This window comes from Mus musculus, chromosome 16, assembly GCF_000001635.26.
Source record: "Mus musculus strain C57BL/6J chromosome 16, GRCm38.p6 C57BL/6J".
NCBI lineage: Eukaryota > Metazoa > Chordata > Mammalia > Rodentia > Muridae > Mus > Mus musculus.
In genome coordinates this window covers 36,040,934-36,112,078 of record NC_000082.6, presented here as the reverse complement: position 1 = coordinate 36,112,078, position 71,145 = coordinate 36,040,934, and the positions used below count along the sequence as shown (strand labels likewise).

Genomic DNA, 71,145 nt, shown 5'->3' with positions numbered 1-71,145 from the left:
AGAAGTATCTTAGGAGGCCCAGCTTTTTGGCCTGCTATGCCACGTTTTTGAAAAGATTCTTGAGTTGCCAATTTAAGGCTAAACTTCTGTTACCAATGTAACAATTATTTAATCTTAACCAATAACTTATGAGCTGATTGTGAAAACACACAGAGCACATTACCAATAAAAAAAATGAAGCAGTTACACTTAGACCACTCAGAGAATATTAATTTTTCTAGCTATAATTATAAAATAAAAAGCACTTTATCATTAGCTAAAGGCAATAATCAGCAATGCAGAGAATTTTCTTAGGACAAACCATCTATCAGCTTTTTCCACCCCAAAACCATGAGGCTGCAGACTCTCTTTTTTCCTTTAAAGAACAGTTTTTCCAGCAGGGGCCCTCCTGCTGTGTGCCTGATGCCTGGCTAAGGCCTGTGGCCACTCTCTGCTTTGCTATACCAGCAGAGAAATATTTAGCCATCTTTATTTTCAAACATGAAACACAGAACATTCAGTCATTCAGACAATGAAACAAAACACACATGAATTGACAGGTAAATGGACTGGTGCACCAGATATTAGACAAGACCTTAGACAAAACCACAAAGAGGGCAGAGAACTTCTGCTGTAAGGCCCGGAGAGAACAAAGCAGGGCACCCCTAAAATTTCTCTCTGCTTCTGGGACATTTTCCTTCCGCCTGATGTAGTTTCTGACTGCGGCCATCTGCCTAATTATTAAATCCCTATTATTAAACCCTTTCTTTTCTCACACCTGAAAAAGCAGCTTATGCAAGCTGCAGCTAACTGCCTGTTACTTTCCTAGATCATGATAATCTCACTGCTGAACCTAAGTGAATCCAGCACGAAGGTTTAGCGCAGCTCCAGCTTAGACTGTACCACACCTGGCAACCTTTTGCCTGTTGATTCTCGTGTTCCCGTACGAATTTTCTTTAATTATTTTCTTCTTCCATGGAGATCCAAACCAGCAGTGTTCCTTCCCATGTCCTCTGCCATTTCTCCGGTCCTGAGTTGGTTCGCCGATTTGTTGAGGCCGGCCAGTGGCTCACATGTCCGGGTTTGAGCCTGGAAGGCATCTTGGAATCTGGAAGAAAAGAGGGAATCTCGGCGGCAAGAGAAAGGATGGAGCTAAGACAAGATTCTGATCAAAGCTCCATTTAAATATTCGGAAACATGGGCTTACAAAGAAGGGGGAGGGGCCCATTCCCGCCAAATCATCTTCAGAGTCCAGCTGCAGGTGACCACGTGTATACTTTGGAACAGCTAGGCAGCAGATAGCAGCAGTGGGAGTGGCAGAACGATAGGGTGGCAGGCTCCGCCCCCAGTGATCTCCTAGTGATAGCAGTCAAGCCTGTTCAGCCTGAGTTCAGGCTGTGGGGGGGGGGGGTTACAACTTCATACTGACTGCTCAAAGGAAAAAATCTACCAAGATAAACTCTCAATTTTGAACATCTATGCTCCAAATGCAAGAGCATACACATTCATAAAATAACCTTTACTAAAGCTCAAAGCACTCATCACACCCCAAACAATAATAGTGGGAGACTTCAACATGCCACTCTCAACAATTGACAGATCATGGAAACACAAACTAAACAGAGACACAATGAAACTAACAGAATTTATGAACCAAAGGGATCTAAAGATATTTATAGAACATTTCATCCTAAAGCAAAAGAATATACCTTCTTCTCAGTACCTCAAGGTACCGTCTCCAAAATTGATCATGTAATTGGTCACAAAACAGGCATCAACAGATACAAGAAGATTCAGATAATCCCATGCATCCTATCAGACTAAGGCTGGTCTAAAAAAAACGAAACAAAATAAAAAAAAAAACCCCAACAACAGAAAGCACACATACACATGGAAGCTGAACAATGCTCTGCTCAATGATAACTTGGTCATGGAAGAAATAAAGAAGAAAATTAAAGGCTTTTTAGAATTGAATGAAATTGAAGACACATCATAACAAAATTTATGGGACACGATGAAAGCAGTGCTAAGAGGAAAACTCATAGCTCTAAGTGCCTCCAAAAAGAAACTGGAGAGAACATCCATTAGCAGCTTTACAGAACATATGGAAGCTCTAGAACAAAAAGAATCAAATACGCCCAAAAGGAGTAGACAGCAGGCAATAATCAAACTCAGGGCTGAAATCAACCAAATAGAAACAAAAAGATCTGTACGAAGAATCAACCAAACCAGGAGCTGGTTCTTTGAGAAAATCAACAAGATAGATAAACCCTTAGCCAGACTAACCAGAGGGCACAGAGACAGAATCCAAATTAATAAAATCAGAAATGAAAAGGTAGATATAACAATGAAATATATCTTAAAATAATTTTTCTGTTGTTGAGTATTAACAATTGAAAATATTAAAATCATGTTCTGCAAACATCATGGAAAGATTATTGATAATTTTTCTCACTGTGCTTGAAATTAGCATTTTCTTAATGTTTAACTTCAAAGAGTTTTTGCTATTTCGAAATTTTTAAAAGATACCAATAAAATAATTTCTCTTCTAGAAACACTGATAATCTCTTTTAAGTAAACTTATAGTTAGACAATGTACACAGATATAGAATACATTTTTAATACTCTCCCACTATGTTAGATGGTATCATATAAGGGCTTTTGAATATATTTCTTAGTGATTCATTTTTAATACTTTATACCTTTTTACTATGCTTAATTCCCAAAGAATATTTGTATGTCTTGAAACAAATTAGTATTCAACATTAGATATAGGATCCTCAGTTATAGATAGTATTAAATGCTCATTATAATGATAGCCGGGCGTGGTGGCGCACGCCTTTAATCCCAGCACTCGGGAGGCAGCGGCAGGCAGATTTCTGAGTTCGAGGCCAGCCTGGTCTACAAAGTGAGTTCCAGGACATCCAGGGCTATACAAAGAAACCCTGTCTCAAAAAAAAACAAAAAATGTTCATTAATGATATTTTTAGGGTATGAAAGGATATGAATATAACATTTGAACAATTTTTAATGTATTATTTGATTCTCAAAATATTCAGTGTTTGATGTATAAAATGCATTTAAATAATAAAAAATCTTCACTCATGCCATATCAAAGATGTCATGATGAATTTTAAGGGTTCTGTAATCAATAAGATTTATTGGCCATGTTTAGCTGAAATTTTGGCTAGAGACATTTTTATGTGTTGGACAGTTTCCAGGCTGTTCCCACGAAAAGGGATCAGCAATTCATGTAACCTGTCCTGTTTGGTCTTCTTGAAGTTTTCTTTCCTGTCTGCAGTCAAGATCTTTAGGGGAGTCTTCCTCTATCATGTCTAATCCATATGTCCAAAAGACTTTTCTCCTTTCCTGTTGACACAGACACAGAGCCTCTCTCCAAAATAGTATGCCCTTGGTCCTGCAACCCAAAATAGATTCAGTCCAACAACCTCTTTTTTCTTCCTGTTCTACTTTGACCTCTCTCCCAGAGATTAGTAATACTATCAATAAATACTATCTAACTTATATATTCATTTTGATAATTAAAACAACTCAAAATAATTGAAGCAATTTAAAACAATTAATATTATTTATTGAGATAGGGTTTCTCTCTATCTCCGTGTCTTTGTTTCCTGCACTTGAGATAAAAAGTCCAGATTTATTAATTCTTCCATGTATACTTAAAACCATTTAAAACACTTACCATTATTTCTCCCTTCCATCCTTAAAATAATTAAAGCAATTTTCATTTATTCCTACCTTCTGTGGAAATTACTATCTTATAAGACTATTTAAAACAATTATTACTTAAAAACACTTAAAACAATTACCATTATTTCTCCCTTCTATCCTCAAAAACAATCAAAGCAACTTTCATTTATTCCCTCCTTTCTTTGGAGATTAGTATCTGTGAATATATAATTATATCCCCTTTCTCTTTATATAAATTGCATTACTATTCTTGCCTATACATTTATAGTCTATTAAATTTCCTTCTATTTTCTGTATAAGCCTATTCTCAGGCCAACATATGGGTCACATGAAAGCTAAGCAACAGCAGTGTTCTCAGGGACCTCATGTTCAAAGAACCTAGATGCTTAAAATAGCATTAACTTCTTAAATTTCCATTAATTTTTCTATTCCTATCTTGATTAGCCCTGCTCTCTGTCCTCTGAGTATCCTGTCATCATTTCCCAGGAGGGTCTGTCAGCATCCGAAGATTAAGTGGCAGCTAGAAGCATTTGAAAAGGCCTTGGCTATATCATCAGACCACTGCCCAATGTGCCTGTTTCAGCTTGGGGTTGCAGCTAAGCTAAGAAGCCAATTCTCTCTGCCTCCTAATCTTAAAAGGGACAGCATGGAGGGTCTGTGTGTGTGTGTTTCATTCAGGAATCTCAAATTAATATTTTAAAAGTGCATTTTGCCCTACATTGGGCACCAGATATAGTAAAAATATTTTTTAAAAATCCCGGCATGAGATTTATTCCCATCTTAGACCATTTATGTTCTCAGATGAAAGACATTCACACAGCCTATGTATTTTAATATACCTTAGGCAACACAATAACTAAACAACTGTCTACCCTCTGTGTCATTAGAATCTACCTTCTATCCATTACCTAAGTTATTACCTACCATGTTTCATCTGGGCTGCCTTTAGCTCCAATGAGGCAGCACTCTCTGCCATGTTTTCTGAGAAAACATGCCATGTCCATGGCAGCTCTTCTAGCTTCCCTATCCTGTGACAGCTCTCTCTCCTTCTGCTCTGTCCTTGTGGTCTCTAGCCTGGGGAATCCTAAACCCTGCCTGTGTCTCTTCTCCACAGCTATTGGCTGCTGGCATCTTTATTTACCAAATATAATTAACTGGGGGCAGGGTCCCTCAGGCTATGGACAGACTCCAAATCTTGGAGCCCAGCGCCTTAGCATTACAATAAAAAGTAAAAGACAAAAACAGAACAAAAGGTCCAGGGCAGAGTTATATATTCCATTTAATTTCTGTCTTCTTTTAAAATTCTTTTTTTGTTGTTGTTTCTGTTTGTTTGTTTGTGTTTCTTTGTTTGTTTTCGAGACAGGGTTTCTCTGTATAGCCCTGGCTGTCCTGGAACTCACTCTGTAGACCAGGCTGACCTCGAACTCAGAAATCCGCCTGCCTCTGTCTCCCGAGTGCTGGGATTAAAGGCATGCGCCACCAAGCCCGGCTTTCTTTTAAAATTCTTATTTCATTTATTTGTGTGTGTGTGTGTGTGTGTGTGCATGTGTGTGTGCCATAGCCCAGTTGTGGTCAGAAGATAACTTGAGGAAATCATTCTCTTTCTACCACATGGGTCCAAATCTCAAACTGAGGTAATTATGCTTCGAGACAAATGTCCTTACCCACTGACCCATCTCAATGGCCCATTAAATATATTTATCGATTAACTTAAATGTCATAAATATCATGTAGTTCAAGTGTTATGTTCAGAGACTTTTTTGTTTTGTTTTGTTTTGTTTCCAGATAGGGTTCCTCTGTATAGCCCTGGCTGTTCTGGAACTCACTTTGTAGACCAGGCTGGCCTCGAACTCAGAAATCCACCTGCCTCTGCCTCCCAAGTGCTGGGATTAAAGGCGTGTGCCACCATGCCCAGCTCAGAGACTTTTAATATATTCACAAATATGTGCAAAGACACCAGGTCCATTTCTCATTTATTTTTTCCACACCCGATTGGACCTTTGATAGAGCTTGCTCTTTTGGTTTGGAAGACACAAAGTGGGGCTGTTTAACATTTCTTATGGCAAAACATTTCACCTGTACCTTTTAGTCAGCTGTCTATGGTTAAATGTGTGCATAGTGAAAGCAAACTTTTCTCTCTCTTGTTCTTGCACGGGTATTGAAAAAAAGCAATCTTTTAAATCAATCACTAGAATGGGTCATGCCTTAGGTCACAAAAAAGTTAAAGCGACTCCAAGTTGTGAGGAACCCATAGGCTGAATGACCTTATTAATGGCTCTTAGATCTGTTAGCATCCTCCATTTCCACATTTCTTTTTAATGACAAATATAGAAGAATTCCAAGGGCTGGTGAACTCTTCTATATGTTGAGCCTCCAGCTGGTCTTGGATCAGCAGTTTTAGTGCCTGTAACTTTTCTTTATTTAAGGGTCACTGGTTTATAATTGTTTTTTATAACATTTCAATACCTTTCCCAGGAACATCTCCCATTTTATGGATGTCCCTAAAGTTGAAGGAATGCCAATCTGTTTCCCACTGTTGTAATAGATCTATTCCCCATAAATTCTTGGCTATGCTTGCCATATATGGCCTTAATCTTCCTATCTGACCTTCTGGTCCCATACATTTTAATCCATCTTAGACTCTGTTTTACATGAGACAATGTTCCAATTCCCAGGAGCTGTGTAGATACTTTTCAGAGTGGCCAACTTGGATTCCAAGAATCCTTTTACATCTGCTCCAGTATGCATGAGGCCTTCAACCTCAATTCCATCTAATTGTAATTTCATCTTTGGTCTCTATTTATAGCACTTTGCCAAAATATGTGTTTCCTGTCCCTTTAAAAATCTCTTGTTCTGGGGGCTGGAGAGATGGCTCAGCAGTTAAGAGCATTGACTATTCTTCCAGAGGTCCTGAGTTCAATTCCCAGCAACCATATGGTGGCTCACAACCATCTGTAATGGGATCAGATGCCCTCTTCTGGTGCATCTGAAGACAGCTACAGTGTACTCATATACATGAGATAAATAAATAAATATATATTTTTTAATCTATTGTTCTATCCAGAGTAATTAAATGTAGGACAGCACTGTCTGTCAGATCAGGCACTAATTTTTCTAGTTGCTGTCTAGAACAGGCTTTCCTTGCCTGACTTGGAATGAATGGCTCATATTGCTTTTTGGTGGGGCCTAAGGGAAGCCCCTTAGGCAGTTTCCTGATTGTAAGGGACTGCCTTGTATATCTCTGGATGATCTCAGCCCTTTGTCTGCCCTCTCCACTTCTTTTACATTTTACAGGAAGCTTTCCCTCTGGATTATTATTAGAGAAAATATTATCTACATTCCTTTAGGAAATGACATAGTCTTTCACAGGCAAGGCATCAGACATTAACAGTTTTATAGCAACATTGAATGCATTAGATCCAATATCCACAGTAGTTTTAAGGCACTCATTAACAGGTGCAGATCTGGCCTTTAATGGTTTAATAGCCTTTTTGAATTCAGCATTAGGATTCTTAAAAGCCAAAGTTTCAATTAATCCTTCTCTTGCACCTGGATCTGATACTGCTCTATTTACAGTTGACATTAATCTTTGTGAAAAATCACTAAAAGCTTCATCTGAGCCCTGGGTTATCTTGGTAAATATTTCAAATGGTCTTCAGTGTTATTCAACCTTATCCCAAGCATTTAAAGCTACTGTAAGACATTACTCTAAGGTAAGATCATCAAACAGACTCTGCATTTGTAACTCAGCATATTCACCTTCACTTGGTAACTGATCCTGGGGAATATTAACCTTTCTAGTCCTATTATGTTGCCCCTCAGCCAAAGTCTCCTCATTCCACCATGTCAGCCACTATAGTTGAGGGCCAGCTTCAAAGATAGCAGTTATTACATTTTTCCAATTAAATCTTTTGTAATTATGCAATTATGCATGGCCCATTTATTTAGTGCCCATTTCACATATCGTGAGTGCACACCATAGGCTACAATCACCTCTTTAAAGCTCCTGAAATCTAGCATCTCTATGGATTGCCATCCAAATTCATCATAACCTGTGGGTTACTCTTCTGGAGGTTTTATGTTTTATGGTAGCTGGAAAAATCATTGTAGCTTTTCTAATAGTCCTGTGTAATGGAAATTTTAAAAGGTGTCTAGTTTTTCTCTCTCCCGGCTAGCTCTCAAACGAATGAGGCTAACACTAACTTGAGGGAGAAGGACAGGACATTATCTCCTTTCTTCTTTACTCTGATGTTTGTTAGAAAGGACAGAGAAAACTGTGGTCAATATAATTAGTTCTATGATGATAGTTAAAATGAAACTCTACAGAGTCCAGAAGTACTCTGCTATATTATTTTCCATTTTTAACACAGAAATTATTTTCTTTTTTAATCTTACTAATTGTCACTTGCCTTTGAAGACTCTTATATTCAAATTTAATATTTCTTTCTATGACTGTCTAAGCTCAGTTTCTTTCCTTTGCAGCATCTATGCAAACTTACAAAACAGATCTTATTTCCCTTTTACTGCTTCAAAACATAACATTTATTTCAGTACTTAAGCTTCTCTAAACTGTCCTCTGGGGACTGTCCACTCTGAGCACACATTACTCACTCTGAGGTCTGGGATTCCAGCTTCTCTGACTCCAGCTGATGTCTTCTCTCCGTGCTGGATTCTGTACTCTGAGTACTGTGTCTGGAATTCGTGTCTTTAACCTGGATCTCATGACCTACATTGGTGTACCAGATACTGCAGGACTTTGATGGGATCCTGTTTGAAATTTAATAAAGAAATTTAAATTACATAGTTCAAGGCTGTTGGCCTTTTTCTGGGCAGTCTCTCAGCCCCTAATTTAACCCAACCTCTCCACCATTGCATCTCTCCACATGGTTCTCATTGCACACTTCCCAGCTCTTTGTGTCTCCCTTCAGTGCCAAGGACCAGCCTCAGGTAGGTCCAGATTCCTGAGAGAAGGTTGTTTGGGCAAAAACGAATGACCCCTAAGTCAAATCATGACAAAAAGTCAAAGCATGAGTCCAAGCTGGTGGCCTAGTTTCTGCTGAGATGGCTTTCCAGACTTTCTCTCTCTCTCTCTCCCTCTCCCTCTCTCTCTCTCTCTCTCTCTCTCTCTCTCTCTCTCTCTCTCTGTGTGTGTGTGTGTGTGTGTGTGTGTGTGTGTGTGTGTGTGTTCTGCTCTAGACAGATTTTTTCTTGCTGTCCTAAAACTCTCTGTTTGAGACAACTCTTTCTCTCTGCTAATAAAAATTCTAAAAGTTCTCTGCATAGCTCATGTGTTAAATTCTTGAATTTTCTGACTAAGCCAGAAATACTTTTAGAAAAGTTCTAAACATAATTTTTAGGTTTTCTGATACAAATCAGAAAGCAAGAAAAAAATTCTAAGAGAGCTATGTTGGCTCTTCAGACAGCCATCTCTGAATAGATGCTACAAAACATTCTAAAAGACTTGTATCAGTTCTCCAAGTAATTCTTAAGATTTCTGACCAAGAAATCCTGTTAGAAAAATTCTTGAAGAGCTGTTTTCACTCTCCAAAGATCTTCAGACAACTCAGCTCTCACTAAAGAAAAATTCTAAAAAGAACTGGCTGATATAGCTTTCTGCATCTCATGCAAGACCAAAAGTCCAGATTTTTTGTTTGTTTGGGTTTTTTGTTGTTGTTGTTGTTGTTGTTGTTGTTGTTGTTGTTTTTCGAGACAGGGTTTCTCTGTGTAGCCCTGGCTGTCCTGGAAAAAGTCCAGATTTTTATTTACAAATCAATTCAGTTATTTATTCCAGGTTCCCTTCTATGAATCAACATCCTGTGACTCCTCAGCCCCTTAGGCCATAGGAGACAACAAGCACACATTTTCTTTAAAATTGCAAAAGAATCCAAACAATTAAACACAGATGCTAAACTATCTGGGTGGGAGCCCATCATAAAATTAACATTTCTACCACACCTGTGCCTGGACTTGCAAAGTCCTAGACTGACCTTGAACTCAGGAATCTGCCTCCCTTTGTATCTGGTTACCTTTGTATCTTTCTGACAAGCTGTCTCATTAATGCAACTACCTCTGTTCCCTTAGATTCATGAAGCTCCTCATATATTCATATTGCATTCTTTTTTGGGGAGTGGTGGTGGTTCGAGATAGGGTTTCTCTGTATAGCCCTGGCTGTCCCCCAAGTGCTGGAATTAAAGGCATGCGCCACCACGCCGGGTGCATCCTTATTTTTTGCATAGTTGAGAAATTGTATGTTTTCTAACTCATGTTTCCAGAGTTCTTTCCCACAGCCTTAAGGAAGGGCTGTCCTGAAGATCCCAGCATTTACCATTTTGCTGGGATATTAGCCAAACCTTTGCCTCCCAGACTCATTCTGTCTCAGATTATCATGGAGTCATTAACATTAACAGGGAGGACATTCCTTGGAGGAATGTGAAAATATGTACATTATTATACAAACAAGCCTTATGCCCGTGGCAGCCATCCACACTCTTGGAGATCCATGTCACAGGGGCAAGAACTATGTCAATCTGTCCTACCAAGGCCATGCTGGACCAGCACTCAGTCTCCCTTCTGCATCTGTCTGTGTCTCTTTGCCTGTATCTCTGCCTGCCCAGAAGTTCAGACTGTTCTCCTGACCCAGTTCCAAGATGCCAGTCCTTTTTTATGCAAAAAGCCACACTCCTTACTCAACTAGTTGGCTTTGGGATCTAGGTGGTCTTTCCCACAGCATCTCTACATTCTGCCTGCCCAAGCAGCATGTCCCACACCCCAGCAGCCTTATTAACACTTACTGTGTGAGGAGAGATACCTCACAGTCATTATGATTAGTGGTTTCAACCATAATTTTCATGTCTCTGTTAGCCACATTCACAGGGCCAGCTGTTCAGGCCTTTTGCACATTCCTTCTTGGGGCTATTTGTTTTACTAGAGGGTTGAGTTCCTAATAAATTTTGGATATTAATCTCTTATTAGGTGTGTGTCTTTTTTTAATGTTTTTTTATTTTTTATTTATTTATTATATGTAATAAATCAGGCACCTAAGAGGGTGTCAGATCTCATTACAGATGGTTGTGAGCCACCATGCGGTTGCTGGGATTTGAATTCAGGACCTTTGGAAGAGCAGTCAGTGCTCCCAACCACTGAGCTATCCCTTCAGCCCCCATGTGTCTTTTTTTTTTTTAAGATTTATTTTTATTTTATGTAGGTGAGTACACTGTAGCTGTCTTCAGACACAGCAGAAGAGGGCATCAGATTCCATTACAAATGGTTGTGAGCCACCATGTGGTTGCTGGGAATTGAACTCAGGATCTCTGGAAGAGCAGTCAGTGCTCTTAACTGCTGAACCATCTCTCCAACCCTAGGTGTGTGTCTTATAGACATTTTTTTTTTTTTTTTGGTTTAGACATTTTTTCTTTTTTGGGGGGAGGGGGATTTCGAGACAGGGTTTCTCTGTATAGCCCAGGCTGTCCTGGAACTCACTTTGTAGACCAGACTGGCCTCGAACTCAGGAATCTGCCTGCCTCTGCCTCACGAGTGCTGGGATTAAAGACGTGTGCCACCATGCCCAGCCTAGACATTTTTTTCTTAACCCATAGATGTCTGACACTATGTAGGACTACTTGCATGTGCTCCCACTTGTATACTGCTTCTGTTGCCTGTGTTTTGGGGGGATCAGATCTAAACAATACACACCCCCCAGGCCAATGTTGTCATAACCATGTTTTGTTTTATCTTAACTTTGAGAAGGGGCCTCATTGGGTTGCCCAGACTGCATTTGAAGTCACTCTGTAATCCAGCTGGTCTTGGCATATGGTCCAAGTACCATATGCCATCAGGTCTGATTGATATTTTAATTTTGACAGATATTACATTCAACTTGTAGATATTCTTGCCTTATTCATGAGCCCAAAAGACAAACCAGGAGCAGATTCCAATGCAATCACATTAGGGTCTCTCTATTACAAACTTAAGCTTGGGCTTGCTCACTGCCTTGGTGAAGCAGCCCTGAACTCTCATTGGGACAAGGTTTTATAGGAAATGGGAACAAGTGAAAGGTGTCCAGCCTGGCAAGCATCTAAGGGAATGACTATTGTAAGCTGACAGGTGGGTGCTCTGAAGCAAGACCATGAGCAATCACAAATGGTCAGAAAGTACATCTGGAACAATCAGACTAATCTTTGATTAACTGTTGCTAGGAAGTAGCTAGGGAGTAACTCTGGGGTATGGGCAAAGGACAAGTCCTGGAATTCTTCCTGATACTTGGGTGCAGCTTGGTTGGCTTCAGCTGAGGATCAAGTTCTCAGGCTTTTCTTTTCTTTTCTCTTCTTTTCTTTTCTTTTCTTTTCTTTTCTTTTCTTTTCCTTTCTTTTCTTTTCTTTTCTTTCTTTTTCCCTCCCTAAGATAAAGCCCAGTCCCAAGAATGAGTAGGTTTGGCCTCTCAAGACCATTTTAACATTAGTGCTTCAAATGCATGGACAAAATATTCTCTTTTTTTTTCTGTGTATCTCTTTAAATATTTTAGATTCATGTTTTAGAAGTTCAGGCAGCCTTACCTACCTGACCAAATTTACTCCTAATGGTTTGGAGGGGTGGGAAACTATTACAATAAGATTTTTCTCTTAATTTATCTTTCAGACAAATGAAACACTACTGGTGCTTGTTTTGTTGTTGTTATTGTCGTCGTTGTTGTTGTTTTTAAATGCATGGTCTGACTATGCAGTCCCCAGATGGCTTGGACTTCACTGTGTAGACCACACTAGTTTACTATATAGACCAGGCTGGTTTGATGTAACTTAGTGGTAGGGCCATCAGGGCTGGGATTTTGCTTTTTATTCCTGAACTAATCTCTAGATTCTTTTTTTTTTTTTTTAATTTAACTGTACAGATGTCCTATTTATCATTCAGTGTCAGTGGGTACACATGTCTGGAAATTCCTCCTAGGTTCTATTTGGGGCATACGATTGATTGTTCAGAGTAACACTGTACAATGCTTTGCGTTTCTGTGGTAGCTGCTGTGATGCCTCCACTTCGGTTTGTAAACTCACAACAGACCTCAGTTTTTGTGTTCAGTTTAGACAAAGCATGATTTACTCTTCAGTCTTTTCAAACACAGACTTTGTTTTGCTTGTTGAGTGGTTTCCATCTATTTCTGTCCTGGTTCCTGTCATTCCCTGTCCTGCTGTTAGCATGTGCTTGGCTCAACCCTTTCCACTCCAGTCACATCACTCAGCATCACTCTTAGAGCAGCAAGCCATGTTGCCTACGAGTTTTGGAGTATTCTCTTTTGGTTTTTGCTGCCCTTGTTTTGTTTTTTGTAAAGCTATCCATTGATTCATCATGGCATGTGTTGCCTCATTGTCCTGTATTTGTAAATTTCCAGAATTCTTCCTGGTAGTGATTTCTACTTTTACAATGTTGTGATGTTTTGGTTTTTTGTTTTGTTTTGTTTTGTTTTTTAAAAAGATGTTTGCATGGTTATCAGTCTTTTTTAATTGCTAGACTTGTCTTGTGGTCTGTTACAGGGCATACTGTACAATGTTCTGTGTATTTTGTTAGGTCAATTTGGTCAAAATTGTGAAGTCTAGAGTTCTTTTATTGATTTGGTCTGGACAATCTGTCCAATATCAAAAATGGTATATGGAAATCTCTTGTTATCATTGCATTTTTGTTGTTGTTGATGTTTTGAGACAGGGTCTCACTGTAGCCTGCGCTACTCTGGAACTCATGATCATCCTGCCTATACCTCTGGGGTTCTAGACAGCTGTGTGCCACCAACCCCAGCACCTTACTATTACTGTATTTTAATCTATCAACTCCCTCAACATCTTTTGATGAAGATTTGTTTTATATAATTAAGTGTTTCATGGTGATGGTACAGTTATTGAACCCTCTTGACATACTGATCCCCTCATTATGACTTTTATGGCCTCTTTCACCACTTTAAATTTCAAGTCACTTTATCCAAGACACTTCAGCACCACTTATCTTGGTTTCCATTTGGGGGAAATACCTTCTTCTGTCCTTTCACTACCAGTCTTTATATGCCCTTAAAAGTTAACTATGGGGCAATGAAAGGAAATAAAACTTGAGACATGTGATTCATGTAATTTATGTCAAATAGCCCAAAGAGTTGTTTGTGAGCTTTGAAACCTGGGGCTGAGAACATAGCAGAACAGGCCAGGACATGCCCGGGCAGGCCCGTCGTTATATGTCCTGACTGGCCTAGTGCCTCCCTATCTCCCGCCCTTCTGACAGTCTGTTGATGTTTAAATGGAACAATCATGTGAAACCACGCCAATTCCTCCCCCAGCCCCACCCCTTTTCTATAAAAACCCCTAGCTTCCAAGCCTTGTGGTGGAAACCACTGTCTCCTGTGTGAGATACTTTCGAACCAGAGCTCCACCATTATGGCTCCACCATGTGGTCAACACCTCTGTCTCCTGCGGGAGATATGAGTCGCCCGGAGCTCTGTCATTAAACTACCTCATGCTTTTATATCAAGATGGTCGTCTATTCGTGATTCTTGGGTGCGCACCAAACAGAAATTGAGTGGGAGTTTCCCCACTAGGTTCTTTCAGCAACAGCAGTTAAGAACACTGGCTGCTCTTCCAGATGGTCTTCAGTTCAATTCCCAGCAACCACATGGTGGCTCGCAATGATCTATAATGGAATTGATGCCCTCTTCTGGTGTGTCTGCAGAGAGCAACATTGTACTCATGTACATAAAATAGAAAGGTAAATCTTTTTTTAAAAAATTTAATAACTGCTACAACATGTTATAATTGAATCTTGGATTTTTTTTAAAATCCATTCATTCACTGTCTTTTCATTGGAGAATATAATCCATTTACATTCAATGTAATTACTGGCAGTAATGACTTATATTGCTATTGTGCTGATTTCTGTCTGTTTTGTAGATATGTTACATCTACAAGAAAATGGAGGCAATGAGAACAGGGCAATCAGTACCTTCAGCACTACAAAAGACAGAAATCTGCCTGTAGGCTTATGCTTCTACTTCAGAACTGATTGCTTCCCCAGCTACAAAGGAAGCTAGGCACCCACCCAATAGACAGAGCTGGGGTTCTATCAGTAAAGGAGAAATGAGTTGTGGGACTAGCAGTATCCCACACATTCTGAAAACTGGGAAAGATCAGGGAATTCACAAACAGAAGAGGAAAGCCAGCAAATTAAGAGTATGGCAAAGACCTGATTGTGGGAGCACACAAAAGGGACACCTAATCTGAGAGGTAGGCATGGCTTAATGAAGTGACAGTGGAGACAAGAGGTAAGAGCTGGTCAGGGGAGAGAAAGCAAGCTCAGACATTTGAAGTGACATTGGGTCTTGGCTAGGAGCAGAAGGCAGCTCAGTACTAGAGGGGAACAGAGGACACTGTGCAGTGATGGCAGGAGGGAGCCAGGACAGTGAGGACATCTAGGGCCATTTAAAGAATCTGTACTTAGCTTTAAGGTAGTGAGCAGTCATTGAGGGGCTTTACACAGGACATCTTTTGCTTGCTAGAGTTTTAAACTGGAATGGAAACAATTCATTCAGTAGCAATTGTTTCTAAGTACCAATGGACTAGCTATCCCCCCCCCCCCCATTGTGAATTGGGAGGGAGATAGTCACCCAAGCCTTGTCCTCTCCCTTTCACAGGAGTAACCCTCAAGTGGACACTGCATCTAGGAGCTGGCTGCTTGAATCCTCCCCTGAAACTGCTTGAGAATTCTTATAAAATGTTGAAGGAAAAATCCGAGTTTTCTTCAATTCTAGCAAACTTTATTTCTGCCTGGAACAGCAGTTCTCAACCTGGGTTTCAACCCCTAACTCTTTCACAGGGGTCACCTAAAACCATCCTCATATCAGGTGTTTACATTATGATTCATAACAGTAGCAAAATTACAGTTATGAAGTAGCAGTGAAAATAATTTTATGGCTGGGGGTCACCACAACAAGAGGAGCTCTATTACAGGGTCACAGCATCAGGAAGATTGAGAACCACTGACATAGAGGTACATAACTTTAAACTGCTATAAATATAACACTGAAGCTGATAAAACAGGTAACATGGTAAGACCAATAAAATGCAGAATGTAAAAAATGATAAATCCTAAAAACCTTATGATTACAACCTCATGGGCTGCCAGGCGGTGGCAGCACACACCTTTAATCCCAGCTCTTGGGAGGCAGAGGCAGGCAGATTTCTGAGTTCGAGGCCAGCCTGGTCTACAAAGTGAGTTCCAGGACAGTCAGGGCTATACAGAGAAACCCTGTCTCAAAAAACCTAAAAAAAAAAAAAAAAAAAAAAACCCTCATGGGCTAAGGAGATGACACAGCTAAAGGTGTTTGTTGTAAAAGAAGAAAATCTGTATGGTCCTCAATTGAGAATGTTAAGGCAGGACTCTAGGGCTTGCTGGCAGTCATTCTATCTGAATCAATAAGTTCCAGGCTCAATGAGGGACCCTGTCTCAAAACACTAAGGTGGAAAGAGAGTGAGGAAGACATTAAACATCAACCTCTGGCCTCCACACTGCCACACACACAAACACACAGAAGAGCAAACTTTAAATGTTGTCTTTGGGGGCACCATAATGCTTATTTCTGAGACTCAAAAGAGCATGGGCTGCACACTTGTAACCCTAGTACTCAGGGACCGAGGCAGGAGGATCACTGCAAATCTGAGGCCAGCCTAGGCTAGTAAGACTCTGACTCATGGGAGCATGGCCAGGCATGGTGGATCATGCCTTTAATCCCAGAACTCAGGATGCAGAGGTCAACCAGTCTCTTCGAATGCAAAGTCAACCTAGTCTATATAGTGAGATATAGGCCAGTAACAAGGCATTTATATATAGTAAGACCATATCTACACACACACACACACACACACACACACACACACACAAGCACACGCAAACACATGCTCAACTCATTAAACTCCCAAGAGGACAGAGTCCAAATCATAAGTTGTGTCACATCTTTACACAAAGTATGTATTTTCTAAATCATCAATTTTACTCGGTTTCTCTTTCTTCTTCCACTTTCTGCACACAAATAAGGTTGACCTTGCTGGAAATGGTAATTTTCTGTTTTCCTTACTCTTTTTAATGTTTATGCTTGGAGTGAATTTTTCTAAAGGGTCAATGAAATTTAGAGTATTCTGCAAGGCTAATTAAGTATTGTCTTAGTCAGGGTTTCTATTCCTGCACAAACATCATGACCAAGAAGCAGTTGGGGAGGAAAGGATTTATTCAGCTTACACTTCCACATTGCTGTTCATCACTGAAGGAAGTCAGGACTGGAACTCAGGCAGGTCAGGAAGCAGAGGCCATGGAGGGATGTTCTTTACTGGCTTGCTTCCCCTGGCTTGCTCAGCCTGCTCTCTTATAGAACCAAGACTACCAACCCTGAGATAGTCCCACCCACAAGGGGCCTTTCCCCCTTGATCACTAATTGAAAAAATGCCTTACAGTTGGATCTCAATGGAGGCATTTCAACTGAAGCTCCTTCCAGCTGTGTCAAGTTGACACAAAACTAGCCAGTACAAGTATATATACTGAGATCACAGGTAAGCTGCCTGATTCTAATGTTTGATTAGACCCCCTAACCCTAGGTAGCATGGCTACTTTATAATTTAAATGAATCTCCTGTTTATATGTTATTCCTGAGTATGTGGGACATTAGGGGACTACTGCAATAACACTAGCACAAACAGCTCCATTCCCAAATAGCTTTAAAGCACAACTTATATTAGAGACTAACAGAACAGAACATCCTTAATTACGGTACTGAGTATGCTTCAATACCTAATTAAATTGGCTCTTCTAAGGCAAGGGCATTATGTTCTCCAACCAACAGTCATCTGCAATCCACTCACTTCCCTGACTTCCTGATCTATATTTTTGCATAGAACTTGACATGAGTGTTTCTTCATGAGCCCGTTGTCTGCCAAGTAAAAGCCAAATTCATCTCTGAATGTTGGCATGTTGTTTCTCTCAAGTAAACGCAGCAAAAGCCAAATTGCTGTAAGGTAGTGATTGTGGACAGGTTTCAGCAAGCAAACCTGCCTTTCAAAAGGATAGATTTTATCTTCCAACCTGAAGCTTTAAATGCTATTGACACATGTTCAGTGTATTCACTTATACTAATTTACTCCAAACTGAGGTTAAGTGCTCAATTAATGTCACACTGGATTAATTCAGGCTCCTTAACATGACTGGATTAGCTAGAAAGCACTCTTGATAGCAGATCTGACAGTCTGGAAAGCTCATACAATCTTAATGGAGAATCTGTATTTCCCCGAGACTGCCATCAAGATCCTAGCTGTATTTTCATCTACACCATTCAGACTTTTATCTCATGTCATTTAAAAATTGTTACAGACCAACTCCACAGAAAAGATTTTCAATATTGTCTTTTAAATTTTTTTTCTCATGGAAAAGGCTATATGGTAACTGTAACCAACCTTTTTGCCAGATAGGGTCTATGTGGCTCTGGAACTCGCTATATAGACCAGGCTGGCCTTGAACTCAGAGATCTGCCTGCTTCTACCTCCCAAATTCTGAGATTAAAGGTGTGTGCCACCTTAAGGTCTTTTCTTTGGGGGGGGGGGGGAAGGAGGCTGGAGATCAAATCTAGAGTCACGTATGTATTATGTAGGTAAGCACTATCCTGAGTAAGGTCCCAAAAGAATATTATCAGTATCTCCAACAAACACACACCGTAAACACTCCAAAATGTTCTGTCGATTAAACAGCAAACTCTTCTGCCTCCATGGCTGACTTCCAGGAACATAATCTGGTGAAGATCATCATGCTGAAGGTTCAGGCCCACCAGAAGCCGGACAAGCCAGAGCCACATGCTTCAGTTAAATCATGACTAAACAGAATCCAAACCAGCAGGACGTCTGTCCTCCCTAATCACATCTGTGATTGCTACATTACAAGGCAAGAGTGATAATATAGATCAGCCAAATGCCTCTGTTAGAGAAATGCAGCAATATGGTAGAGCTAATAAGCTAAGAAGAACCCTTTGAATGTCACTGGTCTGGCTTACAGCAGGAAAGGAAGTCAGAGAGACTGCAGAACCATGAACATTAAAACACCATGGCTAACGTGACAATGGAGAAATAAGATCCATGTGTTGAGAAATGCAGGACTCAGGGAATAAAATGCACCACAACTCATGCATCTAATTTCTGCCACCAAGGTCAAAGAACTCAAAAGAGCCCCTCTTCCCCCCCCCACCCCCCACGCCCCCTTTCTGTGGACACAAAAGCCAGTCTCATTCCAAGCTGCATTTCAGCTTCCACACCCTGAATCCAGTCTATCTGGGCTTTGAAACCACAGGACTGGGACACAGAAAATATTAATAGGATGACACCAAGCAGTTAACCTGGGATGGTCTGTTCTATGGCCACAGATAGCCAGTACCCAGTACAAAGTACTTCTCTTCACTGCTGAAAATTCTCAAATCCAATAGGGCTCTTGTTTTAGTCATTTACCCCCTTCCTTTTCTAGAGCTTACACTTCTCTATGTCCATGGAAAACTGTCTAGGAAACATCACTAACCCCAACCCAAATTATTTTATATGTAAAAACAAGACAAATGTTTTTTTGAGACAGGGTTTCTCTGTGTAGTCCTGGCTGTCCTGGAACTCATTATGGCTGGCCTCAAACTCAAGAGCTCCACCTGCCTCTGCCTCCCAAGAGCTGAGATTGAACACGTGCACCACTGCAGCCTGGCTGTGAGACAGGTCCTTACTATACAGCCCCAGACGGTCTCAGACTTGTAATGCTCCCACATCAGCTTCCCAAGGCATTGGACTGCAGGCACGAGCCACCACGCCCAGCCTGAAGAAGAAAAACTGTGTTTGTTTGGATGGAATCCAGCTTGATTTTGTCATTTTTTTTCCTCTGTCTATTTTTATTTTACAAGTACAGGTATTTTGCCTAAATGTATGTCTGTGTATCACATATGTGCCTGGTGCCTATGAAGGCCAGAAGAGGGCATCAGATCCCCTGGGGCTAGAGATATAGACAGTTGTGAGCTGCCCTATGGGTGTAGGGATGGAACCTGTCCTCTGGAAGAGCAGCCAGTGCTCTTAACCACTGATCGTCTCTCTAGTCCGATTCTGCTCCTTTAAAATAAACCCACAATGACAAAAGAGAAACTAATCTATAGCCCCACCCATGCCAATAAACTCAGGCAGGCATAATGACATAGAAACTCTGTACAAACTCTCAACTTGTAAAGTCACCAAATAAATATGTACACAGAGTCAGAAAATTATTTTAATAGTTACAAAACATTTTTTACAGAATCAGTATAAAATAGCAATTGATTATTTTATAATTATGAGAATTAGACTTGAGGTCTTGGCTGAATGGGGCTGAACCAACCAAAGGTCTCAGCCTGCTGGCTCAGAGACCACCCTCAGAACCTGGCCCTGCTGACATCTGTCATGCCCAGGCGATGAGATGACCGAGTCTTAAAAAAACTCTCTCTCTACTCATTCTTTGGAGGCTTGAAGTGAACTCGGCAGCGTTCATTAAACACCTAAGATATTCAAACAGAAACAAAAGTCACCCAGATATCCTGTATAAATCAGCCTGGATATAAATTCAGATCAACAGAATTGGAGTATGTTACCATGATGTAGGGTTCGGAAACAGTAAGTCTCTTTAGCACACCAAATTAAGCATAATGTATACCTTGGTAACATTCAGTAGACAATGTCAGCACCCATTTGCTGGCTGGACCTGTCTTCTGCTAAATTATGTGTATTTGTGTATTTCTTGTTTTGATCACCTTGCTTCCAAAAATTTGAAACAACATCTCAGAAATGTCGAGAAAGCCTTTAGACTAAATGGGGCTAGTTACAGAAAGTTCTTGGTAGAAGAATTCAGAGGGGTCAACGGTGTAAAAAGGATAAGGAAGCGATTAACATTCTTATGTGAGAAGACTTCTGATGTGCGTTAAAGAACACATACACATTCATCATACTTCTGTGACAAAGGAAACTCAATACAAGGAGCAAGCCGCCGGCACGTGAAAGCACATCCCTCCCTCCAAGCGGAAGACCTCACAGCAGAGGCAGATGCTCACTGCACACCCGTCAATGGTTTGAATTTGCATTTTGAGGCAGGGTCTTGCTTTGTGGTTTATACTGGCCTTGAACTTGCTATTTGTTTGGCTTGGCCTGAAACTCACAATCCTCCTGCTGTAGCCTCCTGAGTTATGGGCCACCATGCCTGGCTAAGTTTTGACTTTTCTGTGGGCTAATGATAGAATAATACTCTCTTGATGCCTAAGCGCAGCCCACTGCTAAGTGTCCTGAGAACACTTGGGTCTCCTGGGATGTAATCCCAGCATACTGAAGAGCACCTGGATATCACATCCAAAAGGTTCCACTCTATCACACTTGGCGTGTTCCAAAATCCTCTGGACAGCCTCTCGAAAGCCAGACATTCACCACACCCCTTTCACATCAGCCCCAGAGTAAATTATCTTCTTCAGAGAATGTATGAATATACAATCATTGCCAAACCTTCCAAGGAGCACAGCCCTCAAGCTGATAGAAGGACAAGTTCAGGCTACATTTTGGCCAGGAAGACAGGATAAAGAAATGCCATAAGACACTCAATTTATAGTCTGTAATTTGGTCATGTCTTCGCATGCTGTGAGTCTTTTTAAATTTAATGACACAGTAAAAAAAAAGGTGACTACAAGTAGGTAGAGGATGATTTCACTCACGACTTTAAAAACAGTTAACAAGCCTGGCCATGCATATGAAATCTGGAAGGTCACACAGCAAGACACCAGCATCGCTCTGCTTAACGACTGCTTTGCTTTGCTTTTATTTCTTTTCTTTCTCTTTCTTCCTTGTTTGTGAACATTGTGAAACAAAATTATTTCTGCAACCAAAGCTCCTGACGAGATAAGCAATTATTAAATGCCAGAAGTCAGTCAGTGCCCAGCGGCTAATATTTAACCCTAATGAGACCTAGAGGAGAGTGGGGGAGCTAAGTCTGCCTGCTCTTTCCTTCTCCTTAGTGTTCCCTGTGTAACTGCATTCAATGAGACTCCATGAATATTAACCGACACAATTGCAGAATAATGCTGGCAACTTTGTTTTTATGAAAAGTAACTACACAAAAGGCTAAGTTTAACAAATAACCTCTTTGAAAGTTCTCTTTACTACAGTAAAAACTCTGAATGTTAACCATATACAGTTAGTGTTAGGAGATACAAAGAACGTATCTAACCCCCCTCTGTAGGTCACAGATCCTCTGAAGTTAACAGCACTCACACCCTCAGCGTTGCTGGGGTTCTTTGTTCTCAGAGCCTGCCTGCACTGCCCTCCCCTGGTTGTCTCCTGCTTGTTCAGTTTTTCTCCTATTTCTCTATAAAAATCAACATTATTTCCTACCTTCCAGCTCCTGTCATTTACCACTTCTTCGACATTTAGTTCTGACTGCATCCATTTCAACTGCAAGAGAAAAATAGGAATTCTGAACTGTAAAGAGTTAAAACTATAGCACCCAGTGCTGGAGGAATGGTGATAGGGTAGATACAGGCAGATCCTGGGGACCTGCTGGCCAGCCAATTTAGCTAACACTGCAAGCTCCCACATGAGTGAGACCCTGCCTCAAAAAATAAGCTGGAGAAGTGATTGAGGAAGACATCCCGACATAACCTCTGGCCTCACGTACACCAGCGCAGAAGACCATACCCCACCCCCCATATGTACTCATATACAACATAAAGAGAAAATCAATTTTTACAAAGCATATGTAATGTGCATTAATTAGTAAGCTGTCATTTTTGTTTGAGCTCTCTGAGACACTGGCCCTGGAAGCACTGTCCCTCCACAATTCAGACCCAAGCATGCCTGTCTCAAGGCGTCCTCCAAGGCCCTGTGTCTAGGGATGAGCTGGCCCTACTCACTCTGTGACAGGGAGGAAAAGAGCAGCAAACCAGCTCAAGAATAAAATTTCCCTGAAAACTAGGAAGCACGGCATTTCTAATGGACATCACCACTGCTTCTATCAGACAGAAACACGCCTCCAAGGGAAGGAGGCCAGAAGTTCAGCTACAGGAAGCTCATCCACGGAGAGAAAGCTCACCGGAACTGCCAGCTGACTGCCTCCCCGTTAGGATGTTATTCCACCCGGAAGCCTCACCCAGGGGACACTGGCCTGCCTGGGACTCCTAGTGGAGCTTTCCCCAGCCAATTCCTGCTAGATAATTCAAGAACCCAAATCAATGGTGTTCCACATGGGGAATGTTAAGACCTGTGCTGGAGGAAGCGAGGATGTACCCAAGGAAAGCAGGCCTCCCATGTGCCTACTGTTGATCAAGGCGGAAACACCTTCTGTGCCTGACACTGTGGTTACAGGTTAGCATGAAGGCAAGCAAGCCTTTTCAGCTCTCTTCTGCCTTCTCTTGTCGACAAAACACCAACTACTAAAGGTCACTGACATCTCTGTAGGTGTTTGTCGGGATATAAAATGTCTCTAATTCTCAATTTTGTGTGACCTCTGCCCCTGGAGCAGTGAGGTATAAAAATCAAAGATGTTAAGAAGTTTGTTTAAGACTTGCAACAGACAGAAAAAAAGAAAAACAGAAAATTGATACCAATAGAGTACAGTCTTATTTTGCTACATTGTGCCTTATATATATAATTTTAATTCAGTTCTCATTTAAAGAAACAAAAACAGTAAGTAGGTAAGAAAGAGGTGGAAAATATGAGATAATTTTTGATAAGAAAGGTTAGAAAGAACTTACTTTGTTCTCTTACTATAAAACCTCTATGAAAATGCTTCCGTGAAGCATGGAGCTTGGGGTGATCTAGTTTGGTGTTTCCAGGCCACGGTCACTCACATTTGGCTCCAGAATAAGCTAGCTCATATTTGAAAAGGGGTGGGGTGAGAATGAATATGTTTTAGATAAAAAGGATTTTATATAGTAAGAAATAAAATGCCTGGAATTTTCCAAATAGAAACTATTAAAAAAAAACAAAAAACAAAAACCAGAGCCCTAACATATAAATGGCTAGAGTAGGTTGTACAAAGTTTGTGGAGGGTGAGATTGAAGATGGTATGCTTGACAATTAAGTTATTAAAATGCCTAGCCACTTCCTAACTTGTGACTTCAGAGCTACCACTTCAAGTCCCTGCATCCTCAGTGAATGAGGAAGGCCTGGAACATTGAAGGACTCTTTCAGATTCCATAACCTCACTTGGAAGATAAACAGCTGTAGTATTTCCTCCTCTGCTACAGCACAGTCAGCTGCCCTCGCTGGCTGCGAAGCAAGCCTTACATTGCTCTCTGCTTCCTTCCGATGCCCCTCCCTGCAGTCCATGTGGCTGTGCCTTCCAGGCACTAAGGGCAAGGGGCAGATATGAGGGCTGAGCAAACAGAGACATAATCACTCCCAATACCAGGGCTCTCCTGGACTCTGCACCTCACTAGCAATGGTAGCCAACTCTGACTTTTCAGTATGACTTAGCAGTTCTGCCTCACACCCCGTCAACATTGGTAACAAATCCAGGAAGTAAGGGTAACATGGCTGCTGCACTGCTCACACCATCGCTGGTTAGGATCCACTGGGCTGATCCGGACAGCACAGCCTGTCTTCCCTCCATCACTAGTGAAGCTAGTGGATTAGCTGGAAAGGATGGCCTTTCCTCATAGTGAAGGACAGGGTTGCAGTCATGCTCTCAAGAAATAGAAAGCTCGGAGCTACTTAGACCCTGACCAGTTGTACAAACTAACCTACAAACAACCCTGAACATCACGGGGAAGAACAAGGCCTATTTAAACATGTTCACCACCTGGAGACTCCGTCACTGCCCGGTGAATAAACAAGTATGCAGCAGAGACCTAAGCAGTACTCACGGAGAGAGACATAAACACCGGGTTGAGGCTGCATCCAGGGAGTCACTGAGTTAGCAGAACAGCTGAGAAAGCACAGTAGCCCTGCCTACTTGCTGTGTGACCCTGTGCATCTGGTTACACCTGCTAAACAAACCCCAAGCTCCACACTACTTACTTACATTGCCTTTCCAGTCATCTGACACACAAGCCCACTGTGCTATCTGAAACAGACAACAATATTGATTGATCTGATGACCTGAGTTGAATCCCAGGAACTCCTGTGTTGGAAGAAAATAGAACCAGCTCCTCCAAGTGGTCCTCTGACCTACACACACACACACACACACACACACACACACACACACACACACACAAATACACGGAAAAACAAGAAATTATAAATTTAAGGGTAAAAGGATACAAGTGCTCGAAATCATTCTAGAGAAGAGCAGCCTGTGTATTCAGGAGAGAGGGAAAGGAGGGAGATGAAGAGACTGAAGCAGGGAAACAAGGAACCACGGGGAGCTCTGCGTGGGAGAGCTTTACACTGCTTTGCAGCTTTTCTCTTAACGTTTGAAATTAGACAAAATTAAAATGATACCTCAAAGTTCCCTAAAAAAAGATGGCAATGTATTATATGGAACAAAATGTAGCCAGCCCTCTATATGATCTATGAATTTAAACAAATGGGGATCAAAAATATTTGGGATGAAAACTTCACATGTACCAAACACAGATACTTATGTTAGCTGCGCTCAGCAACTGCAGGTGACTCGGAGTCTGGGGAAAGAAGTAAAATGCAAATACTGTGCTATTCACATGTGGGAGCTGAGATCTGTGGGCCGAGGACCCAGAACGCCAAAGCACAACTGTTTTCTTGTAAGGCACAAATAAGGACCCCAGCAGTGACTCTGCCTCATTAACTGTATTACAGGAGGAAAAGCTTCTTTCACATATCCCCGAGTGAGCACATGACTTATAAATTACGTGTATAATGAATTTAGTGTGTGTGTGAGCGGGTGTGGAGGTCAAAAGATGACTTACGGGAATTAGATCTCATCTTCCACCATGTGGATTTGAGATCAAACTCAGGTCTTCTTGGCAGCAGGAATACTTATCTGCCACTTAGCTGGTCCACAATATTTTCTTAAGTAACAACACTGCAGAGATGCTATTAAGTGTAGAAAAGTTATACAAAACCCCACAATGCCTGCAGAGTAGGGTGGACATTACCCTGAGGTGTTGAGACTATCTAACTATATATTCAACCAGTACTATGTCTTTATGGCTGAAGAGGGCAATAACTAGAACTTAAGGAATCTATATATTTCAGCAGATTGCTATACAATGAAAGGGGTAAATATTTTCAATACACAAATCCATGAAGAAATGTTTCAAGTAAGCAGACATGTTTTCCAAAGAGCTTCTGATGTGATGTTGGCCAGTACTGATGTTTATCTTAAACACTAGAAAATATCACAGGAAAAGAAATAAAACACAACTCCATGTTAATTTCCCCAAGCTCTTATACTGCACTTGTTTATGAAATATGCATTCATTTACTATACCACATCTAAGTGTTATGTAAAAGCCCACCTGATGACAAGACATTACTCTTCTGGCCATCTCTCTCTCTGTGTCTCTGTGTGTGTATGTGTCTGTATGTGTGTGTCTGTGTGTGTGCGTGTCTGTGTGTGCGTGTCTGTGTGTGTGTGTCTGTGTGTGCACACATGTGAATGGAGGCCTGACGTTTATGTCGTGTCTTTTCTACACCACACTCCACTGTATTTACTTTACTGAGGCTGACCCTGGTACTAGCCAATTCTGGCGTGTCTAGCTAGCCAGCTTGCCCAGGGATCTCCTGTCTGCCTCTGGAGTGCTGTGATTACAGGTGGCTGATAAGGCACCCAGGATTTTTGTTGTTGTTACTGCTGTTGGTTTAACTTATTTGTTTGGTATGTTTATTTGTTTCTTGTGTTTGTTTGACAGAGGCCAGCAAGGGAGATCAGATCATCTAGCACTGGAGTTACAGCAGTTGTGAGCCTCCATTTGGATGCGAGGAATCAAACCAAGATCCTCTGGAAGAGCAGCCAGCATCCTAAACCACTGAGCCAGCCATCTCTCCAGACCCAACCACCCAATTTTTCCAATGGCTTCTCAAGATCCAAACTTCAGTCCTCATACTTCATAGCAAACAATTTATCCACTGATTCATCCTCCCAACCATGTCCTGATCACTTTTTAAAAGTAATAACCATAACTTACTTGAAACTGTACGTATTAAAACTCCATTTTGAAGGTTGTATCTGGGGCCTTTGGTTAGAAATGTAAGGTCTACTCAGCTTACCTTTGTCTGTTCTTTTCTAAGTCGCTTTAATAACGTTAAGTCATCCAGGTTCTTTTCTCTCTCTTCTCGGAGACTTTTTACTACTGCTGAGGTCTGGGCTATACAGTTCTTTATAACTCTGTCCCTACTGACATGAGCTGCCATCAACTAAAAGGGCAAAAGAATGAAAAGAGGGACAGAAATCACATTAATTTGTTACATTTTAGTATTAGAAAAAAAATGAGACTTCAGGAATGTAATAATTTTTAAAACAAATCTCTGCAAGAGAAAGCTGTTGGCTGGATTGCCTAAATCAGCTAGGAGGGAAAGCCTCAGAAGGAGCCGAGGACGAGGCCAGCCTGCCTCCTCCCACAATCCGGGCCCTGCTTCCCCTCCCACAGTACCCAGGCGGCCTTGCCCTGCGGTCTCCTGCCCATCCTTGCTCTCCTCACCTCCCCCTGCACGCACTCCTCTACCTCACGTGGACCCTTCCTATTGCTTACTGCAATCTCTCCTTTTTTGTCTTTCCTAGTTGGTTTCAGGCTCATGTTGCTAACAAGGGAAAGATATTGTGAACAAAGAGATGTAGAAAATATCTTAGTTACATAAAGAAATATAAAGAATATTATATTTAACTATGCAATCCTAGGCCTTTTCAAATATTTAAAGTATTGACAAAGAGAAGCTGAGGCAGAGCTTAGCAGCTGTACTGTGTATGCTGACTGCAAGGGTAACTGACAGAGTGGTTCTCATAACCCTTCTCAGAGTGACACATCCAGCAAGACAGCTTTCTCCATCTGTCCTGAGTAAGACAGCTTTCTCCATCTGTCCTGAGTAGGCAAGGTATAATGGTCATGGTTCAAGCTCCTCTTCCAATCACACCTGGGGAGATCTCAGTGAAATTATTTAATTTTTATTATGAGAAGCCTTCCAAGGTCAACTTTCTAAATGTATGCTTTAGCTCTCATATTCTTTCCTATGAACAAATGTCACCATTAGGGAATGCAAATATGTCTTCATCAACTATAAGTAGCTTTGGATGTTCTGGACTCCTCAAAGGAGACGACACTCAAGAAGAGGTCTTAGTGGTTCTTACTGGCTGAGCGCCTCACAGACCCAGTCTCTAGAACAAAGTTACTTGAAATAGAATAATGACCACTCAGGCAAGCATATTAAAATACACAAAACACTTTCTCAGTCCACTAATCCTCTACAACACTATGAAACTGAGGTTATACAAAATGCTCAGTCAGCAACCTAGGAAGCAGCAGATGTGAGATGTGATCTGGTCCTGGAATCCATATTGCTAAACATGATACCCTCAACCCCTATGCTAACAGAGACTGGAAATGGGAAAAACTGAATAGCAGAGAGCATACAGGTAGCAAGGAGGAGAGCAACACAGAGTGACCATACATTTCTAGTTCTTTAGTCAGACATACCTGAAAACATAAACGTACGATCAAACATCCCACAGTACATTACGATTTGGAGACCCCCCCCACACACTCACCATGACTAAATCATGAAAACATCACACCTTCTCATTTTCTAAAGCCAGTTATTTACCTGATTGCTCAATAGAATGACAGACTTTAACTAGGAAAATCAGAACTAAGATGCCAGCAGGTGGTGTTCTGAGTTTGATATGAGTAAGCTTCTCCACAGAATGACTGCTTTCCACTAGAAATCTGCACAGTAACTCTGTGGTGGGTGAGTATAAAAAAGCAGGTGCCATTTGAGCTTTAACTTCCAACATGGAGGGGCAGCTGTGAGGCACAGCACAGCCGCACCATTTCCTTCTGCTTTGGCAAATTCAAAAGAGGAGGAGCAGGTAAGGAGCGATTCCAATTCCACACCAGAGACGCCAAAGCCTCAGGAAGGGGTTTTACTAATACCTGCAGTTTTCTCTCTCTTCCCTTTCTGGCACATACCTCCTCTCACCTCCCTGATGATGGAAACAACAAAACATAAAAGGCTTGCAAGGCTTCCACTCCTCGTGCCATTATCTGCGTGGCCTCTTAGGATTGATCCACTGAGGTCCTCACTCTTGCTACTTACTGCCTGGGGTGTTTCATGGTCCCGTGCTCATCCCACACACACTGTGTATTTAAGCAGAAGGCCCTGAGCACATAGGCCAGGCCACTGCTGCCCCCATTCTCACAAAAATCTCTCACAGGTTTGTGTGCACACTATACAATGTCTGGAGCTGTAGAAACCATATTAAGATCAGTGTGCTCCCACCTTCCGGTGTACTCAAGATGTCATGAGTTTCTCACAGTGTAGATGTAAGTCAACAAATTTCTCATTATACCTGCAAAGAAAGGTATAAAGAAACACCAAAGGGAGACTCAAGAGATGAACTTACAGACTCATACAGCTGTTTACAGGTTTGGCTGGCATCGATTTTCCCTGCAAAGGAAGCTGTTGGAACCGTAGTGTTTAATTCATGTACTATTCTGTCATCAATTGTCCTCATCACCTTGAGTAATTCCTATATATATTTAAAATAAAAGAACAGAAGAAGATAATCTCAATGAAATGTTAAGTGATAAGTTAAATATTTAAGCAAAAGGAGAAAAAAAATCGGATATTTTACAACCCTTTTACAGAAGAGGAAACAATCAAAACCTCTGTCTTTATCACAATGATGGCGGGTTCGATATGTAACAGTGATTCTGGCACCTTCCACCCAGCTCATAGCCAGAGAGGACTTTCCAACCTGAACACCACACACTCTCCACAACCACCGGTGCCCTGCTCTAACCTAACTTTGCAAATGTGGGGCAAGGGCACACGTGGGCAGGGCTGGTCAGCTTAGATGTAAAGCTGCCCACTGCTAGCCTTACCTTGCAGATCTCTGACTTTCTACTATGACTGTAGATACTTCTGTGATTAAAAACAGAATGTATTTGCTACTAGAGAGAAACCCATACTTTGGCCTTTTTGTTCATTAAGCAGGTAGGAGTTAGCTCTAGCTTTTCTTTAGTAACCCTGGCTCACATTTCTCAAGGCTTGGCTGTCCTTCAAAGTCTCCAACTCACACAAACGAAATCTAAAGAAAAACAATACCAAACGTTATTTATGTTGCCGAGTGGCTGGAGATGTGGCTCAGTAGCGGTGCACTTGCCTACCTCCTGTGAGGCCCTCAGTTCCATCCCCAGAGATGCACCCCAAGGGAGGAAAGGACAAGGAGCTCAGAGCACACTGCACAGCACAGACGCTCCCCACCCTGTGAGGCAGCTCTCCTTCCTCAGTGCTCGCTAGAGAAGGGACGAGCTGCACTGTCCTCAGGTAACAAGAACTCTGGGCTGAGTTTCTAACACATATACACTTCCCTTTTTTAAAATATGTTCTTAAAACTGTAACACCTCCTATAGTACCCCTTTCCCCACAAAACACACCTGGGTCGCTGAAAAGCCGTTGAGAGAACAATCACATTACACTATAAACATCCAATTACCTTTTTGACCTTAATAAACTTTTTTTTTTTTTTTTTTTTTTTTCCGGGGCAGGGTTTCTCTGTATAGCCCTGGCTGTCCTGGAACTCACTTTGTAGACCAGGCTGGCCTCGAACTCAGAAATCCGCCTGCCTCTGCCTCCCGAGTGCTGGGATTAAAGGCGTGCGCCACCACGCCCGGCTGACCTTAATAAACTTTACTTGATTGTCTCCCTCAACATATCACTCCCTTCTTTTCCTTTGTCAAATTAAACTCAAGACTGGAAGCAATACTTCCATCCCCGCCCCCCCTCCCCCCAATTTGTTACAAACATTCCTTACATTAGCATCAGTGCTGTCCATGTAGCTAGAAATGAGCTCCAGCTATGCTACACAAGGATGTCTGGTGGTTAAAAAGACAGCATTCTCCAGAACCTTGTGAAACGGGTTTCCATCTGCCCAAAGGACTCATTTCTCTTGCCGCTGGCAGAAGGGACATGTATGTGAAAGCCCATCAGTAGTCTCCAGGCTCCCTTGGCCCCCACTCATACATTCTTGGTATACATCTAAAAGTCCATGTTAGAGTCTGGCCTTTCCATCCCCCCAGCTACTCATCCTCCTTTAAACTAATTCCCTCCCTCCCTGCTCCCCTCTCCTTACCTGTCCCACCTCCCAGCTATGCTCTCATGCTCTGTCTCTGTCAGTCTGTCTCTCCCCCTCCCCCTCTCTGATAGTTTTGTTTTGTTTTGTCTCTCATTCAGAATAGTAACCTTCCTCTTAATCATACCACAGAGTGGCCATTGCAGTGGTTTCTTTACTGCACCCCTCACATATACCTACCCTCCCTATAGAAAAATTTGAAAAAAATATTTAATTACCCAAAGCTAACCACCTGCAATATAGTAACATGTTTTTTTTTTTTTTTTTGGTTTTTCAAGACAGGGTTTCTCTGTATAGTCCTGGCTGTCCTGGAACTCACTTTGTAGACCAGGCTGGCCTCGAACTCAAAAATTTCGCCTGCCTCTGCCTCCCAAGTGCTGGGATTAAAGGCGTGCACCACCACACCCAGCTTAACATGGTTTCTTATTACTTTTTTTTTTGGTTGGTTGGTTGGTTGGGTTTTTTTTTTGTTGTTTTTTGTTTGTTTTTTTTTTCCCCGAGACAGGGTTTCTCTGTATAGCCCTGGCTGTCCTGGAACTCACTTTGTAGACCAGGCTGGCCTCGAACTCAGAAATCTTCCTGCCTCTGCCTCCCAAGTGCTGAGACTAAAGGTATGCGCCACCACACCCAGCTTTCTTATTACTTTTATACATATTTATGAAGTAACATTTTTAAAAATGACATACAGTAAACATGTTGCCTGTGTTACCAAAAACACTGAACACCCCAGTGCTAGGAATCAAACCCACGTCCTCATGCATGCTCTACCACTAAGCCACTCCTGGTTTACTTGAAGACATTTTTAATAGTTCTATACTCTCTGTCTGTGGAGTAGTCAAGTGTTGCCAACTGCAACCATTCAATCAGAGCACATGGGCTAAATTCTGTTCCTACCACTCTGCTCCCCTTAAACTGCTGAGTACTTTAACGGCCTGCACGTGACCCCAATGTGGAAACAGAGCAGCTTTCACAATTTCATAATTTAGATGAATAAATCACAGGCAAGGCCTTGTAAGAAAGCTGTCAAGTCTGCTGTGCTAAGTTCCACCCCAGACCCACATGGTAGGAGAACCAGCTCACTCCCATAGGCTGTCCTCAGACCTCCTCTCACCTGAAGACACCGCACATGCATTCCCTTCCCCAAATAAATAAAACTTAATGAAAACACCTCAGGCAAGCAGCACAAAGCTCATTATCTTGTCTCCTTTTCCTCTGTTTATTTTTGTTGATAGTATTCTTTGCAAACTATAACTCAGGGGAAAATCTCAATATATTCCCTGAGCAACTACCACTTTAAATAGTATGTCATATAATGTAGGGTATATAATGTCCACTAGTAGTAAATTCCAAACAAGTGATGGTAGCACTTGGTGAGTCAGAGGGAAGAAAACATCTGGGTGTGGTGGCACAAGATCTGAGCACTCAGAAGGCCGAGACAGGAGAGTCATGGGCTGGAGGCCAGCATGGGCTCTGTAGCAAGAGTCTATCGATAGGAGAGGGAAAGATGGAGCCAGCCTAGCTTCCTACAACATGACTGCTTTTTCCCACACCCCCTTTAAAAATCTCCTTCCAATTCTTTTTTCTCCTCTGTTCACAGTGAACTTATCTTCTGAGGCCAGATTTCAGTTGTGCCTTTTGGATAGTTTTCCTTGACCATGAAAGCTCTTAGCAACTTTCTTCTTTGAACAGTATTAATAAGAAGCAGAGTGTATCCTTTTACTAACTCACAAGGCATTCAAACAACAGATGCTGATAGAGAAATACTGTGGGGAAGGGAAAGCTAGTACCATGGAGTGGACCGTGATCAAGTTGGGGTTCAGGGCTATTTTGGGCAGGGAGATCAAGAAATGTCTCTGACAAACACCGGATGTTCTCTCTCATATACAGATCCTAGCTTCAAATCTTACAGCAGTGTTTAGCCTGTGGTGCTGCAAGCTACAACGGGAACATTAGGGAGAAGGAAAAAAAGAGTGTTAAGGGAGGTGGGACAGTAGACCACAGTGAGGGTGGGGAAGCAGACTGAGGTCAGGCTGGCTCAGGCCAGAGGGCAGGCAGAGAAGACAGGGGAGAGTTAACTCAAACTAAGAATTAGAAAAAATCCCTAAGGAAATCCACTTTGTAAGCTTTTAAAAATACCATTTGCTTTTTGAAAAGTTGGAAAAGAGGTGTCCTGCACGGGTGGATAATGGTCCTCCCATAAGTCACACATTATATGAAAACCCCAATATCAAGTGTGGAATACCTCCCTACAAGCTGCTAGTCAGTGAGACCCTAGAGCCCCCAAAACAATCCAAGTGACTGTCATTACTCATAACTGCCCACCAGACTACAAGGTAAGATCCAATTGCTGAAGACACCATACACTTTGGTCATAGGACATAAAGACACCAAGATGAAACTAAGCAAGAAGCATCCTCCCGGGTGGCTAGCTTTCCTACCACCAAAAGGTGCTAAGAGGCTCCTAGGGAAGAAAAGTCCTGTGGGCACCATGAATTACAATCATGACCTGCCAGGTTAGAGCTAAGTAGCCACTCCTGCAACAGTGGCAAGACAGATGAAGATAACAAACTATTTTCTGATTGGACTTGAGACCTGCTCCACAGTAAGAATTCATGCTTGGTGTTGTAACCCTGATCAAGAAACCATGCTGAACAGGTCATAGGCCCTCCTATGGAGACCTACTACTGTTGTTTGCTAACAGACATGTCGTCAAGATGCTTCTGAAATACGTATGCTTGTACCCACAGATCAGTGCTGCTGTCAGTCTTCATCAGAGGCTTCTTTCGCATGGATGGCAGTTAATGCAAATTCATAACTGGTCCAAGTGCTGAGAAGTGACTATTGGTTGCTTGGCCCTAAAATCTCTATCAGTCACACCAAGGCTCAGGCACCACAGAGAAGATGGGGGGAAGAATGTAAAAACCCACGGGTGGAGAGGGGCGCAGCAAGACAAAGTCTCTGGACATCATCAAGACAGAAAAGAGCAAGAAAAGAAGAGCTCAGAGGAAGAGGATGATGATGAATGTGTGTTCCGAGTGGTCTTTTCTTGTCAATAAAGCATTTAACCTCCTGTGTAAAACTCATTCCTTTTAAGGAGAAACAGTGAAATGTGAAACTGTGAGATTTGTTTTTAAGACTTTAGAGGTAGCTCAGTGGTTAAAAGCATTGGCTGCTCTTCCAGAGGATCCAGATTTGATTCTCAGCATCTACATAATGGCTCACAACCATCAGAAACTCCAGTTCCAGGGGACCTCACACCCTCCCTCTTCTAGGCTCTGAGGGCACTAGGCATGTAGGTAGTGCACAAACATACATACAGGTAACCACATGTAAACAAATATATTTCTTAAAAGATTTGTTTTTAAACTGTACAGCAAAATATTTTTGTACAGTTAACACACTACCAAATGTGTTTAGGTAACCCTGTCCTGGTAGCATTTTTAATACCCACTAACCTTCCCTGTATGGGGACTGTGAATTGGCATGGGAATTTACCTCAGGTTCAATATCATTAAGAATCAGGAATTGCAAGGATGTCCTTGATAACTAGACCACTGAATATGAACATAGTATAAGAAGAGACTCAGCCAGGCAGTGGTGGTACACGCCTTTAACCCCAGCACTCGGGAGGCAGAGGCAGGAAGATTTCTGAGTTCAACGCCAGCCTGGTCTACAAAGTGAGTTCCAGGACAGCCAGGGATACACAGAGAAACCCTGTCTTGAACACCCCCCCCCCAAAAAAAAGAGAGAGAGAAAGACTCAGAATTGTAGGATATGTTACAGGATTTTAATGTTTTCTAAGAAGCACAGAATAGGAGTGAAATGCCCTAAGAATGGTTCAGATTTGTGTTCTGAATCGGCTGCCTAGAGAGTAGACTGGACCCTAGCATAGACAAGTGAGGGGCCTGACACAGCAATCCAGGCGAATTTGCTCGGCTTTCACTGATGCTGAACTTTAGCCAGTTTTTGAGTTTGAATACCTGCTATAACTTTAATCATGATAAACAAATCCTCTCAATAAAACATCATAAACACACTATTAAGGGTTTTCTTTTTTGTTTTTTTGTTTTTGTTTTTTTGGTTTTTTTTTTTTTTTTTTCAGACAGGGTTCCTCTGTATAGCCCTGGCTGTCCTGGAACTCACTTTGTAGACCAGGCTGGCCTTGAACCCAGAAATCCGCCTGCCTCTGCCTCCCAAGTGCTGGGATTAAAGGCATGCACCACCACCGCCCGGCCTATTAAGGTCTTTACAGAGCAATGGAACGTCTGTACTAATTGGGCAATGAATCTACTTTTTAAAATCTGTATTAATGTGTGTGGGGGGGATGCACATGTGCTATGGCATGCATGTACTCAGAGGACAACTCTGTGGATTTGAGTCTCTCTTTCCAAGTGCATACAAGTTCTGGGTATCAAACTCAGGTTGTAATTAGGCTTGTTCGGCAAGTACTTCTACCTGTTAAACTATCTGGCTGGCCCCGAACTCTGCCACTGCTTTTGCAATCTTACCCACAGAATCTATAACTGAGGTCTGCCAAACACTCTATTCCCTCCCTCTCCTGTGTACTAGCAGATTACCAACCTATGATCTAAAACTGGGCTTCTGATACAGCAGACACTAGCTTGCAAGGTTATTTAAACTGAAATTCTCAATGTAAAACCTCCAGTTACTACAGCATACTTACGCTGAAGAGCTACATGTTAGCAGTGACTAGTACAGGTATACAGCACAAATGCAGAGCATTTCTATCACCACAGGGAGTTCAACTGTATAGAGCCAAGCAAGTGAAGCTCCATGTTACAGAGAACTTAGAACTGATTCCATCCTGGAATCCACATAAAGCTGGAAGGACAGGATGAGCTCCTCAAATTGTCCTCTGGCCAGACATAAGTCCACATGTGTGTCCTCTACTCTCCCACCATGCACACATCCACACAATAATACAATTTTAAAAGAAATGTTTACAAACACAGTGATAGTAACTACTGATGCACACTTGTTCCAGGATTGTTGAGAATTATAAGTTATTGTTAAATTTCATAGGTAGATTACAAAAAAAAAGGCTAAATCTCTCACCAGGCCCATTTCCTTACAGTGGAAGAAGCATCGAGCCCTTATGTCAATTCCAGAAGGGCCTAGGACAAAGGCTGGGTAGTGTAAAGTCAGCTCAAAATCAATTGTGTACACCCAAATAAATATTTCTAATAGAAATTCAGAAACCCACTCTGGAAAGAAATAGTGAGTTGATTCTGTCCAAGAGAAACATGACCTGGGTCTCAGCTGGGGAGAAGGGAAAGGTACTTCTAAGTGAGTGACGGACGCAGGGAGGAAGCATGGGAAACAGGAGCTTGTGCTGAGGAAAGTTAGGAGTAACAGGGCAGAGAGTTCAAATACATGCTAGATATGGACAGGGCTGGGAGAGAAGCTTTTGGAAGACTTCGTCTAGGCATTTTAAGATTTTGGTTGTGTTTTCCAAGACAGGTTTCTCTGTGTATAAACTTGGCTGCGCTAGAACTTACAATGTAGAGCAGACTGCCCTCGAATTCACAGAGATACAGCTGCCTCTGCCTCCCAGTTAAAGGCATGTACCACCACTGCCCGGCCTAGGGATACCCACATGCCATGCCAAGTCCTTAGAGCTTAGATTCTAAATTCAAAAGAGGACACAAAAGTGACTAATGAGACTTACCCTAAAGCTGCAAAAATCACAAGTCCCACATGCCCTTGACTCCTAAGTGCTGAGATTAAAGTTGTGAGCTACCATGCCCAGCACGTGTTTTTCTTGACCAGCCCTTGACTGTGTTTCCCTAAGAGTCAAAATTTTCAAGTTTTTGTAATGCTGGTAATAAAAAAATACACTGTGCTTACAGTCAGAAGTGTATCAGATATCACCATGTACAGAGTGTACCTGACAATGGTAATAAATGACGGTTACTGGTTTATGTATTTATCATGCTATTCCTTCCATCATTACTTTAGCATATTTTCCTTCTACTTAGAGCAGCTTCATAGATCTCCTGTTTACTGCATCCCAATTGCATCATGAGGCCATGACAGGGATTGGCTTAAACCTAGATAAGGTTTAATTACTGTTCATATTTGCACAACATAAAATCACTTGTAAGACATTTCTCAGAATATATCCCCATTATTAAGCAATGCATGACTGTACAGGAAACATTTTGCCTGTGTGCAATTAACTCTGCCTAGAATTCAACTGGTATTATCTAAGGCTCAACTCAATTATGACCTCATTTTCTTTCTTTTTGAGCTCTCCCACACTAGCTCCAGAGTCGTTCGTCTTCATGTTTAAATCCTCACTTAAAGCTCCGCATCTCATACCCTGTCCACCATAGTATCTCCCAGAGCCTGGGAGCTGGAGGATACTGGTAGTGACCAAACTGTTCACCCTGAAGTGCATGGGAAAGTCCCAAGTCCTTGTAGGCAAGGCTTTTGGGAATGAAAGTTAAATGGAGGTCACAACCAGGCACCCAAAATACAGTTTCAGCTACTTGAGAGGCAGTGGCAGGACTTCTTGAACCAGGGTTACCGGGGCCAGCCTCCACAACATAGTGAGATCTTGTCAAATACATACATACACAAACAGATACACAAATGGAGGTCAGCAGGGCAGGAACCCTAATCTGCCACAACTGGGGTCCTCATTGGAAGAGGAAGAGATATGAGTGACATTGCTCCAACTGCAGAGGAAAGGTGTGAACACACAGTGAGAAAACAGCCTGCATGCCAGGAAAAGACCTCACCAGAAGCCAACCCCAACACAACCCTAATCTTGGAATTCTGGCTTCCAGGACTTTAAGAAACCACATTTCTGCTGTTTAAGTCACTTAGGACTGTAGTATTTAGTTACGGCTGCATGAACAGGCTAAAAATGTACCCAATAGCTGGGCGTGGTGGCATATGCCTTTAGTCCCAGCACTTGGGAGGCAGAGGCAGGAGAATTTCTGAGTTCAAGGCCAGCCTGGTCTACAGAGTGAGAGTATTCCAGGACAGCCAGGGCTACACAGAGAAAGCCTGTCTCAAAAAACCAAAAAATAAAAAATGTACCCAGTAAATTGTTGATTATATGTTAAAATGAGATTTGAAGCATCCAATTTTAAACTTTTTAAAAAATTCTATTTAGCTTTGGAAATAGGATGTTTTCTGGGAATGCTACAATGAAGGGGAATGCAAAAAGTTCAAAACTCTTTAAAAACCTTTTAAGCTTAAAATACATAGTTGTGTGAAAACAACATTAAGAATTACTAATAGTTGGAACTTGACAGAAAGTGACAGGGATTGCATAGGAAAGCCCATGAGAAAACTTTTGAAAATAAAAGGATCAATTTTGATGTTGACATAAGTCTGCCTTAAGAATATGTCCATGAAACTAGGAGGAGCATTTGTAAATACCTGTGCCCTGCATCATATGCAAAATATAACCCTCCAAATAGTAAACAAGTCCGGAACTTCATTCAATTTGCATGCAGCATATTTAAAAGCACTCATTTGTTTCAAGTGACTTTAAAAACCCTTTTTTTTGTTTGTTTGTTTGGTTGGTTGGTTGGTTTGTTTGGTTTTCTTGGTTAGGATACCTACATACAAAGTGATCTAACAACTCTTGAGAATATTAATTTTGTTTAGTAATTTGTGAGAATTCCAGTCAACCATGTTTTTCATAATTTTACCAAATTCATCTAAATGTAAATGCCATAGTAATGTTTTACATTGTTACAGTACCTTCATGTATGTTCTGGTTCTATCTGTGAAGGAGTGGGAACAAAAATTAATGCCTATTTACAAAATTAAAACATATGCTAAGACTGGTTCTGGGTAAACAAATCTTTTGATTTTTTTTTTTTTTAAACTCACAGATTCATTAGGTCTTTTGGCCAAGGGGCTGGAGAGATGATGGTTCAGTGGATAAGAGTATCTGTCTGTTCTTGCAGAGGACTCAGGTTCAATTCCTAGCACCCATATGGCAACTTGCAAAAGTTTGTAACTTCAGTCCTAAGAGATACAATGCCCTCTTTTGGCCTCTGCAGCTAATGCACAGATGTGGTGCACAGAAATACATGCCCACAAAACACCGATGCCCATAAAAATAAATGTTAAAAAAATACTTTTGGCCTAATTATTTACCAAATAAATCAATTTGGTGAGGTTATCTTCAAGAATACCACTACCTACAAGCTACTCAAAGTATTACGGTTACTACAGATAGGGAAATGACATGTTTAACAAATTTTACTATCTCTACTTAAAATACACTTTTAAAGGTCATGTTTTTTTGTTTTTTTGTTTTTTTGTTTAGCTTCAACTCTAATTTAATAGCAGAACCATCATTGTGAATTGATCAACATCCGGATCGTTATTCTTGAATTCTTGGTTAACTATTCAACCTTTGAAATTTTTAGTACCAAAAAAGACACATATTTGACTTAAGTGTTACACCTTCTCTCGGGATCAAGAAGGCGATAGCACAGACCAAGTATTTGACTTAACCCTCCCCCAAGCTTCCAAATATTCATTGTATCGCACCACACACATAAAAAGGCACTATGCCAAATACTTTATCAAGTACACAAGGTCTCTTTCACTTTTTCTCTCCCACAAAATCTCAACTTAGAAGTAGGGGAGTTTTGGTAGAAGCTGGGAATGAAGTTCGGAGAACTACTGAACTATTAACTATCCCTACCCACAGCTTCAGAGCTCGGCCTGACCGCTCCAGAATGACCCGGTGAGCCTCCGGCACCTCCTACGCTGAGCACCTCCGCTTTCCAAGGCCACCCCCAGCCCCCATGACCTCCAAAGGCTCCCCTATAAAAAGCTCTGAGCAACTTGCTTTTCCTACAGTTTGTCTATCCTCCCTTCCCGGACCAAAGCACCGACTGGGACGTGGGGACAAAAGGCTGGACAAGCTTGCCACGTGTGGAAAACCTCATCACCTGGAACTCGGCGAACTCTTCACAGTTCACACTGCCACTGGGCGCCGCCATATTGAACGAACACGAGGACCCCCGCAGCCGACCAATCACCGTGGAGCAGAGGTGTCCGCGGTGCTGCCTGACAGCAAATACCGTGAGCCCGGGCGGTTGCCTTTCCTCTCGCTAAGCCTAGAGCATCGGGTTGCTAATGAGGGATGAGCCCCTCGAAGAAGCGTCGAGAAACTAACGGCGTTTGGGGAGGTGAGGGTGGGCAAGCGGTGAGAATGACTAGATGTTTTTAAAAACATAGCTAAGTGGAAAGCAGGCTTCCTTCGGGCATTCCCGAAGCCCGGACGCCATAGGGCCCTGGTCCCGAGTCCCTCCGCGTGTGTGACTCGCTTGCACAGTCCTAAAACACTACTCAGCGCTTCGCAGTTGGCAGACATCGCCCTCCCTCCTCCGCCTTCATCATGCCCGGGCAGGCAGGGCGTTTGGCCGCATCCTCCGCTCGTCGCGCACGTCCCGCACGCCCGCTGCGTCACGCCGGCACGCCCCGCCCACCCCGCCAGCGCCCTCCCCACGCGGGCCCTTGGTGACATTGAGCGCCAGCGCCGCGGCCGCCGTGGGGTGCTGTGCGTCGGCGGAGCGGGTGGCCATGTGGAGCCTCGGCGGCCTGCGCCTGGCGGCTGGTGAGACGCGGGTCTGCGGGCGGCAGGAGGGGGCATCGCCGGTGGGGGTGTCCTGCTTACTGCAACCGTGTGAGGACCGCAGCGCCTTAGCAGACGCGGGGGGCTGGCCGAGACCCTGGTATCTGGCGCTCATTCACGCAGCTCCCATCTTAAGTTAGTGCCTTGATGCCTCCACCTGGTCCCCATCCTCCTGTGAGCTCCTATTAAGAGTTATCCACGGAAGTAATGCTTTCCACCCTGACTTTCTCCTATCCGTTATTCTACTTGTGCCTTCCTACTTGTCCCTCCCTCTTTAGGTGAGGGACTCAAAGATCTCACAGAATACGAGTAATTGTTGCCTTAAGTTGTGGGTGGTAGTACATACTTTTAAACAATAGTGCGGTAAGTGCCGGGACTCTCTTAGGGGAAAGTGTTATGCTAATAACGTAAGGTCTATAGCCTGTTTTCTCAGTAAACATTGGAGCGGTTGAGTGTTTTGGAGTCTGGTAACGTGAACGTATCCCGCCTCGGGGAAATCTAGAGAGCCTTGAATTATCAAGTTGAGAAATCAGAGAGTTTGCAGCTTGTATCTTGAGGGTCTTTAGAGGGTAGCTTACCTTTTGATCATCTTTATGAACTTTCATGATCTATCCTTTGTTCCATGGCATCAAATTACTACAGAGTTGTTAAATTTTTAGAGAAAGAATAGCTCCACGTTTTGTTATTGGAGTAATGTATATTGTAAATGTAATTGAAGCAATGCAAAAAAAAAAAAATAGTACATGGAGAATAGTTGCGTAAAGAGTAGCCGGTGAAGAGGTTAGATTTTACCGACTGAAAGACCTTTCAATGGGTCAGCATTGCTTACACCCTTAAAAACTCACACCCACTCTGCTCTAGAAAGAAAACGGAGAAAGAGAAAAAGCACTCATTCTTTTACTGGTTTTGATTTGTATCAGTTAAGATCTAATCATCTAAAATCTCGATGTGCATGTTTATTAAGTATTACAAAGTTTTCAAAAGAGCAAGCAAAAGAATCAGCAACCTGTGAGTTATGTGAAAGTCACTTAAACACTGGCAGTAGTTACTTTTCTAGACTGTAGCACACGTCATGGAAAGCTAAAGTGTCTTGGAAGATTTCTGATGTTTTGGAACTTCTCTGCTGGGCCTCTAACCAAGACAGACTTCCTTGCACAATTTAACAACAATTTTACTTCCGATGGGGAATGTTTTAATAGCACACCAAGGATGTTATGGGCAACGACTGCCAGGTGATCTGTGAGTGTCTGGTGTGTTGTGAGCACCTTCCAGTGATTTCTTTTACTTTTACCTATTTTATTAATAAAAGCGCTTTCTGATTTACATTATCTGATTTCTACAGCGCCCCCCTTGAATCTTATTCCCTCCTGTCTTTATAAATAAACATAAATCACAGGGCTAAATAACTTGTGTAGCACCACCTGGTGATAAAAGTCAGCACCAAAGGAGGGCAGTGAGTTTGTGTTATCCGAGTTCCTTGCTGCTGTTGATGCTGCTGCTGGAATATGCGCATGTGTAAGTTAACCATCTTATAGCCAGATGGAGCTTTTTTGTTTTCTTTTGGGACATTCACTATGTAGCTCCGGCTGCCATGGACCTCACTATGTGGACCAGGCTGGTCTCACAGATACCCTCCCCGGTGCAGCTGGGGCTCCTTAAGGTGAAATGCAGATGTGTTTGTGAGGTGGACATACACTTTCATACACAAATGGACTTTCAAGAACCAACTGCGATTTGATAAATAACATTGACCAAGTGTGTGGCAGCTCAATTAGAAATGTAATCTAGGCATTGTTTTCTTATTCAGAATACTATTCAGAATAAGGTCCTCAATTTAAGCAGTGGAGCTGTGCGTAACCGCTTCCTTTGGAACTCCTGGGTGGACTCCCTTCGCAAACAGCCTAGAGGGTTTATGGGCTTTAGTTGCTTGTTGCATGAATGTAGTTGTAGATAGATGCAGGTCAAAGTTGTTACAGAATTGCTACAGGTGAGAGGTCTTGTGAGCTTCTGAAATCATGTTCTGACGTTTATGATCATGTACTAGGAAGAGGGACCGAGGCTTAACGTCCATATCCCAGCAGTGCCGGTTCTCTTAAGAAGCACAACTGTTAAGACTCCGAGGCTAACTAGCTTCTCACCCACCCTGCCATGACTTCCATTAGCATCAAGATTAGCTTTGCCATAGAGTTACTAAGTTCTCAGCTCTTACAAGTATCTGTTAGTACATATTGTTTCGATGGAAGGACTCTAGGAAATATCTTGGATTAAGCAAATATAAGGTAAGTTTTCACATCTCTTTTCTCCTGAAAGCTGAATAAAATAGATACAACTTTTAAGATATTGTATCTTTATTTAGATGTGTGTTGTATGTGGAGTCTGTGTACACATTTTGTGCCCGGGTGAAGGCCCAAGAAGGACATGGGTTTCCTGCTCCATCACCCTACTTTATTCCCTCACTGAGCCTGGAACTAGGCTGGCAGCCAGCAAACCCAGAGATCCTCAGGTCTCCACCCCTCACCGCGCTGTTCCTTACAGCACTAAGGAGCCACACCTGGCTCCTTACGTAAGGGTAGAGGAGTCAGACTTATCCACTGATCCATCTCCTCGGCTCCAAGACATTGTAGCTTTCAGTAGGGTGATTGAGTCAGAAGAATGAATAGACTTACATAGTATTCTTCGTACCTTGAAGAAGTTCTGTTGCCCTGTGCTCCATTGACTTGTCAGCTTTTACAGTGACCTTTTCATGGCTGTCACCAGTGCAGAAACCATGGGCTTCCCCTGTCTAACCCATATCCCAGAGCACTGAAGCCAAGCAGTATTTGAGAAGTCATCTAGTCCCTTAATGTATGCAGATGAAGGAACTTAGTACTGCTTTTGGCTTCTTGCCAGTGCCTCATTACTTACCCAGCTGTCCTGGAACCCTCAGCCTCTGAGCACTGGGATGTCAGTGTGCACCGCCACCCTGGCTGCAGGAGGAAACATACGGCATAGGAAGGGAACTTGCTTGCTAAGGGTCACGTAGGTTCAAAGCTGGGACATAACCAATATCTGCCTCCCACTCTGATTTTAGTTCTGCTCCAGTTTGCTCCTTCATTGTTCTTTTATCTGTTCTTGCTAACGAACCCTAAATGAGATCACATCCATTATAACTACTACAATTTTGACTTTGCTTATCATATTGCTCCAGGTAATGCCAGTGAGTTTCTATTTGAGCGTACACCGTGTGCCCCATACACTGCCAACTTCCTAGGGCTTTTTATTGCAGTGTATAAACCAACCCATATAATACAGCTAGAGAGCATACAGCATGTATTAGGCTCTAGGTTACAGAGCATACTGAGTGCTGCTGAGCTGGGTCCTGCTGGCATTGTGCACTTACCCCAACTTCAAAAATGGTAATGTCATCTCGGCAGCTTGAAATCTGCTGTGGTCACTTGAAAGCACTATAGGTCAGGGACTCCCTGCCCCTTTCTTCCTCCCAGGGGGCAGTACACTACTGACTTTAGAATTTAGAGGAAGGGAAAGGTTAAGGAGATAGGATTATCAACTGAAGGCTTCTGGGAAACAGGAAGTGATTTGAGCAAAGAAAAGAGGTAGTTAGGAGTCTGGAGAGGTGTAAAACAGGAAAAGCAGCAAGGAAAAATTCATATTACCTTGGAGCATTACGGGGGGAAGTGTGAGCTTGTAAAGAGTTGGAGCCAGATGAATTTTGGCAACAAGAGAAGGATTCAAAAAAAAGCTGTAGCATTAAAAAGGCAGCTGTGAAAAGAAAAAAAAAAAGGCAGCTGTGTACAGGATGCACTGCTATAACCTGTAAAGAGTGTGATGTAATGTGTGATGTAAGTGACTCAGTGGTTGAGAGTACTTGCTGCCCTTGCAGAGCATAGAGGCCTGGACTTTGGTCCCAGCACCTATGTGGGGCAGCTTCCAATCACCTGTAACTTCAGCTCCAAGGTCTCTGATGCCCTCTCCTGAGTTCCACAGACACTTGCACTCACGTGCACACCTGTACCTATAATTAAAAAATGTTTTTTAAAGATAATATTTTTTTATGTTGTATGTGTTAATGTTTGCCTGAATGTGTGTCTGTGCACACATGCATGCAGTGCTCGTGGAGGCCAGAAGAGAGTGTTGGATCTCCTGGGACTGGAGCTACAGAGGGCTGTGAGCTGCCATGTGGAAGCTAGGAACTGAACTCAGGTCCTTTAAAAGAGCAGCCACAACAAGCTCAAGGCCAGCTTGAGCAACTAATAAGACTGGTACGTGTGTACACACACACACAAAAGGGGGGATAGAAGAACAGGAATGCCCTCAAAGACCCGTTAATTGGGCAGAGTAGAAACCTTACTGTGTTGTAGGTATTGGTGGGTTATGGGTGATGGTGAGAAGAACTCTCAGTTAAAAACCTGTGAACCTCAGTCATCCATTACAGGGTCCTCAGTGAAGGAGCTGAAGAAAGTACCCACGATGCTGAAGGGGTTTGCAGCCCCCTAGGAGGAACAACAGTATGAACCAGTAACCCCAGAGCTCCCTGGGACTAAACCAGCAATCAGAGAAAACACATGGAGGGACTCGTGGTTCTAGCTGCATATGTAGCAGAGGATGGCCTTTTTGGTCATCAATGGGAGGACAGACCCTAGGTCCTGTGAAGGTTCTGTGCCCCAGTATAGGGGAATGCTGAGCCAGGAAGCAGGAATGGGTGGGTTGGGGAACGGGGATGGGGGAGAGGATAGGGGATTTTCGGAGGGGAAACTAGGAAAGGGGATAACATTTGAAATATAGATAAAGAAAATATCTAATAAAAAAAAAAGTGACAGTTAAAAAAAAAAAACCTGTGAACCTAAGAGAAGAAAAAATATAGAAGCCATTGTAGTGAAGTTACTTATTAAAATAGAATGGAGGAATCCTAACGGAGAGGCAGGAGCTCAGAGTCAGCTCAGAACACACCCAGACACCAAATTCTCAGCACAATGGAGATTTATTACCCCACAGGGACAAGCGTGGGGTTGGGGGAGAGTCTCTGGATAGGTCAGAGACAGAAAGCAGGTGTCTCTACTGAAGTGGGTTTTTTAGGGGGAAAGGGAAGCCCTAGGACAGGTTGGTAAGTCCTGATTGTACAGGTTAGCCAGTGTCGCCAAAAAAAATGAATTTTGATTGCTGGACCATGATGTTTAGTCTCTGGAATGAGTCAGTGGCCAAAAAAGGGAATAAACCTTGAGGGCTAGCTTTAAGAATGTAATCTAAGGGTTTTATAAGGGAGAGGGAAGGGGAAAGGGCAAAACCGGTCTGCAGTGTCGGGCTGCTAGAGAGCCCTTCAAATCCTCCCACGGTGGCACAAAGTAAGAGTAAGGAGGTCCTGATAGCTTAAAGATGGGAAGTGGAAAGAGGGTCATAAAAGATAGGACTGGCAAGTGGCTTGGCAGGTGAGAGCATTTGCCACCGAGCCTGATGACCTGAGTTTGATCTCCCTGACTCTCCAGGACCCTCCCAGTAACGGTGAGAACCATTTCCTGCAAATGACCTCTGGCTTAATGCCACACCACACTCATGCATGCACATACACAAATAAATGTAAAAATAGTAAGCCATGGGTCATTTAGATTGGGCAGGTGGTCCTGGGTTGTGTGGGAAAACAAGCTAAGCAAGACATGGGAAGCAAGCCAATGTTTCATGGTTCCTGCCTCTGTTCCTGCTTGAATTCTTGCCCTGATGCCCCTCCATGATAGGCTGTGATTGAGGCATGTGAACCAAATATATCCTTTCCTCCCAAGTTGCTTTTGATTAGTGTTTTTATCGAAGTACCCACAAGTGAAGTGGACAGAATAAGAATTTGGAAGATGAGCCAGGCGTGGTGGCACACACCTTTAATCCCAGCACTTGGGAGCAGAGGCAGGCGGATTTCTGAGTTCGAGGCCAGCCTGGTCTACAAAGTGAGTGCCAGGACTATACAGAGAAACCCTGTCTCGAAAAACCAAAAATAAGAATTTGGAAGATGGCCCTTGGTCTTGCAAAGATTATATGCCCCAGTACAGGGGAATGCCAGGGCCAGGAAATGGGAGTGGGTGGGTTGGGGAGTAGGGCGGGGGGGGGGGGGGGGGAGGGAATATGGGGGACTTTCAGGGTAGCATTTGAAATGTAAATGAAGAAAATATCTAATAAAATTGTTTAAAAAGAAAAGATTTAGGAAGATAATGGAGGGAGGGATTTAGTTCTTGAGGAAGGATAAGATAGAATCCAAAGAGCACAAAGATGGGAAGGGTAGGGGAAACGGGCTAATGATGAGAATGTGAAATGTATGGGTGTGAGTAGATGGGGCTCACGACACTTAGAGCGTGTCAGTGAAGGCTAGTGCATGCCTTAGTCATTCATTTGACCTCTGAAAGGAAGATTAGTATTTTATTTATAGGACCTGTTGAAATGGTAAGTGCTTTCTCCAATACCCAGGACCCTCCATTTTTACTGTGGCATGAGACAGGCAAGCTGGCTGTCTACTGGTTAAACTATATAAATTGTTTCTGCCTTCCTAAATTCGAATCGTTACATAAAGAACTAAAAAAGTATAATTCTGTCCTTTAACCCTTCACTGTCAGGGTGTGGCTCTTAGAAGATGATCAGAAATATCAATAAAGATATTTATTGAGGAGGTTACAGGTTCAGAAAGCTGAGAACACAGGAGTTCAAAACCAGCCTGGGCAACATCGACTCCCCATTTCAGAGACAGACAAGATAGACAGGCAGGCAGGGTGACTGGCTGGCTCTCGCTGACTGACTGGGTATGATTAAATTCAGGTAAATCTGTGTTGGGTGTTATACATCAATCAGAGTAATTTCTGATATCCAGAAATAGTACTTATAGCTTTGTGCCATAATAAGGATACAGTATCTGATTATAAGAAATCGGTTGTGTGCGTATAAGAAAGTCAGAAAAAAGCACAGCGGATTCTTCCTGGGAGCCGTGGCGATCGCACGTCACTTCTACACTGCACCTTTATGTACCTCCGAACTTTCTGTGATGGGCAAGCGTTGACTTTATAATTTAAATGTGGTTTTGCAGTGTTTTGTTCTTAAGATGGACAGTGGCAGGAAGCAGACAGTGGACAGTGAGGATGGAGGCACAGATAGCTTGGCACAGTGTGGCTCAGGAGGCTTTCAGATGGAAGGGCTCACTAGTTCAGAAAGAGAGATTTGTGTTCTTCTGAGCCTGCTGGAAAGGATGAGAAAAACAGATGGGTGGGGAGCCTGTTTGCTGTCGTAAAGTAAAGGCCTTGAGTTTCACACAGCCACCATTGGGAGTGTGCAGGCTGGGGTGTGGGGGGATGGGGGCAACAAGGAACGACTCCCATCCTGTTGTAGCTGAACCATGAGATTCTAGTAGCTTTTTAAAAACTTTATTAAAAACTGGCCAGGTTCCAAAGATTTATTTATAAATTTGTATTATTTTTCTAATCTCAGAAAAATTTTCCCATGGAACTAATGTTACAAATGGTAATTAGGAGCTCAGCCAGCCTACAAAACTCAGTGTCAGTCTGTCCTCCAGTTCCCTCTGTCCTGCTTCTCAGCACCTGGTTCTTCCCGGATATCACAGCTCTCCTGCTGTGTCAACCGCTCAGGGCAGCAGTGTAGACAAGCTTCTAGAAGGAGGGTTCCACATCCATGGCTTCCCCTGCGGCTCCTGTGTCCTATTCTGCCTTCACCTCGGGCCTGCCCTGCTTTCTGCCCTGAAGATTTGTACCTAAAACACTATTCTCTCTCTGCTCCAAACTGCTCTGCATGTTTGGCAAGCTTGGGGAATGGGGGTTGTAGCAGATGAAAAGATTCAGGGGGGGGGGGAGGGAGCCACAACAGCCTGAGGAGGCAGAGTGGCTTGGCCTCATATTGTCGGTTGGTTTTGGAAAGCCTGTAGAGAAAGCTCTGGTGCCTTGCCATGGCCTGCCAAGCAGTTCCCCATGTCAGTGCCACAGGCAGAAGCAGAGCAGACCAGTGTCTGCAGCCAGGAAGAATCCATCCCTTGTCAGAACAGCTGCAGATGTCCCATGCCATTGGGTCTGACTCTGCAAAGGCTCAGACAAGGTAATAGGCCTGGTTTGTTTGTTTTGTTGTACTGCGCATTCAGGGCAGCTCACATTTGCTTCTCCTACGGAAACCAAGTCAGCGGCTCTGTGGTAGGTGAGCTTTGTGGACCAGAATGCCAATCTGTAAAACTCATTCTTTTAGTCTACTGAGCACTTAGAAAATATAACACAATTTCAGTAAGTTAAAAATACAGTATCGATAAACTGGTATGTAGGGACTTGGCCATCCCTAGAATACTATATATCTCCTTTTTCCTTTTGAGATTTAAATTTGGCTTCGATTTACACACACAAACACACACATAGCCCCTCAGATTTGCCCTTTCCTGTCATAACTGTAAAAGCATCAGCAATACCCTTGTTTAGTTTTAAGGCATTTGAGGGCTAACATGAGAACCACCTAGTTATTCACATGAATTTTTAGCCAGGACATGGGAGAAGAACATTGTTGCCTCAGAAGGAACTGCTTCCAGCCAAGGTCATGGCAGTTCCTGCCCTGGAACATGAGGGAAAAGAGAATGAGGACACTGGCAATAGTGTCAGGGCTGCAAAGTGGGCTTTGGTCATCCATTGTGAGACACTCAGAGGGAAGCTGGGTGCTGTGGAAGAGAGGTGTGCACGGGTTTCACCCCAAGGGCCAAGAGAAGATGAGCTGTAGGACCATGCCCATAGCTTGTAGTAAGTACTGACTGTTAGGGGCAGTGTGCTCTGCAGATAGAGCTGTAGGACCATGCCCACAGCTTGTCAGTGAGTACTGACTGTTAGGGGCTGTGTGCTCTGCAGATAGAGCTGTAGGACCATGCCCACAGCTTGTCAGTGAGTACTGACTGTTAGGGGCTGTGTGCTCTGCAGATAGAGCTGTAGGACCATGCCCACAGCTTGTCAGTAAGTACTGACTGTTAGGGGCTGTGTGCTCTGCAGATAGAGCTGTAGGACCATGCCCACAGCTTGTCTGTGAGTACTGACTGCTAGGGGCTGTGTGCTCTGCAGATAGAGCTGTAGGACCATGCCCACAGCTTGTCAGTGAGTACTGACTGCTAGGGGCTGTGTGCTCTGCAGATAGAGCTGTAGGACCATGCCCACAGCTTGTCTGTGAGTACTGACTGCTAGGGGCTGTGTGCTCTGCAGATAGAGCTGTAGGACCATGCCCACAGCTTGTCAGTGAGTACTGACTGCTAGGGGCTGTGTGCTCTGCAGATAGAGCTGTAGGACCATGCCCACAGCTTGTCAGTGAGTACTGACTGCTAGGGGCTGTGTGCTCTGCAGATACACTCTACTGGGATTTGGCAGCTGAAGTAATGGGTTGAGCATTAACAATAATAAAAAGAAGCTAACAGTAAGATTGGGCTGCTGCTTAATGAATTAGCTTTGGGGAAGGATTTTGTACCCAGCCAGATACAAAGGCATTAAGCTTTACAGTTGCACCCTGGTGTCTTAGTTTGACCAGCGAAGCTAAGGAGATGATTCGGGAGTTAAGAGCATTTGGTCTTACTGAAGACTCAGGTTCAGTTCCTAGCACCAACATGGTTGCTCGAAACCTCTATAGCTCCAGTTCCAGAAGATCTGATGTCCTCTTCTGACCCCCAAGAACATCAGGCATATTCATGGTGAGCATGCATGCAAGCAGGCAAAATACTTATAAAATTTAAATACACATGTAAAATAAAAAACACTAAGAACAACTTGGGGAGGAAATTTGGCTTGCATGTCTCCATCACAGTCACTGAGGGAAAGACAGGATAGGGACTGAAGACTGTGGAGAGCACTGTTTACTGGCCTGCTTCTTTTTCCAACCCAGGACCACCTATCTGGAGATGTCACTGCCATAGAGAGCTGGGTCCTCCCACATCCCTCATTAAACAGGAGAATGCCCACAGCCTTGCTTTCAGGCAATCTGGATGGATTGCTTTCTCAACTTAGGGTTCCCTTATCCCAGATAACCCTAGCCTGTGTCACTCACAAAGCCTGGGGTCAGCAGGATGATGGTGGTGAAGAGGAACTGTGTCACATGAGAACTGCATATTAGAACAGCTCAGGAATCTTTCATCATTGGTGGCAGAGGTCTGAAGGTTTACAGCTGGCTGTGAGAGTCTGCATCTCTATGAAGCCCCTAGCTGAGGCTGAGCAGCACTGCCCAGACTTAACAGTGTAGAGCATTGGTTTCCAGGTGTCTATCACACAGTCCGTCCTGAGCAACTGTCAGAGTGGATATGGGTATCTGTTCGCATCTCAGAAGCAGACCTTCATTTGAATACGTGAATCGCATCCAAAGTGCAAGTTGACATTGTAATAGGTGTTGGTGGGAACTGGATACCCTTCTGACAAGCTCCTTAAAGATGCCAGCCACACTTGAAAGCGTCAAGTGTGTCAAGACCTTAGAACAATGGTTCTCAACCTGTGGGTCTCCACCCCCATAGGTTGCATATCAGATATTTTCATTACAATTCATAACTAGCAAAATTACAGTTATGAAGTAGCAATGAAATAATTTTATGGTTTGGGGTCACCACAGCATGAGGAACTGTATTGAAGGGTCACATTGTTGCAAAGGTTGAGAGCCACTGGCTTAGACTAACAAAACAGGTTCTATCTCACAGAATTTCTCCTTGTCTCTAGGACACAGTAGTCATATTGGCACATGTTGATTCTACCCTGAACTGAGTGTGTTTCCTATTCTCAGCCTTTTCTCTTCCTCACCCATTCCTGATGTATATTGGCATGTGAGTGAGATAACTTCCAATTCTCTGTAATTGTTTTCATATGCGATATCAATACATAGGTCTAAGGTAAAGACAATACGATGCGACGAAGACACAAGTACCTATACTGTATGTGTGTGTGTGTGTGTATGTGTGTATTGGAGGATTTTTGTTGTTTTTTCAAGACAGGGTTTCCCTGTGTAGCCCTGGCTATTCTAGAATTTGCTTTATAGACCAGGCTGGCCTTGATCTCAGATCTGCCTGCCTCTGCCTCTCGAGTGCTGGGAATAAAGGTGTGTGCCACGACTGCCTGGATCCTAAAGAATATTTTCACTTTGGAATAATTTTACCGAAAACTCATAGATGGTGCACAATTCTGTTTGCCTCTCATCCAGTAACTTCCATAACCTTGGTGCCTCATCAAAAACAAGGAAATTAACATCAGTGTCTTATACCAACCCAAGTGCAGCTCATTCGTCCTCAGTGATGCTCGTTTTCTGGTCCAGGACTTGGTCAGTCTGAGGTCCTGCGAGGCATTTAGTTGTCATCTGTCCTTAGTTCCATCTGGCTTGAGGAAGCGTCTTCTTCACATTCTTTGGTTCTCATGACCTTGACAGTATTAGCCAAGTGTTTTATAAAATGTCTCTCATCAACCTGATAATTTCTTTCTTTCTTTTTTATAATTTATTTTTCTTGCATGTGCCTTGGTTGGTGTTTTGCTTACATGTATGTCAGTGCGAGGCTATCGTATCCCCTGGAACTTGAATTATAAACAGCTGTGAGCTGCCATGTGGGTGCTGGGAGTTAAAGCCAGGTCCTCTGGAAGAGCAGCCAGTGCTTTTAACTGTTGAGCTGTCTCTCCAGCCCTGAGCTTGATACTTTTAGATGATCAGCCAAGATATAGGTTTTGAAGAAGAATATCTGATACAGAGATAAAGTGTCTTTCTCTCACACCATATTAAATATACAGGGGACCCATGGGACTTAGGACTGATGAGTTTTTAGCCTTAGTCAGTCAGTTTCTCCTTGGAGGTTGCTGTCCTTTTCCTTTCTGTATGTAATCTGTCTGAGAGCCAATCACTACATTGAATCAGTGAAGCAGAGATCTACGCTTGAATTTTCTGGAAGGAAAATAAATCCCTTTCCCCCATTTATTCATGCTGTTACTTACATTAGCATGGACTAAAGAGTTAGAGCTAATCGCCATATGTATTTTATGTCTCCGTCCTGTATGTTTCCTTAGATCAGTTCTTGTGTCTCTTTACATTTTCCTTTTCATTTGTTTGTTTGTTTAATTGGTTTGGGGTTTTGTTTTGTTTGTTTTTGAGACAGGGTCTCAACCTGTAACTCTGGCTGGCCTGAACTCACCATGTAGCTCTGGCTGACCTTGAACTCACAGAGATCCATCTGTCTCTACCTCTGAGTGCTGGGACTAAAGGTGTGCACCACCTTATATTACTTCATTTGTTTGGATGGGGATTTGTTTTGTTTTGTGTGTGTTTGAGCAGTCCCTTACTTTCTGGACTAAAAGCTGTCCCGGGTCTTTCTTGTTCCCTGTGCCTTTGCGTAGCCCTGCCATTGCTTTCCGAGGAGCCTTGTGCTAGAGACTGGTATTTAGGAAGCAAGATCTGAGACTATAGTGTGTCCCCTGCTACCTAAGGTGCTACTGATTCCAGCCTGTCAAGTGGTCAGAGGGAGGAAGCATGGACGTGGATCCAAGATGTCCTGATGGATATTTAAGTTTTTGCTCTTTGTAATGCAGTTTTAGTAGTTTTGACAAGTGCTGTGGCTTTTTAAAATAAACGCTATCAGACTTCATAGCCAGCGACAGTTCTTAACACCGCGTAGAAGAGCACGGTCAGATAGCCTACAGGTCCCTTCATGGATGCTGACTGAACTCTCATCTGTCTTCACTGATCACTAGAGATTAGTCACGTCCCAGGCTGCTCTGTGATGAGTTATCTCTAAGAAGCCTGAGACTCAAAACCAAAATTCTATCCATGTGTCATCCTGGACTGAAGCAGATTTTTATAGAAAAAGACTACCAGAAGTCAGTACCACAGCCAGCCTCATCTCCCACCCCCAACCCCACCCCCACCCCACCCCCACCCCACCCCCACCCAACAGTTAGCAGCAATACTTGTGTGGCAGAGGTTTTCAAACTGTGAGTCCCTACACAGGCTGTATAGCTCTCTAGGGCATGTTAGAAACACCCGTCCTCAGACCCACCTACTGTGAGAAACTTGGGCAGAGGGGGCCAGTAGTCTCTCTGGCTCCAGTAGACGGTTTGAGAACCTCTGCTCTTAAAAGTAGCCAGCAGTTTGGTTAGTTTGGTCTGGTCAGAGCCTTACAGGCAGCCATGAGCCTTCATTTGGATTTCCTGCTAGGGCTCTGGGGACCGAGCATTGACTGGTCAGCCAGGGACAGGCAAGGCTTCAAGTGCGCCCACAGGGTTAAAGGGCTGCTTTTCTTCTGGTTTCTGTGTTTGTAATTTTGATCCACCAGAGGATGGAAAATTTCTGTCTTGGATATCTGGGGCAATGTGTTTTATCTCTTAGGGACCCGACAGGAAAGATAATGAAACGTGGCTTGTTTATGCTCTCATTTCATGATAACATCAACATCACGAGCCCATCAAGTAGTTTCTGATTGTTTTCAGTAATAACATTTGAACATTATTTGTATTCTCATCTGTTATATTTCTAAAGTGTATAAATATCGTATGTGTGTATGTTATAATCAGCATTTATCCTTTAGAGAGGTAAAAGTTTTTATCGTACAGTATGGAATGACAGCAAGAAAGGTTGGGCAGTGTTTTCTGATATAGGCCTTCAAATCCCGAGCCCCATTTTTGTCCTGGGTATACCTCTGGCCTCGTATTCTACTTCTCCCCCATCATTTACACCCTTTCACTTTCAGTGGCCTCTTTGTGGTCCCTCAAACTACAAGTGACATTTTCAAAGAGACGCTCCTGACTAACTCTGAAATATGACACATACTCATTTCAAATACACGTCATGTCCTTCATTTATATTTTTTCTCTTTAGCAGTGAGCTTCTGACATACGTGTGTGTGTGTGTGTGTGTGTGTGTGTGTGTGTGTGTGTGTGTTGTGTTCAGACTAGAATGTAAGTCATAATAGCACAGATTTTTATCTGCCTCTTATAGTGCCAAAGTATCCTACACATATACATAGTAGATACTCAGTTACTATCTGCTGGGTGAATGAATAAAGATCTCTCTATGCATTTATGTGGCTGGTGGCCACTGAACACTATAGGCTAGTAATTTTGCTTTTATTATCACTGCTGAAACTGAACAAGTGTCAGTTTCTCTTCGGAAAGGGGTCACCAAGGAAATAATTACTGCCTTTGCCCTCTGTTTTCCGTTTAGAGAATAGAGCCTGTCTACCGAGCTCCAGTTAACCTTGCTCCTGTCTAGCCTTTCAGCGGGGAGGAATGGGACAGCATTATGTGGGGTGTGTCCTTCTGGCCACTTTAAACCCGTGGCTCCCTGGTGTAGCACAACCCTAGAGATGAATGTTGTAATGGTGGAACAACAGTGAGTTCACCACCATTTTGTGGGATGGGGTACTAGGTTCTCCAAAGTGCAGTTTAGCCAGCCTGTTAGAAATGTACCTCACATTTGAGTATGATGGTTCATTCTGTCATCCCAGCAGTGGAGGGATTTCTATAAGTTCAAAGCCAGCCTGGGCTACATCATGAGGCTCTGGATGAAAAGAGGGGGATGAGAATTAAAAGAGAAGAGGCACTAGAGGTCAGTAGCTGTGTGGTGTGTTTCAGACAGGCCAGCAGCTGACTCTGACACCAAGGTCTGGAGGATGTGTCTGTCCTGTGAAGAACTATTGATGCATCTCTTCTCACACTCGCACAACCTTTGTCAACACTTCTGGCCTCTTGGTAGCGCTGCAGATTGCTCTAAAGATTACTTGTGAGTGATGTTGGGACATGAACCGAATGATAGAGCCTGCTGTGAGTCACGTCTGCCAGGCACTGCCATTCATTTTCCCAATTTGCCCTCAAATCAGATCAGCCCTGGCCCTGGAATACTGCATTGCCACATTCAAAATGAGCAGGCAAGCGAGAGCGAGGGCAGGTCATCTCCTTTGACTGTGACACCTGGTGCCCTCGGGTGGCGTCACTGTGGTCACCAGTGCCGGGGTGGTCACAGACCTAGCAGAGGAAGTGAGCAGGTCGTTACCAGCAGTCTCTGTAGGTGGCTTTGCACCGAGGGCCAGATTGTCTTGTGTCAGTCAGTAAGGGCATCCTTCATTGTGTAAATGAAAGCTGCCCGGGTTCTGTAAGGCCTCCTGAGCTGGGGAACACTGACTGAAGAAAAGTGAATGAGCTGTAGTAAGAGCCCTGAGACTCAGCAGCTCTAACTTGGTTTGCTTCATTCTCTTATCAGCTCCACAGCCTTGGAACACCAGCAGCCTCAATCCTAGTAACAGCGGGAGCTGAGGGAGGCAGCAGGGATTAGCAGCTCCCCACTCGGACACCAGCGATTTCTTTTTTTTTTTTTTTTTTTTTTAAAGGTTTATTTATTATTATATATAAGTACACTGTAGCTATCTTCAGACACACCAGAAGAGGGAGTCAGGTCTTGTTACGGATGGTTGTGAGCCACCATGTGGTTGCTGGGATTTGAACTCTGGACCTTCGGAAGAGCAGTCGGGTGCTCTTACCTGCTGAGCCATCTCACCAGCCCCCAAAATTTTTATTTTATTTTATTTATTTATTTTTTTTGGTTTTTCCAGACAGGGTTTCTCTGTGTCGCCCTGGCTGTCCTGGAACTCACTTTGTAGACCAGGCTGGCCTCGAACTCAGAGATCCACCTGCCTCTGCCTCCCGAGTGCTGGGATTAAAGGCGTGCGCCACCACGCCCGGCTCGCGATTTCTTATCATTTGATCCGTGTAGCAGTTGGCAGGAACTTTCCACTCACAATGCTCGTGGTTCACCTGACTGGAAGCTATGCAAACAGCTTCGTCTCTGGGACATTTATGGAAAACTGGTGCTTGTTCATCATGGTGCAGAGGTGGGAGCTGGGTAAACACACACATCTAGAAGGAAAAGCTAGGGAAAGTGTTCATTCTGGCCTGACAAGCTCCGGGCTGCTGCTGGGATGGAGTGCAGGAAAGAAAGGCCGAGGGAGGCTCCAGACCCTCACACTTGCCTAACTGTGGCTCTGTGTAAGTGGGGATTCAGAGCTGAGGGGAATGGGAGCTGCCAGCCTGGAGCTAAGAGGGCTTCATCTTCTCAGAGCTGACAGCAAAGGCTCCCAGAGTTATTAGTGGAAACTTTGTCTAATTATCAGGTGACCACGAAACTACAAAGAGATGTCTGTGGCCAACCAAATACATAAAGAATACAAGATAATACTAAAAGTAATTATATGCCCGAAATTACATAAAGTAGATGAAAAGGACACACCTGGAAAAAAATACCGAAACTCTGCCCCCAAACACTTAAGGAGGATTGGAAGTGGTCCTTTACAACGCTCAAGGAAGAGGAAGGGCTGAGATGTAGCTCCATATGAAGTGTTTGCCTAGTGTGACTAAGGATGTGGGCAAAGGAAAGAAAAGACAGGAACTTTCAAGCGAGCCTTACATAGGTCTTATTCGAGATGTGATGGCATACACGCACAGACAGACCCAATACTTGGAGGCTGAGGCAGAGGGTTGAGAGTTTGAGGCCAGCCTGAGCTGCGTAGTGAGATTCCCATTTTAAAACGCTTCCTGATTCCTTTAATGAGGGTGTATTATCTGGTATAATCCAGCAAATACATCAAAAGAAAACTACAGCCTCCCATCCCTTATGAAGACAAATTGAGGAATCCATAGAGACTGGGTGTCTGTATGAGTGAGGGGCAGAGGAGACAGAGTGGCTACACTTACAGCCACCTCTCCTCCTCTTCCTCTCTGCTTTACTCTCAGGCTGAGACTCACAGGCAAGCGCACTATCCTAGCAAATGCACGTGAGCCCATAGAGCAGCTGTGAGCTCCTGTACAAAATATGTCCTTCGTCTTCCAGCTCTGTTTCCAGAGCATCAGAGAGTGCCAGGGCCCAGCTAGATCCATTGCTTGCACCTTCCTGCTTGCTTTCCTGCTCGTTGGTACCTCAGAGTCTCCCTCTTTCCTTTGTCCCTAGACATGGGCTCTTCTACAGTCCCCACTCCAGGAACCTGCTGTCTCATGCCATGACCTCATGTTTTGTGACTCCCTATTTTCCACTCCCATTAAGACTTTCTGGATATCTCTGCCTTTAATTATGTTTAATCATTATGGCTAAATTATTCATATGTAAAGTAAAAATTTCTGGCTAAAATATATTTCTTAAAAATATTCTTTAACGAAGGTATCAATTTCTTTGCTGACTAATTTTTTGTTAATATGTAAGCTAGAGTAATCTGGAAGGAGAAACCTCAATTGAGAAATGCCTCCATAAGGTCAGACTGTAGGCATTTGCTTAGTGACTGATGGGGGAGGGCCCAGTCCCCATTGTGGGTGCTGTCATCCCTGGGCTGGTAGTCCTGAGTTCTATAAGAAAGTAGACTGAGCAAGCCTTGAGGAGCAAGCCCGTAAGCAGCATCCCTCCATCACCTTTGCATCTGCTCCTGCTTCTAGGTTCCTGCCGTGTTTGAGTTCTTGTCCTGACTTCCTTCAGTGATGGACTCCAGTGTGGAAGTATAAGCCAAATAGACCCTTTCCTCCCCAACTTGCTTCATTTAGGTCACTGTGTTTCACCACGGCAATAGTAATCCTAAGACACTAGCTTTGATCACCAAAAAGGCTTTGGAATGGTGACAGTAATGTCCCTACGGGGTCTCTAATACTATTCCCCAGATCCTTTTGGAGGAATGTGTAACTTCAAGTTAGGGGTGGAAACATTCAAAGTGGGTCTGGAACATGTCGTCAGAGAGGAAGGAAGCTGTCAGCACCCACTTATCTCATGTGGAAGGAACTCAGGAGCCACCTCAAAGGTCCCTCCAAACCATAGATGGGAACATTTGAGGACTGCCAGATAATAGAAACTTTACACACTATGATGCAGGCACTCCTTACACTGCTTTTAAATAGAAGGTCACCTGCAAAGGTTGCAAGAAGACGTGTGTGTGTGTGTGTGTGTGTGTGTGTGTGTGTGTGTGTGTGTGTGTGTGTGTATGTGTATGCGTGTGTAAGCAAATGCGCGAGAGCGCTCCCTTGTGTACATGTGTTTATTTGTGCAAGCTTTTATCCCACAATCCTATTGACCTAAGGGCCAAATGACGTGGAAAAGGGTGCTGCCTTCCTGCGGTCCATGATGAAATCAGTATGAAGCAGTTACCTCTGAGCACACAAAGGAAGGATGGATGGGAAACTTTGTAAAGGGTAACCTGTGCTGATGAATTCAGTATCGCTAAATGACAAAATCAACTCACAGGTCTTGGAGTGGGGAAGGAAGAGGCTTAGTACTTTGTGACAAAGTCTCAAAATAACCTTCAAGTCATTATGTAGCCGAGAATGGCCTGGAACTCCGGGTTCCTCAGCTTCTGCTTCCCAATGCTGGGGTGCCAGATAGGTCCCACCATGTCCCATGACACCCAGGTCTCCGTGGGTGCAATAAGAAGTATACACAACCTTGCTAAAAGCTAGCTTGACGCTTAACAGACCTCAACTGCCTGTCTTTAAGAAACAGGAGTGATACTGCCATGCTGCCTTCGTGACTAGACACATGTGGAAAGTACCTGCATAGCATTTACTGATAGAATGTTACGTTATAAATTTCTAGTCTCTTAGTCAGCAAAGTAATTGTATTATTTTAAAGCATAACATGTTAGATACAGTCATCTTTCCTACATGTGTGTGTCTTGTATGCTTTGCATATATTCTATTTTCTAAACAAGCTAACTTAAATTTTCTAAGAGCTGAAATTTTGTCTGTTTTCTTTGCTTGTTTCTTCAAGATAGAGTAGCCTGGGCTCACCCTCTTCTCACTGTGTGACCCCCTCAGGCCTCAGCCTTCCAAGGAGTTAATTTGTGTTTTGTGCATATAAATGACTTGTCTTTAGAGGGGAGGGGAGGTGAACAGGGTCTTGCTATATAGCTGGCCTGAAACTCCATGTAGCCCAGGCTAGCCTCACACTTCTGATGATCTTCCTATCCCTCCTAACTGCTGGGATTATAGGCCTGCACCACCACACTCGGCCACGTGCAGGAATTTCTCAGCTTCAAAAAGCATCAGACTTTCTCTCTAAAATATGTATCTCTCTTTTAGGACATTGTCTTAGGTTATATGAAAGAAATGCTTCCTCGTCTCTAAGGTTTACCAGAAACACTGACTTGAAGAGGATCAATGGATTCTGCACCAAGCCACAGGAAAGTCCCAAAACTCCAACCCGTAAGTTTGTGTTGCTTTGTCTATTTATGGAATAGGCAGCTCACATCCCTACCACACCCTACAACTATTTACAGTCAGAAGAACCCCGAGAGGTTGGCCAGTGTTCCTGTGTCATGCTCAGTCATGTAGTTATGGCGCACAACTGTGTGTGTGTGTGTGTGTGTGTGTGTGTGTGTGTGTGTGTGTGTAGGCTGCGAGTATACATCAACTGTCTTTCTCAACCATTCTTACTTTATTTCTTGAGACAAAGTCACTCACTGAATCTGAAGCTCACCAATTTGCAGACTGGCTGGCCAGCAAATGCTTCTGCCTCCACAGTGCTGAGAGTCTAGGCATGCACCCTCACTCCTGGCTCTTTGTTTTGTTTTGTTTTGTTTTTGGAAGGTCCTGGGGATTGAACTTCTGTCCTCATGATTGACTGAGTCATCTCAACCACATCAAGCTATTATGTTTGGAACGAAATATAATAAGTTTTAGGTTTGACACTGACTTCAGCCATATCTGTCCTACATACCTGAGGCTAAGTAAGCTCTCATCCCTGCCCCCACTGTGGGAAGGAGGGCAGTGCACAGCTGTAGCACAGCAGCGGTACTGTCTGCAGCTTCCTCCTGTGAGTGCCCTAAGGCATCCTCGATGGCTCTCCCTCCTTACTTATGGGACCTTCTCAGAGGACATTGATTCATTCAGACAAATCTGAGATGGCCTTTGTGCCCTTTCCTCCCTAACTGGTCATCTTCATAACGTTTTGTAGTAAGGCCCCGGGTTTGAGGGTCCTCCGGACTCCTTCCCTGTCTTAACTCCGGTTCAGAGCCTAGCTCCTCACTTTTCCATCAGATCTCCCTCCTGCTTGGACTTTTTGCCCAATCTACAGTCTTCCCCTCTGCTCTCTTCCATCCAGTGTGAAGACTGAGATACACAATGCCTTCCTTGCTTCAAAGCACATCTGTGATGGATGGATGGGGTCTGTAGCCCCTGCACTTGGGTGGAATGGGAATTAGCTAAACCACTTTTACTCCTGGCAGGTTTCACTCCCAGCCCAACTGCCCTCTCGGTTAGAGAATGAAAAATATATACCCCAGTTATTTTTAATATGCCTTGACTACCTCAAAAGGCTAGGCAGTTCTTCTCCTTCTCGCTGCTAGCAAATACTCCCCTCTGGTACTTCTGAGTTAACATCATTTTAAAATCTATTTTTCCTTTTAAGATTTATTTATTTATTTATTTTGGTTTTTTGAGGCACAGGGTTATTGTTGTTTGGTTGGTTTGGGTTTTTTTGTTTGTTTGTTTGTTTGGATTTTTTGTTTTTGTTTTGTTTTGTTTTGTTTTGGTTTTGTTTTTTTTGTTTTTTGAGTCAGGCAGGGTTTCTCTATGTAGTCTTGGCTGTCCTGGAACTCACTCTGTAGATCAGGCTGGCCTCGAACTCAGAAATTCACCTGCCTCAGCCTCCCAAGTGCTGGGATTAAAGGCACCAGCGTTAAGATTTATTTTTATTCATATGAGTACACTGTAGCTGTCTTCAGATACCAGAAGAGGGCATCAGATCCCGTTACAGATGATTGTGAGCCACCACGTGTTTGCTGGGAATTGAACTCAGGACCTCTGGAAGAACAGTCAGCACTCTTAACCGCTGAGCCATCTCTCCAGCCCTAAAATCTATATTTCATCTCTACCACTCAAACACAATTGAATTAAGTGGCCACTTTTCCTGATTCTCACATGGGCCTTTACATCTGGTCTTTCTTCTTCCTTGTCATGGCGTATCTCTTCTCTCCTCTCTTCCAGTTCCTAGCCCATGCAAATCCAAAGGTCCTGCCTCAGTCTACCTGCCCAGCCATTGGCCATTGGCTCTTTAATTGGGGACAAGGACCTTCACTGTTTCACTGTCGGGACATGCAGATTCCAGATTTTGGAGGCCAGATTAATTAAAAGAATTAGAACCAATCCCCAGTACTTAGGAGACAGCATCAGGCAGATCTTTTCCTTGGCTTGGGGTTGAAGGTCTTTTGATCTAATCTAAACTGATTTGCCTTGTTCTTATTGTCCTAGAGACAGGCAAGCCTTGCTGACCATCTCAGCTCACCCTCTCCATCCAACTTTCCACTGTAGAGTGAGTGGGGCTCCATGCCTTCTGCTTAATCCTCAGAGTGTTGTGGAATTGTCACTCGGGAAATGAGGCATTCTGTGCAATCCTGCTCACATAACATGAAGCTCTGGGCCAGCCTGCAGTCTCCTGGTGTCTGTGTTAAATGAATAACTGAAAGATACAAATAGCATTTTTTTTCATCACTTGATTTGAGCATTAAAGTCTCAAGCCAGATTCCTGTTTTCCCCACAGAGTCTTACAGACACGGGGTGCCGCTGCACAAGCCCACAGATTTTGAGAAGAAGATCCTGCTGTGGTCAGGCCGCTTCAAGAAGGAGGAAGAGATCCCAGAGACAATCTCGTGAGTGCTGAGCTGGGCCTGTATTCGGCCTGCAGTTCTCACTGGTCTGTAGTGGGAAAAGCAGAGTGCATTTGCGTCCTGTGTAAAACCTGCTGACCAGATGTAGGAACGAACATCCCTCATTCTCTACATGTTCCCACTTAGGAGTACCCAGAACAGAGTGCTGGGAAACTGTAGCTTGTTTCCTAGCGACTGAGGGATCTGTCAGGTGCTGAAGTCAGCTGTTGTTTAGTTACATCTCCTAGCTCCAGAACAGCGCGAAATGGTAATATGCACTAGTTTAGTTTGTTTTTAAGCTTAGCATAATGATCGTAACTATGACCTACAGCATCCACACAAGTGTCAGTCTTGGGAGTAATTGGATGCAGCTGCTTTAGTTTGGATCTTAAACAGCTTCCAAGTGCCCACAGGTGTTGACTCTCTTGGGAAGTCATAGAAACATTAAGAGGTGAGGCCTAGGCAGGTGGTGGTGGCACCTTTAGCCCTGGCACTTAGGAGGCAGAGGCAGGTGAATTTCTGAGTTCAGGGCCAGCCTGATTGGTCTTTAGAGTGAGTTCCAGAACAGCCAGGACCACATAGAAAAATCCTATCTCAAAACCAAAAGGAGGGACTAGGGGTGGGGGGTAAGGCCTCATGGGAAAGATTCAGGGATCCTAATCTCTTCAGCTTTTTTGCTTCCTTCAAGGTAAGTACTACCCGGCCCCATCCTCTCACACTTCTGCAGGGTATCCTGCCCCCACACAGACCCAAAGCCATGGATGCATTAATCTGGGACTGAAACCTCAAAGACCCAAGCAAATTAAACCTTGCCCTTGTCCTGCGCTGGTCACGCTGGTAACCAGGAGGGGTTTCTTCTCCCACCTGCCTCCTTAACCCTCTGCTGCAACTTAGACTTTTTCCGAATTTCTAAGTGATCTCTTCAGGTTCCCCTAAGCCAGAGTTTTGCAGCCTTAGTTAGTACTGTTGACACTTTGAACTGGAATATTTTAGGCTTTATGAACCGCCATGTATGCTGAAAGATGTTTAACCATATCCCTGGCCTCTACCTCTTGATGAAGCAGTACTTTCTTCAAGAATGTCTCCAGGCATTGTCATACTTCCCCTGGGGACAAACCTGTCTCAGTCTTATGCTATAGGCCCTGACTGGCCAGCATGTTGGCCAGGAGTGAAGCTCTCCGCTGTGGGCGTTCTTCTCCTCAGAGTAAGGGGCTTAACTAAGTTCCCTGTCAACGAGAAACTAGTTCTGGGCCTTCTGCCTCTGGCCTCAAGTCACAGTTGAAAAAGACCAGCGTTCAAGCAGCACGTCTTGCCCAGATAGGCAGGTTGTATCTGTGTCACGCTCATAGCGCCCTGCTATGAGCAGGGTGGGAGAGCTTTAGAGAGAGCACGTCATCGTCCCTGGAATTAGCAGCAGGAAAGCTGTAGTCTTCCTTAGCCCAGCTCTTGCTCGTGCCCTGGTTCCTTGATAATATCTTAGCAGAAACGAGATGATCTACACCAGGGGGTGGGGCGTGGGGAAGGGTGCTGTTCAGTGTTTGCTCAGCAAACCTTGCCTCCCTTGTCTCCTTCAAAGATCTTCTCAGACCCGATACTATCTCGCCTTTCATTATTATCATTCTCTGAGGAATTCATACATACATGAAGTGTGATTTGATTTCATTTAGCTACCTATTCCTCCAGTTCCTACCACATTTTCCTTGCAACTTCCTGTGATCTTTTTTTTTTTTTTTTTTTTTAAATCAAACGTGTTCCTTTTGAGATGGGTGGCAACTGTCATGGCCACCCTTAAATCTATTTATAACTGGTCTCCTCAGTGTAAGCTGTGCCACTGTTTGGGAGGATCGTAAGATTTAGTTGACCAATCACATAAAATGGTGTTGTATCAGTTCCTTTTAAGGTGCTTCTATACAACACTATGACTTCCAGATGGTGAGGGCCCAGCAGGCTGCAGACATGAGACTGTCAAACTGTAAGCAGGAGACAGAGAGGGTGAACTAGGAAAAGCATGTGGCTTTGAGACCTCATAGCCCGTCCTCAGCTTCATACTTCTCCCAACAAGACTACGCCTCTTAATCCTCCCCAAACAGTGCCACCTATTGGAGACAAAGCCCTGAGTAAAGGACAGAAAGAATGCTAGTTCTGTGTTGTTGCCCAGGAGCAGACATGACAAGGTTCTAGTCTGAGACCAGGGCCTCAAAGGACTTAACGTTTAGGTTCCTGGGAACCTGCCTTTCCCCTGGAGAAATTGGAATTGTCTGTGTGTGACACACTTGAGATAGCCTGGGATCCTTTCGAGAAGCATTGTATGGCAGCTTTCTGCTGACTCTGTCCCATCCTCCTCGAAGACTCTATAAGATTGTGTACTTCTGTCGGGCAGTGGTGGCGCACGCCTTTAATCCCAGCACTTGGGAGGCAGAGGCAGGTGGATGTCTGAGTTCGAGGCCAGCCTGGTCTACAGAGTGAGTTCCAGGACAGCCAGGGCTTCACAGAGAAACCCTGTCTCAAAAAAAACAAACAAACAAACAAACAAATTGTGTTCTTCTTAATAAACTTGCTTGGCATAAGCTATCAGCTTATGCACGGCCTCCTGGTCCTGACTTCCCATCTTCTTTATTTCCTCATCCTCAACTCTTCCCCTTAGGAACCTGTCACTGAAGAACAGCCTCCTGGTCCAAGTCAACCAAGGATTTATTTGCTCTAGACTGTGGGATGACAGTCTCATTCAAATCACCACACCTGTTAAAAATGTTTTTGTGGCTGGTGGGATCTCCAATGATTTTAGTTAAGCAGTTAAGTAAGCATTCACTGTCTTTAGAATTTGTCCCTGGTTCCTTCCATCCTGCAGGGTCAGTTTCAGAGCCTGGAGAGCTCCATGCACAATTCTGCCTCCCAGGTTCCAGCTCTTATGTCTCATTGTGTGTGCTCAGGGTCCTTCTCCCACCTGGAGACAGTCAGGACTACACAGAGAAACCCTGTCTTAACCCTCCGCTCCCCCAAAAAGTGAAAATGTGGAGTACAAAAAGTATATTAACTCCTCCACGTTTGTTTTCTTTCTGAACTGTGTCTTTGTGAGTTTACTTTAGCTCATAGCAGAGCTTTTGAGAGAAGAATGAGTTCAAGGCCAGCCTGGGCTATAAAGCAAGAAAGACCCTGTCTCCAAGAACAACCAAAAAGATTAGTCTTGAACTTGGTCAACCCTCTCCAAGGTGCTATGAGGTCCCTAGGTCCTAGCTTCTTTTTTCTATTCACAGACATCACTGTCTGTGAATAGAAAACGTTGCGATGCACAGTGTTTGATCCTGCTACAAGTTGAGAAAGAGAAGGGTTAATACGGCTTTCTCGTTCTGTTGCTAGATTTGAGATGCTTGATGCTGCGAAGAACAAGCTCCGGGTGAAGGTCAGCTATCTAATGATTGCCCTGACCGTGGCAGGATGCATCTATATGGTTATTGAGGGCAAGAAGGTGAGAGTGGGCTCCTCTCGGCCTCACCATGCTTTCCCCAAAGATGGAGGAACGTGGTGCCTGGCTCACACCTTAGCTCTGTGAAGGGGAACACGTCGTGTGAATTTACTGGCTCGCAGAATACTCTGTATTAGTGTACTGACTGAGTGCTCAGTGCACTCCAGGCCCTTCTGAGTGGTGTCCTCATGTGCCCCTCACAACTGCTTTGCTAGACAGATGCTACCATGAGAGGAGGAAAGTGTAGCTTCGGATGCTTTAGCAGCAGGCTGGAGAAGGAGAGCTCAGCGGCAGAGGCCTGATGACATGAGTTCAGTCTCTTCGTCCCAATAGCTGGTAGGAGAGACCCAACTCCTAAGACTCACCCTGGATGTTCCACATGCACTCTGGAGCACATGTGTGTTTGCACACACACAATAAATAATAGCGTTTTAAAGTAAGTATTGGCATATACTTGCCCAAAGCCATGCATTTCCCTAATGACAGAATTGGAACCTAGACATAATTGAGGTAAAGCTAAAATTGCTCCTCAGTACAGAATGTGTGCTCTACAGCAGCAACTGTTAAGCTCACTGGATGTGAGAACCTGAGAGCGCTTTCTCTCAGCAGGCTTTGTAATGAAGGAACCTGAAGCTCACATGCACCATACACTTTCCAGAACTCACATAGTAAATGGAGACAAAAACTTGAAATTAAAAAAAAAAAAAATTCAAGCTGGGCGGTGGTGGTACACGCCTTTAATCCCAGCACTTGGGAGGCAGAAACAGGCGGATTTCTGAGTTTGAGGCCAGCCTGGTCTACAGAGTGAGTTCCAGGACAGCCAGGGCTCTACAGACAAAACAAAAATAATCAAAAGAAAAACTTTAGATCTAATTTTGCATGTACCAAATATCCTATTAAACCATCTTGTTATTAAGATATAGTTACTCTGGAGGCTGGAGAAATGGCTCAGTGGTTAGGGCCTCTTGCTGCCCTTGTAGAGAATACCCAGGTTCGGTTCCCCAGCACCCACATGGCAGCTTACAACCATCTGTAACTCCAGTTCCTGGGAACCTGGCACCCTTTTCTGGCCTTCACAGATACCATGCACATATGTGTACATGTACATACATACAGGTAAATATCTATACACACAAAATAAAAATAAGTAAAATGTAGTGTGTGTGCGCCTGCTTTTAAACTCAGACACACACTTTGAAAATCATGTCTAGTTCTGTGTTACAGCTTTCACACAGAGAAACTGTTAGTCCATATTTAAAAGCTACCTCTGAAGAAGCACTTGTCAACTGATCTTCTCCTGAGCAACTCCAGAGTAAAAAGGAAGGGAACTGGGGACTCTGCGGTGACACTGCGGTCACATAAACGCACTAGCCATTTCAGTCTGGCCTCATAGGGGCACAAAGGGCCACGGGGGCTGACCTGGGAGAAGTTCTCTTGAAAGTGAGCCTGTTCTACTTCACTTTTCCCATCTCCTCGTGTGACCTCTGACCTCCCATTCATGGTTCTCAGACTGAAAGCTTTAGAAGCCTGTGCACGGGCACGTGGGTTTCTAGAAGTGTGAGAGATGGCTGGCTGACGTTCAAGATCTCCAGGAGTGAATCCCCCTAGGACGTCCTCCAGCACCTTCCAGGCTGTGCTAGGAGGAGAAGCTTTTGCGCTAACGTCATTTAGGAGAGGAGTTAGTTACCATCATGCTTTGTCTTACCGCTGACATTTGTTTCCCATCCATTTTCTCCTCCCACCAAACTCTTCACATGTGCAGTAACATGGATGTCAGAAAATCCACATACTTGACATAAACATTGGTCTGATTATAGAAGCTTCATACAACTTTAACAGTTCCCATTGAGGGAAGCCAAAGAAATGGCAGGGGCTCCCCTGCTGCCAGTTGCTTTGAAGGGGTGGAGTTCTGGGATAGATAATTCTAGAAGTCATCAGGGATTCCCAAAGCTGCATGTTTTGTTAAAAGAAAAGGCTAGAAAGACAGGAAAGTGTACACGAGTTAGGGAAGCAGAAAGGAGAAAAGTGGAGGTGAAGTGCTGTATATTGTAGAATAGGGAAGGGTGTGAAGAAGACATGGGATTGTAGAGAGGCCGCACATGCAGAGAAGGGGGAGCTGTGTATTTCTCTCCCGGGAGGGGGTGGAAGGTGTGTAGAGAGCATGACTGTCCAGTGTCCAGGCAGCTGACCACTCCTGGCCTGTGCTGCACAGCTAGCCTACTGCTCTCAGCACAAGGGGAGAACAGCCTTCCAGACCTGCCATCATCTCTCCAAATGTATTTCCTTTTAGGCTGCGAAAAGACATGAGTCTTTAACAAGCTTGAACCTGGAAAGGAAAGCCCGTCTGAGAGAGGAGGCAGCTATGAAGGCCAAAACAGACTAGAAGTATTTGGAAAACCCAGGAGTAAGGCTGCAACAAGAAACCTGCTTTACAAAGGATACAATCTGAGACTCACTTTGCAGACATGTATTTTGCACAGATGTATTCCACTTCCCTATTAATGCTGTAGAGGAACAAATACATTTTCTTAAAGAATGACTTGTCTTTGTTTTGTTGCTTTCATCCAAGTAAAACCTAGCCTCCCCACTGTGCAAAGTGGAAAAGAGGCAAATAATTCCAAGTTTATAGTATTATCTCTTCTTGGGAGTATCAGGTTCATTAGCTAGCTTCTTCTCACCTACCAAAGGTGAGACATGAGTCCTATAGGTCTCTCTTATGTATACCATGCCTGACAGGATAAGAAGCCAGGGTGTCTTTGTGAAGGCTGGCTCCCCATGCACTGAATGGTCTGGCATGGCAGTAGGCAGAGGCATTTTGAAGAGCCTTTGAGAATGCCCTGGCATGAGAGTAGTCTGGCCATGAGTTTTGAGTTATTCATCCTGGACTTTCTGGGGGACAACTGCTACCTCCTAGTTCATGGCTTGGCTCCCAATCAGTCCCTTTCCTACCCTCAGGGTATTACATTTTGTACTTAGGAAAACGCCATGCCTGTACTTCTAAGTGTTGGAAAGTAACCACTTAGATCAGTACATCTCCATTAGCTTGTCCTTAGGCTAGCAAGGTGTCTGGTATGCGGGTAGTTTCTGCTGTTAACACTTCACTGACTCTCACACGCCTCCCGAGAGCTAACATGACACGACATTCTAGCCATCAGACACGAGAGCTCTCAGTTAACAGCTGTAACTTTAAAGGTACCACGTGCCACTGTCTGGGAACTTACGGAGACGCACATATGATGGAACGCTGCCTATGGCTTCAGAAATCTAATGGTCCATATGCTGTCTAGCTATATGTACTTTCTGCCTTTGCTTCATTTTAGGTATCAAATGCTTTGATTTTTGTCACTTTCATATTTATCATCAAAAAGCACTGTGTGTGTTGTATGTGTTGGATAGTTTATCATTCATAGAACAAACCGGACCATGATTTATTGTCCCCAACTTGACAGATTAATTTGGCAATTTGATGCCCAATCATATTGAATAACAAAAATATACAAGTGACATGTAAAATGTCTCCAATCCTCTCATTGCCTCCCTAATGTCACTGCCCTTAATGACCTCCCAAACCAGAGGCTACACGTCCCTCCTCCCCTGGGTCATCCTGTTGTGTCACCTTTCCAGATATTCCAAAAACCTTACCCCCCTGGGAAAGCCAGTGAAAGAATGAGGCTCTGTCCAGGGGTGAGCACAGGAGATTCCTAGCAGGCCTCAAGACTAGGATTCACAAGCCCTAAGTCCTAGACCTGTTTTTACAAGGGTCTCACTTTGCAAAGTAAGATGATTCAGACTCAAGGACAGTTTAAGCTTTGCCAGAATCCAGAGAGACCATCCTTTGGATTTTGTGTCTAACTTGGCTTTCCTCATCGCCTGCCAGAGACTTCAGCAGTCACTCGACCACACTTTAATTGTCTTGTCATTTTCTAGTGCTGCTGATGCGATGATGTTTTTTGTAGGGTGACAGGCTGCTGAGATCACCACATCTGTGTGACCTTGCAACCTCTGTACAATCTCTTTAGTCTGAAGATTCCAGATGTAAACCATGTTGTCCTCTGAACCAGACACAACCCACTTTCTACCAGTAACCGAGAAACTGGCAAATAGGCAGTATTTCTCATTCTTATGACCAGTGTATGTCTTCAGGCATCTGCCCCTGCTGTAATCCCACAGTTTAAGAGTATTGTCCAAAGTTGCAGTGAGAATGTATTTACCATTTGGAGAAAATTTTACAAAAGACACTGGAGGGTTGCCTTCATCAGCAAGTGTCCTTAAACACTGGCCTGACGCAGCATCCCAAATTCTACAAAGCCCATCATAGCTCCCGGACACTATCAAGGACCCATTACAATTAAAATTTACGGCAGAAATGGGGTCCGAATGTGCAGACAAAGTCTTGAGGCATTTTCCTGTTTTTACTTCCCATATTTTCACACTCTCATCAAAAGAGCCCGAAACGATGAGGTTGGATGGTGGGTTGAAGTCACAACAGAAGACGAAATCGCTGTGCCCCTTCAGTGTTTTCAGACATTTTCCAGATCTCATATCCCATACCTTTAGAGTCTTATCATCTGAGGCTGAAACTAGACGACTAGAATCTGAAGACCAGGCAACATCTGATATTTCCAGACTGTGACCATAGAGTGTTTTCTTACAATTCCCATCGTATGCTCCCCAAATTATAATTAGTGCATCAGCTGCAGAACTCGCTAGCCATTCGCCATTAGGACTAAATTTAACTGATGATATGGCCGCCGAGTGCCCCGCAAGAGTAAGTCTGAGAGCATAGTTGGGTTTCTGCGGCTCTTCCTCGCGCCGGGGGGCAGAGAGAAGTGACTGTGCTCTCTCTGCTGGCAGATGCTCGGTCGCCATAGATCCGGCTCTATAATTTGCGCGGGCTTCCCGCCCTGAAACTTACAGAAGTTAAAACTTGCGGTTGGAAGGCGGATGGTTTTGATTGTAACATGGGCTCCTCTATAAGGTCCGTTCCCAGTCAGCAACGAAGTTTGAACCACTCCCCGTCTTGCTTTCTTCTATAGCATCACGGATCACAGTGATCCTGGGATCCGTACTCGTGTCAGATGCTGTCAAAGGACTAGGCCGATCCGCGGGGGTTCGGGGCTGCACCTTTCCTCTTCCACGCCCTCCGCAGCTCCAAAATGTCTGGGAACCTCAAGCAACAGATGACGTCACACAAAACAGGATTTATGAGAGGCTCAAGTAGAGCCCAGGACGACGCTAGGTACGCATCCTGCCAGGCTGCGCACGCGCCGAAGGAGACATGCATTTTCTTCCGGTTCTCCAGGACAGGAAGTTGACACTGAACCCGGTTTTTTTCCCTGAGAGAGCTGGGTGCAGGAAAGGGCGCAGCAGGCACTTCATGAAGGCTGTGCATATTGAGGGTACCTCTGTCCACACCCACCCCGACTGAGTTTAGCTGCCAAGATTATA

General features: G+C 43.6%; 3 protein-coding genes and 1 long non-coding RNA gene across 6 annotated transcripts; 1 reads left to right on the top strand and 3 right to left on the bottom strand.

Moving 5' to 3' along the window:
• Window positions 1-947: 947 nt before the first annotated feature.
• Gm41450 lies at window positions 948-9,361 on the bottom strand. Its single transcript, XR_876056.3, has 2 exons — window positions 8,302-9,361; window positions 948-1,087 (listed from the first exon to the last, which is right to left on the bottom strand). It is a non-coding gene; the product is annotated as a predicted gene, 41450 (long non-coding RNA).
• Window positions 9,362-19,960: 10,599 nt separating this feature from the next.
• Ccdc58 (coiled-coil domain containing 58) lies at window positions 19,961-40,419 on the bottom strand. 3 transcript variants are annotated; one of them, NM_198645.2, is made up of 5 exons: window positions 39,942-40,419; window positions 29,263-29,388; window positions 26,916-27,062; window positions 22,119-22,178; window positions 19,961-20,245 (listed from the first exon to the last, which is right to left on the bottom strand). In NM_198645.2, exons 1-5 carry the CDS (start codon window positions 39,990-39,992, stop codon window positions 20,195-20,197), a joined length of 435 nt encoding a protein of 144 aa, NP_941047.1. In that variant the 5' UTR covers window positions 39,993-40,419; the 3' UTR covers window positions 19,961-20,194. The 3 variants fall into 3 exon arrangements, with proteins under 3 accessions (NP_941047.1, NP_001152894.1, NP_001152893.1); NM_001159422.1 differs by lacking the exon at window positions 39,942-40,419 and adding an exon at window positions 30,676-30,804; NM_001159421.1 differs by lacking the exon at window positions 29,263-29,388.
• A 98-nt stretch (window positions 40,420-40,517) lies between these two features.
• Fam162a (family with sequence similarity 162, member A) lies at window positions 40,518-68,235 on the top strand. Its single transcript, NM_027342.2, has 5 exons — window positions 40,518-40,609; window positions 59,671-59,793; window positions 62,129-62,237; window positions 65,592-65,700; window positions 67,988-68,235. Exons 1-5 carry the CDS (start codon window positions 40,576-40,578, stop codon window positions 68,078-68,080), a joined length of 468 nt encoding a protein of 155 aa, NP_081618.1. The 5' UTR covers window positions 40,518-40,575; the 3' UTR covers window positions 68,081-68,235.
• Window positions 68,236-69,104: 869 nt separating this feature from the next.
• Wdr5b (WD repeat domain 5B) lies at window positions 69,105-70,889 on the bottom strand. The gene has a single exon (NM_027113.2). It carries the CDS (start codon window positions 70,564-70,566, stop codon window positions 69,580-69,582), a length of 987 nt encoding a protein of 328 aa, NP_081389.1. The 5' UTR covers window positions 70,567-70,889; the 3' UTR covers window positions 69,105-69,579.
• Between the last annotated feature and the right edge of the window lie 256 nt (window positions 70,890-71,145).

Bases quoted from the DNA above. Each gene is read 5' to 3' on its own strand.
- Ccdc58 (NM_198645.2), bottom strand. From the start codon at position 39,992: ATGGCGGCGCCCAGTGGCAGTGTGAACTGTGAAGAGTTCGCCGAGTTC. The intron at 29,389-39,941 runs GTGATGAGGTTT...AAATATATATAG, and splicing joins AAGAGTTCGCCGAGTTCCAG to GAATTACTCAAGGTGATGAG. The intron at 20,246-22,118 runs GTAGGAAATAAT...TGAATATCTTAG, and splicing joins TAAATGACAGGAGCTGGAAG to GTGTTTAATGAACGCTGCCG.
- Fam162a (NM_027342.2), top strand. From the start codon at position 40,576: ATGTGGAGCCTCGGCGGCCTGCGCCTGGCGGCTG. The intron at 59,794-62,128 runs GTAAGTTTGTGT...TTTTCCCCACAG, and splicing joins AAGTCCCAAAACTCCAACCC to AGTCTTACAGACACGGGGTG. The intron at 65,701-67,987 runs GTGAGAGTGGGC...ATTTCCTTTTAG, and splicing joins TGGTTATTGAGGGCAAGAAG to GCTGCGAAAAGACATGAGTC.
- Wdr5b (NM_027113.2), bottom strand. From the start codon at position 70,566: ATGGCGACCGAGCATCTGCCAGCAGAGAGAGCACAGTCACTTCTCTCT.